The sequence below is a fragment of the Apteryx rowi genome, unplaced genomic scaffold, assembly GCF_003343035.1.
Source record: "Apteryx rowi isolate R43461 unplaced genomic scaffold, aptRow1 scaffold_25, whole genome shotgun sequence".
Classification (NCBI taxonomy): domain Eukaryota; kingdom Metazoa; phylum Chordata; class Aves; order Apterygiformes; family Apterygidae; genus Apteryx; species Apteryx rowi.
This window is the reverse complement of record NW_020448863.1, coordinates 4,359,892-4,426,664: the sequence shown is the minus strand read 5'-3', so window position 1 is coordinate 4,426,664 and position 66,773 is coordinate 4,359,892. Positions and strand designations below refer to the sequence as shown.

General features: G+C 48.7%; 1 protein-coding gene across 1 annotated transcript; it reads right to left on the bottom strand.

The window, feature by feature from the left end:
- Window positions 1-27,829: 27,829 nt before the first annotated feature.
- SSPN (sarcospan) lies at window positions 27,830-43,978 on the bottom strand. Its single transcript, XM_026066934.1, is given in 4 exon segments — window positions 27,830-28,195; window positions 32,757-32,843; window positions 43,482-43,853; window positions 43,856-43,978. Coding segments are annotated over 4 exon segments (948 nt in total).
- Window positions 43,979-66,773: the final 22,795 nt, after the last annotated feature.

Genomic DNA, 66,773 nt, shown 5'->3' with positions numbered 1-66,773 from the left:
GAGGTCCAGCAGCACACCTCTCCTTGTTGGCTCCTCCACCACCTGGGTCAAGAAGTTGTCACCAACTGCTGTCCTGTAGGAAATGCATTTTTCCCTGCCTGTGGCAGGCCTTTGCTGGTAAAGAAGAAGACGAGTCAGGAGGGGAGAGTTTGGGTCCTGGAGCCATCGTGCTCTTCTTGTGAAAGCTTCAACAGCTGCCTGTGTCTCTCGTTGCTCAGCTGGGGCATGGGGAGAGCAATGCTAGCGGCGGTTTCATGCACCTAGCAAAACACTGCGAGCTTTGTAAATGCAAGGTGCCACGGTTATAATTTATAATGCACAAAAAGAAAGGGAAGGAAGAAAGTTTAAGAGAAGGAAGGACACTAGGCAGAGGATCCATTCAGACTGGCAGCTGTCTTTTTTTCTCTGTCTCAAGAGAATGGGAATATGTTGTCCATAGTGGTGGTTTTGCTGGTGAGATTTGTTAAGAGTTTACCTTCGAGTTGTTGTGAAGTGTTAGTGTTATCAAAAGTTGCCAGTGACTGACCATGTCTTTGCCAATCTTGGCTGTCTTTTCAGAAGACAGGATTTAGCCAGAAGATACCAATTCAGTGAAAAAGCTAGTGCTCAGGGTTCTTGGTCTGTGAAATCTGKTTTTTTTAAGTTTGTCCAGGGCACCTCACTTGGGATGAGTGCTCTTTTACATGGTTAGCACAAATCTAAATAAATACAGAAATATAAACTGAGCTGGAAATTTACTGAGTACAAACTGTCTTGCAAAATTGTCTGTGTTTCCTGGCTCTGGATGGGATGGAAATACCACAAAACTAGCTTCTCTCATAGTAACGTGATACTTCTGCTTCCGGGCTTAGCTGAAAGCAGGAGGTGGAGGCATGTACAAGATCCGAAAAAGAAAAGCAAAAGCAAATGATAATCGAGCTCATTTTTAACATGGAAAAACGAAACCATTAATTAAAAAGATCAAAGTGGCCACTGCGATCATCTACTTGAATGTCTTGTATAGTACAGGTCATTGAATTTTGTCCATTTTTGTCTCCAGCTGTAGCATTGCACTGAAGAAGGTAGCTAACCTTGCTTGGAAGTCTTCATGTGACTAAGATACCTGCTACATCCATTGGCTGGTTCTGGCCTGACTCAAACTGCAGCCAAGGTGCTACCTCCAGATCAAATGAACCCAGTTTTTCATGGGTCATGCTGGTTCCCATCACTCCAGGAGATGGGAATCCAAGTCTGATGCAATCTCTGCATGCAGAGCTTATTCTGCTGCATGGACATCACAATAGCAGGTTGGATCTAAGCGCTGGGCCATATGCAGCAGCTGGAGTCATTTGGCTGTTCAGCCTGTGGGGGGAGACTTATGGTACCTTCCCTGCTAGGCCATCTCCTCAAAGAGAGCATGGATAAAATTGTCTCATGGACTGGCTCAGCTGGACCCTCTGGTCTCCACTGTTAGCGCTGAATCTGGATAAATATTGTGGTGCCAGATAACTGCTTTTTATCAGGAAATGCCGTTCACTCTGCCCATTTTTATTGGTGAGAGCTCCCTTTCGAATGGCCTTCTCTCAGCCCAAGGTTCACAGTCACAGTTCTTCCAGTCAAGTGACTGATTATCATATAGGTTCCCTGTATTTTTTACAGTCTGGCCAAAGTTTTGGAGACAGAAGTTACATCAACTAAAATGGCAGGGAAGGGAACACAGACTGTCTTCCCTGCTGGTGGTGGGTATTCATGGCATTAATGCCCACAGCGTGAGCAGCTGCATCCTTAGGGGACAGCTGAGAAGTCAGGTCACGCAGCTCCTCTTCCCTGATCCGACCCTGGCAGCGGGACCTTGAGCACATCATTTCACCTCCATGATCGTCTCACTGGAGACATTGTTTTAACCTGCTTTTGTCACTGTGCAGTGAATGGCCTTCGGCAGCCACCCTAGGAGATGAGCAAAGAGCTGCGTCCTCGAGACTGCCCAAATCCTGGGCCTCCTGGTTACATTTGCCAGCCAACGTCACTTTAACAGCATCTTCTGAGAACTGATTGGGACCACACATGTCCTTTCAGCCAGGCCAGCAAATAACCTTCAGATAAGTCTGCCCAGGGCTGTTCTGGATCAGGTGATCTGCATTTAGAAATAGTCTTGGTATTTTTAAATGTTGCCTGGAGCCATCTGGTCCCCTCTTCATTTTATGTTTTAATTGTCATTTATAACTATTATACAAGCTCTTCAAAATCCAGCCAGATGCTGGAGGGAAGTGAGAGAGTCCCGATCTGAAGCTCACTCAAATCTCTGCAAGTCTTTCCCTGGGCTTCAAAGAGTTTGGGGCTGGCACCCCCAAGTAGAGAGGGCTGAGCAGTTGCAGCCCTGTGGGGTCCCAGCTCTGGGACACCTAAGCTGCGCATTGCACATTGCCACAGACTCCCACCCTCGCCGGAGACGGGGACAGGCGCGTGCCTGGGACCTCAGGGCAGCTTGGCCTGGGCCAGCCAAGCTGCTGACTTTTGCAGCTCCTCCTTGCCAGTCTTACAGCTCGCCCGGCTGAGGCACAAGGAGGTCAACTGATTTGCTCAGGTCACCAGTGCGTGAGCGAATGACTCATCCCAGATTTTCCTGGCTCCTAAACCTTTGCTCAAACCACAAGGCTGCTTAGTGACTTAGCAGAGCTCTAAGGAAGTAAGCTATAAATTGCAAATACGCTATAGCGAAATGATTGGCTAAGGTATTATTTTCCATGTGCCGTTTATGAATCTAGAATAGCTAAACAGGATCTGGGAATTATCACAGGGTGGGGAAAACAATTTGTTAGGTGAAACAATGGCTTTAGAAAAAAATATTTACTTTCCCCCCACCACTCCATAGCAAAGTCTTTCCACCTCCACCTTTTCTGCCTGACTACGTAGAGCCTGCACTGTGACACAAAAGGTAAGTCAGCTTCTATTAGAAATAATATTAATTTATACCACCTGGGCTCAAACAGTCCCAGCTCATAAAAGCATTCCCCGAATACTGCCTTCCCACCAGCAGCCTGAGGCTGCGCACGGCAGCCTGGGGCACCGACCCGCGGCAGGCATCCCACACCTGGCCAAGCAGAGGAGCGCGCCGCCTCAGACGGACCTGCACACCCTTCACCCATGCGCTAAGCGGATGGACTTGAATATATTAACCCATGGACCAGCTCAGTCCTCTGGGATGGCTGAAAACCAAGGAAAGGTCCCTGTTATTTGTGAATGGTGGATAAACAAGCTAACCTGTGCTGGCAAATGCCATTTGGATGATATCTTGGACAGCTTGCACTGGTGGAATCTGAACCTGGCCACTGTCAGAAAATAAAAATATTTTCTTTTAAAAAATGCCTCTTGGTTTTCTCCTGCCAGCTGCACTTGACTCAGAAAGCAACTTGCTCATGTTGCCTTGCCATGGGAAGGCTGAGCACGTCAAGGCCAGAGTACTGCAAACCCCCCAGCCAGGGCTCTCTGGCTCCCAGGCTCCCTCACAGTGTGGGTTATTACTGCATTACTCTATTTTAATATTAATCTATTATATTCAAACGTATGAAACAAAACAGGGCACTGAACATCAAGCTGTCTGAGGAAGGATTCTTTTTGTTAAAGAAATCCCTCTGGTTTCTTTCATTAGCATCCAAAGTATCTGCTCTTTAGGCATGACAGAAATAAAGGATGCCATTTGAAAAAGTTGCACATAGCCTAATTGTTACCATGCAAGAGCTGTTGCTTGCCAGAGGTGTGTTGATTTTGTGATGATTTCAGTTCATTCCCAAGCCAAAGGTCAGATCCTGCTACCCCTGGATGCCTTGGACGTCAATGGGCGGGCTCATGGGATCAGATGCTGCACATATAGACGACAAGGACAGGGGCAAGGCTTGAATCTGGCCCCCTCTAGGTCCTGCAGTAAGCAGCCCAGCACAGCTGGCACTAATTGGCACTTTTCTTGGCTGTGCTTCAAGTACGGTGCAGACAATGGAGCTTCTCGTGCCTGGAGGTGATCCCTGAGCACTAAGACCAAGGCCCATTGAGAGCGCAATGTGAAGAAGTTGCAGCAATCCTTGCTAATGATATTGCTTGCAAAGAGAAAAGTCTGCTGGAGCATAAGCCCATTTCTATAGGGCCTGGTTTGTCCCCGTGCGACTGAAGAGCTGTCATTATAACCATGCGAAGCCTTTCTCCTGCTTTGTGACCAGTGCAACTGGAAGAGTTGGAGTAGATGATTTCCCCCGTTATGCTTGGGTTTAGAGACAGCAGAAGGGCAGCACTGAGCAATTACGCAGGTCTCCATCACATATCCTGGACTGGCTGCACCAGTTCGGCTGATGTCAGCAGATGTGGTTTCTCCAGAGGTAGTTTCTCCAGAGGTGGCACTCCAGAGGTGGTTTCTAAAGGCCACACTCTGAGAAGAGTCTTTCTCTGGAAACCCTTACTGCTGAGCCTGGTCGGCCTTTCCAGGGCATGCAAAGGGCTGTGCGTGGCAGCTGTGTGCAGTGTTAGGGGACGTGACATGCCGATCCGCACACATGAAGCGAAAGCAGAGTGCTGAGCATGCCGGTCTCTGGGGCTGCTTGCAGTCATGCATCAGAGTCTGTGGCCATGGGCAACTCTTCAGATCCTGGCCTCCCCCCAAAACTCTTGGCATCAGACCTTCCAAAGGGTCCCATACAGAAACCCAAAGGCTACGGATGAAGGGCTGACCAGCTGGCGGGGAGCTTTGCCACTGTTGCTTCATGCTGTCATGGCGTTGCTTCATGTGGTGCTGGAAAGAAGTGTAAGTAAGTGTGAAGCTGAGACACCTGGAGCCCAAAAGAGCAGAAGCAAAATAAAGACAAGGGTAAAAGTCTTGTTCATAACACAATAAAACTTGACAAGAAGGGATAAAGAAAAACTTTTTTTTTTTTTTTAAGAAAATGACCATGTAATTTCTGGATTATGTTATACCATAGAGGGATTATTTTTGTGTGTGTGTGTGAGCAGTAATAACTTATTCCAACAATACCAGTTTATTTGGCAAAAAGTATGCTCATTATCTTAGACATATCTGTTGGCAGCTAAAAGAGGCATGTTTTTCTTCTGAACTTCAGGAACAAATTCAGATGGGAGAAAAACCCTCCCTGCTTTCCAACAAACGGTGTACAATGCTCAGAAATGCCATGAGCTTATGCTGTCCTGAGTCTTAAAGTTGGTTATGGACACTTTGCACCATTCCAACAGTATGCTGTCTAAACCTGTGTGTTTGCAGTTGCAACCCAGTTTCTCCAAAATGTAGGATTTTTTTTTTAATATCTCATGAAATATAAACCAAACGAGTCTGATGATACTCTATTTGTTTGTCTCCTGGCGTGGGAACACTTACAGTTTAAGCTTTAATTTTTTTTTTTTTTTTTTGCTACAAACAGGAGCAGAAGCTGAAGGTCTTTGAAGCCGCAAAGACAAAGTGAAGCTCTCAGGCAACAACTAGAATTGAGCTGAAGAGAAACAGCTGCAATTCAGCAACATCAACATATGTGCCCAGCTTCCTACTCAGGAAGTCGCAGGGAGGGCCGTTCTGCTTGCGCATCTGGATTCACCCTGCGGAGCCCCTACGCCCTTGTAGTGCCACGTATATGCTGGAGGAGGCTTAGCCTCCCTCTGCTTCTCCAACACTGCCCAGCGCAACTGTGCTCTTCTGCCACAGCAGCAGAAGTTGTTCTCCAGGTGGGGAGAAGAGGTGCTTGTCCCTTTGTCTGGGCTTTCTGGTGGTTGAGCACCCCAGCCCCTTGCTCTGGAGATGTTTGGGACAGATGACCACTGCTGGTGTGGGCAGACCTCCAGAGTCAGGCAGTGCATGCACAGCCCGTACAGAGCAGGTCCGAGTCTCTGGGACCTGTCAAACCCATAGCATGCAATCACAGAATCACAGAATGGCTGAGGTTGGAAGGGGCCTTGGGAGATCATCTAGTCCAACCCCCCTGCTCAAGCAGGGTCACCGATTTCACGTTGCCCAGGACCCTGTCCAGACGGTTTTTGAACATTGCCAAGGATGGAAACTAAGTGCACATTCCTGTCTGGGATTATCTACCTGCAGATATGGTAGCATAAGCAGAGTCCGTCTGCTCTTCTGCACCACTAAGCATAGTCAGGTAAGGTCCCAGCACACACCTGTAGCTTGGAGCAGTGTTTACTGCAGCTGCAGAAGCTAATTTGCATTGATTTTTCTCCTGTGATAGTGTCCCAGTGCCACGCTTGGGGCTAGCACCCCCCCGTATCAATCTTTGCACCTACTCGTCAGAGGAAAGGGACAGGACACAGTGGCAAATGGACAAACCCCAATGCAATGGTCTAAACCAATACGGAGCCTATCCCTTTCCATTTGAATACACTTTCCTGCATGTTTTACATATAAAAAATGCTTGCACTGGGCCCCTTCATGCATTGCTTTCTAAAGGTGTGGGAAGCAAGTGACAGAGGGAGAGGAGTTCACATCTTTCAACGAACATTTTCTATGTAAAGGGGGCTAACTTCAAGTTTGGAGGGAGGAGGCACAATTTTTTAGTAATTGCATCATCAGCCCTTGACACACTGCTCAGCTGCTGATCGCCGCGAGGACAGCCCAGGCTGCCACGCTGGGTGCTGTCATCAGCGCAGCGTCTTGGCCCCAGACGAGATTCACGTGTACTGCATGACAGTAAAAGCCTGGGCTGAACTACCCCTTCTGCCTCCCATACAAGTGTTGATATTGTAATATCCCTGGGGATTTTTCTATAATAATCTTGTCTATGCCATTGACTTATACAATGGTAATTGAGCTTCAAATTTAATTATAGTATGGGAATGAGCTGTCACTTGATTGAAGATACTTCCCTGACCGTTTATTGAAATAAATAGTCTGAATGACTTTGCAATTTTAAATGAAAGGACTAGGCATTGAGATCTCTTTTATAGTAGCATTTATATCCTTCCTGTCAGATGCGGTATTTCAATGAAGTATCAAGCCCTGGTTTCCAAAATGTGCCAAGTAACTCTTCTTTCACTAAAACCTCCATTTATGGTTGTTCATGAAGAGTTTCTCATTCATAGTTCATGCCTACAGCCATGAAAAATAGTGATGCCGGGGACCTGCAACCACTCTGATGCTGTAGGTGTGCAGCCAGTGTGTTGGGGAAGGAGCTCTGCCACCCATGTGGGCCCCCGTGGCAGTCGTGGTGGCCTGGGCCTGGCCCATCACAGGGCGTCCCACGTCCCTGGGGACGTTGGGGCTGGTAGCTGGCATCAGCGTCGGTGGGAACGGGGCACCTCAATGCCTTTGAGGAGCTGGACCAATGTGAGCGCTGCGACTTTGATGAAGTGTTTCTGGGAAGCGTGGTTTTTCTGTAGGCATTTTCCTTTTGAGATAAGACACTCAAATTGCCATCTCACTTTGGTTATTTGAAAACAGTACAGGCGGGCGATTTCCAGATGTGACAGAGCACGTGAAAATGTGAGCTCCTGCAGCAGGCTCGCTGCACCTTGCTGCCTGCCTACAGCTGCAGAAACAGTGAGGCTCATGTTCATTAGCTAAGGAAGAGAAAACAAAACTCTCAATAGCAATTTGGTCCAAACTCCTTTTCTCATAACCAGTTTTCTATCCAAACAAGAGCATTTGCATAGCTGGACAGGTCTTGGTCTGACCCAGTACCCGCCTTCTAATATTCCCACGTCGCTGCTGGGACACTGGCTGACACTGCTGCCCTTTAAACCAAATTGAACCGTTTCATTTGTCTTCCTGCTCCACCTTGTCCTCAGGGTGTCTACTCACTGATGAGTTGCTGCACGCCTGGGGCTGCGAACCCCGCTGGTAGGACCTGCCAAGCGGTGGGGTGGTTTAACAGCCGCTTTTACAGGAACAGGTCTGGTTCTGCAAACTGGCGTTGCGTGCCCAGGATGCAGTCCTGGGAAACTCCCGCGGCCTCAAACGGGGGCTGAAGATGCTCGAGAGTCAGAGCCATAGTTACAAGAACTTGGCTTATTCTCCCAAAAGTGCTGAGCGTCATCATTTATACTGAAACACTCATTTGGTACTTCCCTGTGTGACTCTTCCATTCCTAACCAGCGATTCATTCCCTCCAGCCTGTGCAGATACCCACTGTAATAATCAGTGTCTTGGGCATTCAGCTTTTGGATAATAATTTTTAGAAAGTAATTCTCTCCCGTTGTGACTTCATGTCTACCTCTGTGACTTCATACTCGGAAATTCGTCCTTTGTCAGACCTGGCGGTGTGAAACCAAAAGGTCTGTGCACCAAACACTGATATCCGGCACGCCTGGCTCTGCAGAAAGCTGAGCTCTGGATTCAAGGCTCGAAGGTGGTTCTCACCTACCCATAGGCTGAGCTATCTGATCCTGGCTGCTTCAGGCTGTGGAGAAGTTTGAACTTACTACAAAGTTGATAGCTGAGGCCCAGTTTTATTTACTTCCACTTTGCTCTGGTTGTTTCCAAGCAGAAAATTCGTGGCTTGTGAGTAGTCTCATCAACATCATGGCTGATATTAATTTTATAATCCCAGCATAGTTGTTTTCTATACTTATTTTGTTACATATTGTATACCTTTTGTGATATTGTATCACACAATCTTCTTACAGGTATATCAGACGTGGGGCAGACTTTTCTTGAAGATACCTGAGCATAAAGGTCAGTGTAAATTCTCTTACATTTCAGCGAATTTGATAGTTGAAATGGAAATGTAGAAGTCAAATATCTGCCTAGCCTGTTACAATGTTTAGAGAAATTACTAGGATGCACGGTGTACAGTCTGAAAGTGCTGCAGTGAACATCTGTCACAACAGAGCTTCCTTCAGCCACGGAGCAAATCCATATTCATCCCAGAGGTGACGACTGGCTCACTCCTGTGGCACTGCAACCTTGTCTTCTGAGGAACTCAAACAGGAACGCGGATGCCAGTTTTTCTCCTGCCATCCTCTTGTTTACGTACTAAGCTGACATTGATTAAATGTGTACGCTGTGAAGCTTTTTTTTTTTTGTCCCCCAGACTGCTAGAAATACAGTCTGTTTTTTTTCTTTTGGTCATGAGTAATTGTTAGAAGAGCATCCATTCATTTCCTTACAAGGGGTCAAACATTTTTAAGCCATATGCAGGTGAAGTTTACTAGGCAAAAAAATAAACAAAGGCAAAGAGACAAGTCTCATGAGAAAGAGTCAGGACAGTTCTGTCCCATTATGGGAATTTATAAGCATTCAATACAATTTTAGGAAAAAAAAGTGTTTACTTAGATGATGGACGTCTGTTGAATATTAATATCTTTTCAGATGGTATATCGCAGGTTCTCTTAAAGAAAGCCTAAATTATTCAAGAGTATTTGCCTGCTGAAGAGATACAGCAAATTTATAGGCAGTACAAATCAGACTTATGAGTCTTAATATTAAAGGAAGTAAAGTGCCAAATCAGGCTTCTTAGTACTGTTTTGGTCCTCTCTTGCTAAGTAAAATAATTAAGCTGCTCAGTAAAATACAACATACATCATTATGAAACAGTGGCCATCCTTAACTCTTATATACCGTAAAAGCTAAATCCCTGCAATGGGCTACAAATCCCTGTTTCACACTGCTCTTTCTTTTTCACCTCTTTGCTTTACAGGACTGCCTAGTTGGCTGTGAAAACGAGCGTCTGACAACGACGATGACGACAACCAACATGCACACAGCAGCCTCTGCCCCACGGAGGTGACAGTCCATAAGAGACGGCGCGAATAAGGGGGAGCAGGAGTAAATACGAGTAAATACTCCTGCCAAGGGTCAGCAATTTGTTCGTCACCTTATGTGCCAACCAAAGAGAAATATTCCTCCCCAGCCCTTTCTGCGCTGTGCCAAGCCTCGCCATGCTCCCTCTGACTGCAGTAGCAAAGCTTGTGGGACGCACACGGTAGCCGCTAAAGAAGTGCCAGTCTTGTTTATGTAACAGCCGCTGTTTTTAGGAGCTGTCACTCACATGCACACTGGAAGACGCAGTACTTTGAGGACTGCTATGCTGGCACAGCATATGCTAAAGGCAAAACTAAAAAAAAAAAATTCCTGTAAAAAAAGAATCAGAGCAGGATTATCACACAGTGTTAGCTTCCCTTTCACAGACCAGCCAGTTGAAAATTTCATTGGATCTACCTTTTAAAAACACTTCCTCAGTTAAAACCCTTTGCTGCATAAAGAATCTGCTGGGATTGATTTTATTTTATTTTTCCCATCAGGAACCAAAGTGATGTCCTAAAGGGAACGCAATTTCTGCCTTTAGTAGCAGCTACCTGCAGATGGCTGTAGCCTCGGCAGGGGACGAGAAGGTGTCAGTGGCCTGGGGCAGAGCTGTGAGTTGCTGGTGAGGCAAAAGCAGCCAGTCAGGGCTGGCGTTGCGGTTGTCTGGCCTTCATTTAACTGTGCTTGGACTCCCTGGGGTGCTCTGGTTTCTCTTCATGTCCAGCACGGGCAAAAATACTTTTGGATGCACATATGCGAGTTTTATACTTTCAGGTGTGCAAGTTTTAAATGCACGTGACAGTTTAAGAAGCAACAGTGCACCCTGAATGGGGATATCTAAGTTGATTTTCATCAAAAGTCCTGCTCATGCAGTTAGTAGAAGTCAGTAGAAACCTGCCTACTGGCTCCGATGGACTTTGTGTTTGGCTCTCACAGTGAATTGTCCTACGAATCCTAAATAGCACCTCATAGTCCATAGTCCCACTGCTTGCCCCTTGCCCTAACCATCAACCACAGTTCATACAAGTTTGTGAGCAGCCAAGTGTGGAAGAGCCAGGAAGACCTGAGAGAGAAGATCAGGCAAAGCTACTGAGGGGGATAAGGCGAAAGAAGGATGCTTGTTGGGTCTCCTAACACCTACTGTCACATGCCCAGACGCTGTAGTAATGAACACGATACAGGAACTGCTCTATCTCCTATACCTGGGAAATGGCCACGTTTTCTCTCCCTGCAGACTTGCCTGCCAGAGGCCTTTGCGTGCACAAGTGTGGAAGGAGGAGAAAAGAAACAGTGCTTTGGACCCCCCTGAAGGGCAAGATGTCAAGAATTCGATGTTTGCCAAATGTTGCCTGTTGCCTGCCTGGACCATTGTAGCAAGAAGTGAATCCAGGGCGAGTCTCACCTCATAAAACATTTCAGCTGCTGCAAGGATCAACCAAGAAGCCAACACCTCAGCCCCAAACCTATCCTGTATGAGTCAGGCCCTCATCAACATGGCCAGCCAGATCCTCGGCTGGTGTAAATCAGAATCACTCCTTTGAAATCAGGGGGATTAGCTGACACCAGTTGTGAATTTGACCTGGCCTGGTGTCTTGAAACTCACCCAGCTGTGTTTGGTTTGCAGCTGGAWCTGCTTGGAAGTTCACATCAAATGTGTTACCACAGAAAAAGGGGTAGAAACAGAGCATAAGTGAAGGCTTACAAAATGCCCTCTGCTGGAAGGAGTTCAGCCCCATGGAAAGCGTACAGTTTTGAGATCCTTTAGGCACTGATTTTCTCCCCTCCATGTCCTGCAGACCTCAAGCTTCATATGATTCCTGATTATAATGTTTTTGGTGTGTATGCGTTTGTGCACATGTGTGCAGTGGTTTCTTGCTAAACCTGATTCAGTTGGACATTGCCAGATGGTACAAAAGCTTACCGGAATTTCATTTTCAAATAAACCACAAACTTGGATGAGCTAATGTTGTTCCACATAAAAAGCCACAGAATTCAACAAAGTAAGGTTGTTTCAAGTAGAGAACATGTCAAGCGAGAGAACCATCCGGTCTGCTCTGAAAGAGCTATACACTCCCACTCATGCTTTTAGAAAGTGTTTACTTACAAATGCAGTGAATATGGCACTGTAGCATGACTTGAAATTTTCCCCGCAGCTGATGTCTGCAGAGCATTGGCAGAAATGACATGGGAACCACATCTGCTCATAAGCCTCTCTTCTTTATTTTCAGTGCTCGTGAAAGGCTGACAGCCTCAGAGCGACTGAAGCCTCTTTATCCAAGGGGCAAGGACAACGCAACCGCGGAGGAACGTGGGTCACGTTACACACCTCCACCACGTTCACGAGGGCAAGTGAGGGGAACGGCTGTGACACCATGGAGCTTGGCACCTTGGAGCCCAGACACTTGGGGGCCTTCTGGGAGCAAAGCCGGGCCTGTTTACTTGTTTCAAATGTAGTTCTCCGCTGTCAGAGCTTTGTCGGGAGCAGTTGCTCTGGTTAGGGTTAAAGCGAGCAGTTTAGACACAGAGGGCTAAATCTGCAAAAGGGCATCGGCGTTCAATGAGGAGAGCTGCAGTTCCTGATTTGTGGGCTCCAAAACCAGCAGCAACCTGCGGAGTGGGGGAAGCACGTCAGCCAGCTGCAAGAAGGGAGCCCGGCCCAGGGACCCACCTCTCCCTGCAATGTTCCCCTCCTGGCTGTTTGGCAGAACCGGGGCATATAAATCCTTCAGTGCGTTTAGCCCCAAATGGCCTGACGTTGAAATAAATAGCACTCTGATTTAATAACGCATTGGCAAAGGCCTTCTCTCCCCAGCAAGCACCACTGCAAGTCTGTGGCCTGCGAATTAGGTTTTGGTCTGGCCGAGGGCATGCAGAGCCACGTGCGAGAAACTGAGAGCCCTGCCCTGGGGCCAGCAGCTGCCACACCATGTCCCATCTGCCTCAGGCAGGGTGGTGCTGGGGCGGCGCGCAAGGAGGCTGCGGGCCGGGGCCGGGGCCGGGGCCGTGTCCTCCTGCGGGGACCTTCCAGCTCCCAAGGAAGTTTCCAAATACCAGCAAAGACGGGACACAATATATGTTTTTTTTTTCCCCTTTAGACTAGCAAGCCTGCAGGATAGATTTTGTTTCAATGTTTCAATTACATCTTTATAAATAACTTTCTATTTCGCACTCACCTGTTCATTTTCTGCCCTAGTTAGAATCAATATCACCGATAATCATCTGTCAGAGCGTTTATACATCACTGGAAGGTGACTAACAGGAGTCACCTTTATATATATATATATATATATTTTCCATAACTCTTTAAGTGAATTAACCAACAATGAGCGATGGCAGATTGATGGCATCTGGAAACTAGTTACTAATTTTTACCTGCAAAATATATGTGTTCTTGCAAGTAGAAGCTATGTAAGTCTTCCAGATAGCTCCACCAACCCAAGCAGGGGTGACCACCCTGCGGAGGGGTTGTGGTCGCTCTTCCTGCGCTGGCATGCCATCGTGTCCCTGCTCAGAGGCTCCCTTGGCTCAACGAAGACATCAGAGCCACATACGACCCTTCATCATGATCGCACTGCTCCACATCCTGCCTCGGGCAGCCGTGGCTCAGCAGCACCCGCCACCCCACGGGCACCTGTCTGTGCCTCCTGCGCCTGCCCTGCCTGCAGCGGCCTCCCTCCCGGCAGGTATTTTTCTCCTCCCTTCCCAATCCCACTTCCAGCTTGGTTTTTTTTCCTGCTTGATCTTCACTTTTGACTTCTAAATCGCTCTTCAGAGACTGCTCTTTCTCAGTCAAAGTGAATATCTCTGCACCTCCTACTAGATGCATGAATACCTCGGACTGAAATACCTGAGTGTGTTACTAGTGAGTTGTCCTCCCTCCCCTTTCATTTCTTCTGCCTTCCTCTTGCGGTGTTGTAAAGCCACATTGGGAGCTTCTTCTTAGACAGAGGCACCCATCTTATTCTTCCCTTGTGCAGCACTGAGTGCTCTGGAGCCAGTATCCACCATAGGGATCTTCTCCTTTTTTTTGTCACATGGGCTATGGGCACCTCAAACATTAACGCACTCTTTTTTCTGCAAAGCTGGGTTAGCCTTTTTGCTGAAACAGCTCAGAGCCGCTCCACATGGTTGCCTGAGAAAGAGGACTGACAAGTCCAGCTCATTTCAGAGGCTAAATAGCAGTAACCAGTGGTCTCCACCACACAGCAGCCCTCAGAGGGTAAAGCCCTCCAGTAYGTCAGTGCCCGCTGTATGTCACTGAAATGCAGGTTGCAAAATGCAGTTTTTCGGGCATTGGTCTCCCCCAGAGGAATGGCTTCTTCCCAGGATGCTCAGGACAGCCACTTTCTCCAGCTTGTGGCAGTTCAACTCAAGAAATCTCCCCGACTGGGGAGCGGTGGTTTCGCTCTCAGGCATTCAGTTGGCTGTAAGGACTCCATGCACCTGTCGTAAAAACCAGCAATTCCTGTCTACACAGGCAAAACCCCAGCCCTTCCCCTTTGGAAAATGCAAGGTCCAAATGCCACTTCTGCCATCAGCCCAGAAGCTGGCTGATGAACCAGCCAAGCTTTCCGCGTAGCACTGAATTGCAATCAGAGCTCATTGCTCCATGTTCCTGCCTGTCTATCATTAAGGTGTAAGTGAGCCTCTCTGCTGATTCTGGCAGATCCAGCCCCGCTAGCCCATTCCCTTTTTGTGGCCTCCAGCTAAATCCCCCTTTTCACCCATAGCACCTTGCTAGGGCCAGCCTGCCCAGACCCCACTGCAGGAGATGGGCCTTTATTTGCAAGGTGCCTGATGCTCCCTGTGTCTCCAATGACAGGCAAGTACGGTGACTGGCCTGCAAATTACTCGTGTGCCTTTTCGTCCTTTGTGTGCAACGCAAGTCTTGGATAAGTAGTGTAAAGTGGTTGCATGATAGTTAACAGTTAATAAATCATAATAACTCTATCTGTAAAGGCCTTATCCCACTCCTTTCTTTGTGGAGTTATTGGGATGCTATCCAATATAATAATCACACTTTTTAAAGAAAAGGCAATAATTTACACTGGTGTAAATCAGAAATGCTATTCTGACCTCAGTGGATTTACATCACATGATTCACGCTCTTATTTGCAAACATGCAATCAGAATCCCTGGCCAAAAGGTTTATAGCTTACACAGAGAAACAGCTGGCAGTGGGAGCGCAGAAACAAAGTGGTTTGCCAGAGKCCATACAGCAAGTCAGTAGCAGAGCTTGGGGGAGAAGCCAGGTTTTTGTTTCCCAGGCTAGCACTCAGCTATCGGCACACACGACATTACTATGCTGATTTCTAAATGACCTAAATGATGGCTGGCAGTCCTGAGCCGTGAGAGCCTGCTCAAGGGCTGAATCCAAATGTGGGTGTTTGTTTGTTGGGTCTGGGTGTTTGCTTCAAGGGCACCCCTTGCCCTCAGGTGCATTGCAGGCTTCCCAGGTACTGTCTCTTCTGCTGCGTGCTGTCTACAGGGCTATGGCATCATTCAAGAGGGCAGAAATCCCACCCTTTCCCCCTCTCTCTCACAGAGGGTTTGGGAACTGTTTTTTCCTTTGTGGGTTTTGCCTTCAGTGGCGCTGAAGGCCACACAATTTGAAGAGAGGTGATTTGTTCTCTGCAGAGCACTGGAGCAAAAAAAGCAGCAACAGCAGTCAGTCTCCTAATGCCAGGGGAATGACTTCAAATTCAGGCCCAAGAAGTGGTTGTCCTTCTCTTGGCCTCTGCTGGGGTGGTGAGGGCTGGCTTTCCTTAGATACGGTGCTGTTTATTGCGTGGGCAGTGCAGATGGGACATGTGCCTCAGACGGCGGCATGGCGTGGGAATTTCTGATGAAGGATGTAGCGTTTCGTAGAGAAGAAGAGGAAGAAGAGCATTCCTACTACTTCTACTGTTCTTGGGGAATTTTTGTGACTTGCTTTGGTTTTCTATGGCAGTGATGTGTGTGGCCTGCTAAATCCAGCAAAGAAACACCGTTTTCAACAYGGTATGTCTGGGGGAAAGACAAGGGAACTGGAGTGACCCCTTTCCTTGAAGACAGACTGTATGGCCATGTTCAGGTTCCTGCCTCTATAGAGGGTGGGCTTGAGCTGCATGCTGCGCCCGGGTTTCACATGCTCCAAAGCTTGAGGCAGGTATGATCAGGTGTTCCTAAAGGTAAGCACCGAAACTCAGAGCAGCGTGGGATTTCACACCCTGGAGTCTGTAGCTGGGCATTTTGCTTCTGAAGCTCGCTCCAGAGGAGACAGATCTGCGTGAGCGCTGCCCTGCATGGCTGCGAAGCTGGGCTCGCCCCRCAGCTGGTAGCTCAATAAAAGTTGCACAATAAAAAGCGCCGGCTGGTTTGCTTCAGGCGGCCTCGGCTCCTGGGGCGCTGGCATTGCACAAGGCACTTGCCCGCTGGCGGGACGATGGCTCTTGCCATTGTGCGGGGAGCCTGAAGGGGGGGACCCTGACACCAGCAACCCCCCAGCTGGTAGAGCACACCCTGCCCCCAGACAGCACCTGCACAGAACACCAGTCCCGTGACTTGGAAACACACCTCAGGGTTTAGGCTGATCCATTATTTTCAACTGTGCTTCTTAATGCAGTGCAACGTGGGTTTTTCATTTCCCCCCCCTTTTTTCTTCTTCTTTAACTCCCGCTGGTCGGCAGGGCTCGTTGGGTACCCCCGGCGAGGAGGGTCCCAGCCAAGCCGAGCTTGCGCAGGGGCTGTTGGCCGGCTGTCGTTGGTGACTAACCACTGCTCCACCACACCCTCGCCGGCGAGGCTGTTGCACAAGGACGGCCCGCAACTGCCTCTGCCGACGCCAGCGGGAAACTTCCCAGCCGGCCGGGCAGCCAGGCCGGGCGCCGCGGGAACTCCCGGGGTGCRGCCCCCAGGAAAGCACGGCCGGAAGCACCCTTGCTCAGTCCCCCCCCTCCCAAAAGTGGTTCCCTGCCTCGTTACCAGGCGTCGTTAGCCATAACAAACTCCCACGCCAGCCCGGCTGGGACAGGAGCGATCCTCAGGGCTGCGGGAGCTGGCAGCCGGAGGGAGCCAGGCGCCAGCAGCGGCGCCCAGCCCTGGCCCAGGTAGAAACAGTGCAGCTGCGTCCGCTGCCTCCTGCCAGCTATTGCCCCCGATAAAAATAGCCGCTCGCATTTCTGCACGTTTTTCTGGCGTGTGCCACCGCGGCGGGTTCAGACAGGCAGCCTCTGAGCCAGCTGGGCGGCTGGCTTGCTTTTTCCGTGCATCGCGCGGGAGGCTATTTTAGCTGCCAGCTGCTCCGGTGAGGTTTTGTTTGCGCATGAGGGCTGTGGCCCTGGAAACACCTGGACGGGGTGCTGCTCGCACCCGTGACACCCGCACGCCCGATGGGCGCCTGCGCGGCACCCAGCTCGGCCCCAGGGCTGGCAGCACCTGGGGCGCCGCTCTGCGACCCCACGTGTCCCGCAGCCTTCGGCCAGCTGCTAATTTTGTCCTGTCTCGAAACCCCGTCTTCCTCCATCACTGCACGGGGGCTAGCTGGGCCCTCTGGGTTTTTTTTTATCAGCGTTTTGACCGAAACCTGTACAAGTGGGTTTGCATCACAGGGCTCAAATCCTACCACTGTCCCTTGCAAGGAAGGGATTCAACCTGAACGTCCCAGAGCCTGCTTCCTCCTTGTTCCAGCTGCTTTATAGATACTATAGCTACATATATTGCTTATATAGCTATTTCTATTTATAGCTAGATACTCTGTAAAGTGGCATTTGAGGTAGACACGTGCTATGAAGAGAGACTGCAACGCACCCTCACAACCCTGGGCTCGGCTGCTGGAGCAGCGGCTGTGCTATTGGGAAACCCATTCTCTGGTTAGAAAACTTGGCTCCCGGCTTCCTCCACTTTTTCAATGTCTGGTCCACTGACCGGAACAGCATCTCTTTTTCCTGAGCTAAATATTGACCGTGGCAATTCAGGACCAGGCGCTTTAGGGTAGGTAAGAGCTGAGAGCCTGGAACGCTTTCGTTTCCAAAACTGATCAGCAATTCTGCTTTTCAGGGGCTGTGGTGCGCTCGTTCTCTGCATTTGAGGACGGCGAAAGCTTTTCAGGTGGGAAAAGCAAAACAACTGGTTGTTCTGCCGTTGCTGAAAAACGCAGTCCAGGAACGCAGCCGCGCGTGAGCGTCGGAAAAACCTCTGCCGAGCACGAGCAAGCCCTTGCCCGAGCGGCAGTGAGAGCATGGCTCGCCTCGCCGGCACCTGCCGCTCGCGTGTCCCGGCTGCCCCCATCATCTGCGGGACCGTGGCAGGGCCACGAAACCCAGCCTGGGGCGTGCAGGAAACCGGCGGTGCAGCTGCTCCTTCCCTCTCCTGCCACCACAGCGGGGCCGGCAGGAAGCGCTTTAAAAAGAGACGCTGGCAGCTGACGAAAATAAGGGGGTTTCTCCTGCTCACGCTTGCTTCCATTTCCCCGGCTCCTGCAGGGGTCTGTCAGCACCTTCCCTATTTGGCACGAAAACTGGAGCGCCAGCGAAAGCCCCCAGTGCTTAATGCTGGCCCCTGCCCTGCTCCTTGCTCAGCGGCACCTCCTGACCCCTTTCCCGGCAGGGCAGCGCCCGAAATCAAGCCCCATCACCCGCGGATCGCTGGTGCTGCCGCTGGGGTGAGGACGTGCCCCCAAGCGTCTGTGAGTAACGCCGCCCTCGGCGCTCGCCATGCATCCCGCGCCGGGCTCAGGCTTGGGCTCGGGCTCGGGGTCGAGGCTGGCCCCACGGAGGGCGCCCGGCTGCCGACTGACGTCAGCGGCGCGCAGGAGGTTTGTGCTGTTTCTAGTCAAGGTGGGTTTGCAGCACCACAGAGAAATGTTTAAATCCCCGCCGCCCCCCCTCCGCCGCCACCACACACACCTCCTCCCTCGCCCTGCTCCGGGAAACAAGCGCCTCGTTTCATTCGCAGGCTGGTTTGGTTATGGCAATGGTCCTGCCCATATTTTGGCTGCTCGGATGTTTGCGGAGGAGCGAGCGACTCCGATAATGCCAGCAAAGAGCGGCGGAGCAAGGGAGAGGGGAGGAACAGCAGCATAAAGGCAGGCTTAAACTCCGTCAGCCCCCACTTCGTGCCACATGTTTCCTGATGGGACTAAAGCCATGTATTTTTTTTTTTCCTCACATTGCTTGCAATGTTTTTGAAGTCTGTGAAAAAGTGAGACTTTGAGCTCCTGACATCCTTTTTCTCTTCCTCTTCAAATCACTGCGTGCTCTGTGCAATTTGTCCAGGCTGAGGGAGTTAATTGGGAGCTGGTGCCTTTTCCACTGGCTGCTTGATTTTCCTTGAGCCAGTTTATTTTTATGTTGCGTTATACTATTAGCTACAACCCCTGTATTTTTGCTTGTCTCGGTGTGCTTTTGCCAGTGATAATGTCAGTTCCTTTTCCTAAAGCAAATACTATAAGATCGAATTTATATTTGTCCCAGACTGACGTGTTTAACTGCAACATCTCTTTCTAAATGCAAGGTGATCCCTACGGGGCCTGCTCCAAGCCTCGGAGAAGTCAGTGCATTGATTTCTATTGGCTTTGGATCAGGCCTGAGCTCTTGAATCAGCTCATATATATTGCTGCCAATATGCGAGGCTGTCTTATTTAAGCGCATCCAAAAGAAACATGGTTCAGTTCAGACCAGTACACAGACCACCACACAAAAAGCTTTGTGATAAGAACTGATTGTGTTTTCGCTTTCATATGGCACTGAGTGTTATTTTCCTGATTATTTTTAGTCTTCAAGGCTGTCCCTTAATCAACCCACTTTCCTTAATAGCTAGTGTTGCCTCTAGTGTGATGCRGCAGGTCTAATAACGCTTTATATTAAGCACTGGATATACTAGTTGGCCCATAGCTAGAGGCAAGCGAGAATAAATTTCCTATTTGGTCTGATCCAAGGCCAGTGAACCAAGCACGAAGCTTTTCATTGATTTCAGTGGCCTTGGGTCAAGCCCTTACAGCCACCGAAGGAAAAAACCCCACCAGCTCGCCGCCGGCTGGCCTCGGTGCCTGCTTTTCCCGTATTCAGGCAAACCGGCGATGGACATCGGTGGAGTTCACATGTGAGCAGGGACCTGCTTGCTCTCAAAACACGACGGCTTAATGTTTTGCTTCGGTTAATGAAATCCACTTGCAGCGCATTATCAGGCAATTAGACTGGAAGGCCTGTGTGATTTCCAAGCACTGGCTCCGTCTAATTTTTGGCAATTTGCAATGAACAATGGTGTAATCAGCGGCTCAAGCACATTTTCAGGAAAACGCGGGAGAACTCTCTTGAGATAGCTTGCCTGTTGTAACTCCTCCACACCCACTGAACGGGGCCACCTTGCGTGCAGTCAGCAGCTCCTGCAGAGCTGCTCAGAGGGTTTGGTGAGATGGGCCAGTGCAATGCAAGGGAAATGCAATGCAGTGGAAATACAATGCAATGCAAAGCCCAACCGCTTTGGGAAATGGGGAAGCAAGCGAAACACTGAAACCTGAGTGGAGCAGAGGAGACTATTTTTATTAGAAATAAAATGGTGATGAAACACCTATTAGTTCAGAAGTGCAGAATCTTCCTTGCTGAGATCCTAGCATTTTCTTGTGTGTACAACAAAAATGCTGAATCTGAAAAGAGTAGCCTCAATGGAATATATATGAATATATGAGTACAGACCATAACTTGCCCTTCCCTACCCCCAAGCCCATAGGTTATGAAATTTAATTCCTGTGGAGACAGCGAAGGATATCAGAAAAATGTCTGCCTGGCTGGGTCCCCATCTGATGTAAGGCACTGGTGTTTGTGAGACTTGTAGCAGCAGGGAAGACCCAATATGTATGTGTTTGTTTTTAAATGCCTGACCTCTTTTGCTAATAATGCCTTGGATAATGAAAAGCGAAGGAGTTTGCCGTGCCTAATTTCTGGTGCTTTACTTTTGATGCTGTTTCTCTGCTTCTCAGCGTGTGGCAGATTTGGACAGCGAAACCAGACGGGAAACTTTTGCTCTTCGGCCAGCTTCCCTCGGTTCTCCTTGCTTGCGTACTGCCCTTCAGGTCGTGCTCACAAGGTGGAAGGGAAAGTGCAAATGGCTGTTCTGAATTATTTTCATCGCAATTGCTCCTTAAGTGGTTCCACCAAATCCCTGGTGACCAGTACAGTTAATATAACTGGGGGTCGCTCCCAGGCGCAGCGCTTCGTTGACTCACGCCCATGACGGAGCTGAGCCCCAGACCACCCCCGGCCCTCCGGTGCCGGTGTCGGTGGCTGTTTGGCCGGGCGGGCAGCTGAGACAGGGGGTCGATCTGGCTGGAAAAGTCATTGTTTTATGTTAAGTCATTGTTCCTGGGTTAATTTTTAGTCAGATCAGTGCCCGGAGCCACTGGCTGCCTGCGGGAACCAGGGCAGTGGGGGAAAACACAGCCAAGGGCCTGGAGGGGTGGTGGGGCAGGGGCAGAGCCAGCTTTTTCGGCAGCCCCCAGCCAAAAGCAGCTGTGAAACCACACACCCCTCTGCAGCTCGGCCGGTGCAACCAGGTCCCGTTAGCGCTGTCATCCAGCTGGTTCAATGCAACGCCCCGCACCAGGCACGAGGCTCGCCTGCGTGCCTTGCTGCGCACTCGAGGCGYCCCCATCTCCGGGAGCTCTCCCAGGGCTGCAGGCAGAAGCTGGCGCTATTTTTCAGGCAGGGCTTCCCGCCTGCTGCRGGGCATCCCCGCTTACGGAGCCGGGAAGGGAGAGAGGCCGATGCCAAGGCTTGTCCCGGCCCCATGCCAGGCTCTGTCCTCAGGTGCGGGCAAGGCTCCCTGGCAGACGGCTGGGGACAGACGTCCAGGGCCACGTCAGCRCGGTGTCCTGGAGCAACAGCGTTTTTTCCTAGGAAAACTCAGGAGTGATGCCCCAGCCAGCCCAGTGGAAAAAAATCAAGGAAAGGTTTGGTCTCCTCTTAGTTTCGATGAAAAAGAAATCCCATTCTGAAATATGAAGAAAGCCTTCTTCTACCTGCTTTGGACCATTTAAAAACAGGGATCTCTTTACGTTAGCCACAGAGAGTGAAATGGGGTTAAAAACCTGCCTTGCTCAAATCTGCCATTTCCAAGACAGTCAGGGCTCTTAATGCCTTAATCGGTGTCATTCTCTGTATCTCCAGTAGCTTGAGGTCAGCCCAGCACTTGTCATTCATAATATATTTGACTGAAGGATAAGTGTGTATTCAAATCACCTTCTGTAGCTTATTCTCCTGGCTCCATCCCTGCTCCCGCGCTCATACAGCCTCCTGACATCCGTGTGACATGCTGTCCCGGGGCCCGTGGCAGGAATACCGGAGTGCAAATGAGCATCAGCCCTCGTCTGCTGAGAGCCCGTTTGGTGAAGTAGATGGTAATTTGTGAGTTTTGATGTCTCTTGGCTCCACGAGCTCTCTGCAGTCAGTCACTTTAAGCACAGTTTAATAGCTGTGCTCTAATGCAAAGGTGGCTTTGTGGAACATGAAAGCATTATATTAACAATTGATGGATGCATTACCCATATTTGCTTTAAAAAAAAAAGGGTCCCCACCTCCAAAAAAACAGGTTTAAAGTTTTTGTTGAGAGTTTCAACTGTTTCCTTAGACAAAAGCATAGAAAGCAGGTATCAAAAACAAAATAAAAATGCAGCCCAGTCTTTGTGGATGCAGTCGTTGATTATAATACTTGACTGCAGAGCCAATTTAGCAGAGCATAAATGCTACTGATTAGTGATTACAAGAGGTCACGGGGAAGCAAAAAGCAAAAAAATCACTGATGTGGTAACTGCATAGGCTCAACACGAGCCTGCACCAAAATGAATGTTAATGGGGACCTTGCAATGGGTGCTAGTAAGCCTGCGCTCATCTAAGCACAGCTTTGTGAAAACGAGCGCAGGAAAAAGAAGTCAGACGAATATAAAATGTCAGAGGGCATGGATAATTGTCATAAATGCTTGGCCCTGCCTCAGGAGTTATATTTCGGGAAGGCAGAGGGAGAGACCCTTGAATGCAGCGGGGCTGCACCAGGGCRCTGCAGATACTGCCCGGGTTTGGCTGGGAGCTGCCGGGTGCCTACCGGGAGCTCCCTTAAGGCGGCTGGAGGCAGCTGGCGCGAGGACTGCTTTGCTGTTGTTCCTCGGCGCCTCCCTCGAATCCCCCTAAGCCAACACCCTGCGCTAATACCGAAAAACATTTTCCAGACGCAAGCATGCGTCTGCGTGCGGGTGGGTGGGGTGCAGGGGACTATGAAAATTTCGAGGGGAGGTATGACATCCTGGCTTTCTAAATATAGCGGGCGTGAACCGCGGCTTCTCTCACATGCGAGTGGCGTGCTTTCTGCTTTAAAAGGCCCCGAAGAAAATATCGCCCTGCTTGGTAGCGTGAATTTAAAAAAAAAAAAAAAAGGCCCAGTGAGTTGATTGCAGTTTGCAGCGCTCTTGGGCAGCTCTGTTTTTCAGGCACGGCTCCAAGCGGTGCCCACGCGGAGCCGGCCAGAGCTGGCGAGGCACAGATGACGATCACGTGAAGGCACGGCCCGAGCGCGCGGGTGGCTGCAGGGCGGCTGCTGGTTCCCGCGCCGCGGCGCCTCGCCGCAGTGCCGCACTTCCCCTTCTGCTGGAGCCCGCTTTCGCTTACGGGCTGGCAGAGAGGGAAGAGACCCCTCTTGCAGTGCTCGGTGCTTTTAGGGCTTGCAGGAAACAGTTGCCACCTTGGCTCCTGGTTGCGTCTAGGAGGTAACATTTGGGGTCCGTGTGATGCTCCGGGTCTCAGTTCCCTTTTCGCTGCCGTTATTTGTAACTCTCCTATTTGCATAGCACAACATCAAAATGCCTCAAAGCCAGAGGAAAGTGGTAGTTGCTTCTTCTCCTTTTGAAAACAAAACAAAACAAAACRCATTTATCCATGCAACATCATTGCTGTTCACGCACAATCCGTGGGAGCCAGCCGTGTGACTGGGGGGCTGCAGCCCCCGCTGCTGGAAAAGTTTTACAGAACTGAGCTTAATTGAGTCTGATGATCTTTAAGCCACGCTATAAAATCCAATGGAGAGTTATATCCCAGTTGTGGAGGACCCCATTAGAGGGTTCAGCACAGCCGATATAGAAAGGATCTCCTCTCTGTTCAGTTCTCTGGGGCTTGAGTCCTCATTTACACAAGGGGCCCTTTTAGCTGTGTAAAATGGCCATAAGGTAGGTGTAAAAATGATTGATGACATCTTTACAACCCCTTTACACTGTGAAAACTGTGTAGAGTGGCCAGGGTGCAAATGAGAATCACACCAAGGTTTTGAGAGTAAACTGCACAGAGGCCTTCATAATTTCTGCATGTCCAGAGTGGTTTAATCCTACCCCATTTTGTGGAATTTATCCAGAGAATAAATTTCCAGGACTAAAAAAAAAAAAGTTCTTTTCTTCAACATCTTCTTACTTTCTAGACTTTAAGTCCCAACCTTTCTTGAAGAGTAGGCCATGTGAATTCTGACACTGAAAAAAGATTGGTGCTATCTGAATATGCCGTGGTAGATGAAACTTCTTTAATTAAAGCTTTCTGAAATTCTTGATCTGAGCAAAATATGTGTTGTAAAACCATACCCAGGAGAAAACTGGTTCCCAAACTACCATATCATCAGTTTCCTATTTTCCCCCCCTCTGTTTTGATTTTATGCTCCTGAGATATAGAGAGGAAATACAGAAGTTATTCTTTGCTAGATCAAAATGATCCATATTTACTCACTAGGCATTAAAATGTCAGTAGAATATATGACGACTATTGCTTTCTTCCAGAGCAAAGGGTTAAGCTGCAACGCACTGATTAGGGCCCAAACTCGGTGGCGGTGTTTAAAAGCAGAGGGTGCGCTGTTATTAAAATACACACTTTCCTAAGCGGAACGGGATATTTTATTAATATCTTCCTTCTGTTGTATGAAATCATTCGCAGCAATGCCGTGATCACCATCACTGTGTCTGTAGTGCTCTAGAGGAGTCCCAGGAGATGTAAATCCAGGAGGCAGAGGCTGGGTGAGCTGTACAAGCTCGGTCCCATCTAATATGGGTGGGTCTGTGGGATCCCAGGGCCCAGCCGACTGTGGGAGATGGGGAATGAAAACATGTGGGTGAGACGGAGGTCAGAGGATYAGAGAGACAAAAGTCCAGCCCTGGTGGAAATGCAGCTCAGCCGGGCAGACCAGCAGCACCCGCTGTCTGCAGCCCACGGCGGCACAGGATCTACCGGCAAAAGGCACAAAGCAGCGCTTGGTTTTGTGCTGGGCAGTCCTCAGTATTTTAAACCTCCCCTTTTTAAAGTAACTCACTTCCTAAAGCTAAAATAGAAACATGGGTCAGAGGGGTCTGTTTCCGTCCCTCATCACCGCTCTGCCCAGTCCCAGCCTTCCTCCGGCGCTGGCACAGGACACCCTGGCAGACCGGCTTTGTTAGGGAGCGACTTCCAAAGTGCATTTTGGTGCAGTTCAGGTACCCGCCTCCCAGTGAAACCAAGGGCAGGAGTAAAGCCCAGGTCCTCTGTAGACTACATCAGGGAATTTGGGAAGGGGCATGGTGGGAAATGTGCCCCACTCTGCTGGCAAAGCCTTCCTCTCGCTTCCCCGGACAGCACAGCGCAGCTCCCGGTGACGGGGCAGGAGCAAGCCCCAAAGCTCAGCTCTTGCTCAGCCTCCCCAGGTCCCTTTTGCACTTCTCATTATCTTCTTTGCCTAGAGCAGAGCCTGCATTTTTGGCCTGGCAGAGCAGCTTTTGTGCCTGCAGGGGCTGTGCCAGGAACGGGAACGTAATTCGCTGAGGAAGGAATGAGCGTGTTGAGTATAGGTCAGAGGAACATATTCCTTTGTGCGCTGAGGATCTTGTCCTACCCTTCAACAGCTTTCCAGTGAGCACAGCTGGAGTCCTCTGAGGGATGGACGGCAAGCTCATATCTGTGTATATGTCACGTAGGAGGCATTCCTATGCATACAGCTCTCATGGGAAGCTAGTCTGTCCACAAATCCACGAGCAGCACTTCTAGTGAGCTCCTCTGATGTCAGGAGATGGACTGTGTCCAGCATCGCACCGATGGCCACAGAGCCCTCGCCAAAGCCAATGGCCAAATCCCACCATGCTTGGCCTCCTGCACAGGTCACCAACATCTCAGCTTGATCTGAGGATGGCTGTGGGTCAGGTTGAGGACTTCATATGGGTAATGTCATGTGGGCAAGCAAATGGCCACACTTGCAGATGCGGCCCCTGCAGCCACAGTTACTAGTGCTTGTTATTTTGAAGTGCAGCTTAGAAGCTGGTCTCAAAAATCTTMATTTTCAAAGGTCCTCGCTTAGCATCCTGGCAGAGAGCACCTTGGTGACTGAAGCTACATCTACTCTAGAAGCCCTTTCAGTGACAAAAACATGAACAAATACACCTAGCAGTGCTCGAGGTGGACTACAAGAGGTTTAACTATGATGTGGTCTTCTGACCTGGGGAGTGTGCTGGCCAGGACTGGGAAGACATGTGAACCCAGGATGGAAGATACTTCTCAGTTAGGATTAGAGTTATTTACACAGCTAGCTTTCTACCAGAGTAGCTTTTTGACTCACTGGTGGCTATTTTTGCTACAGAAACAGAGAGTCTGTGTTTTTTTGAAGCCTTATAGAAATTTTCTTCTCTTCCTCCTTGCTAATGCACAATCTTTCTGATGTGTGATTGCTGTCCTACTCCGCCTCGGAGGCACCCTAGCCCTGGTGGAGGTTGGCAGCCCCTACTTGTCGCAGGGCTTGCGCATCCCCGGCCTTGCCTTTGCGCAGACATTGGGAGGCAGCGCAACATGCAGCAGGTTTGGGATTGCTCTTGCACCTAGGCAGTTCGTGCTGTGCAAGTGGGACTGACTGTTCAAGGGACAAATCAACCTGTTTGTCTCGGTATAGGGCTAATTACACGTAAAGCACTTTTAGAGGCCACRCTTTTGGAGTGAAAAAACACTGTTTGGAAGTAGTTTGTTATTCTGTGCTGCTTATTAAAAAATCATTATTCTCTTGCCCTCATTATTATAAATGATGTCTTTGGGAGACTGGCAGTCTCTTCTTGCTTCCCTCCCTCCACCCCATTTTAAAAAAAACTTATTGTTGCAGGGATATATCTTTCAGGGCTGTTGGCCCAAATCCACTGCTGGTGTGTGAGGCTGATTGTCTTCAGAGGAGTTACACCAAAAATGCATTWGGCCTTTTGTGCCTTGAGTATAATTGGTGGAACTGGCTAGACGCCGGGTTTGGGAGCCTGCAATTATAACAGTGTCAACACTGTTTTTAACGTGACTAGTGATTTAGAGGCCTCTGTTTTAGGAGCTCAGCTCAAGGTTTCTTACATTGATCTTTTCTCACAAAGTGCTGAGCCCTTGTTCTTCAGAAATCAGGCCCCTGTATGGGGTCTCAAGTGGGGCCCAACAAATCACCATTAGTCAACCCACTAACTGGTTGTTAATTAGTAATTGGATTAGGTAACCTACATCATTAGTCACTCTCAGAAATCTTATCTATATACTGTATATTTTATACCATAGTCATCAATTGATTCGCTTTTGCTGCTGGTCTGCATTTGAAGAGGTCGTGACCTCCCTTGGTACATATTCATATGGTAAATCCCCATCAGGTTAGTGTGGATTATACCCAGATAATCCAAGAGACAATATATTCCCTAAGCGTGACTGGCATAATTATAATTAAACAGTTTGGACCAGATCCTCATCTGGTAGAAATCAGTACAGCTTCTCTGAAGGCAAGGAACAGATTCCCACCAGCGAAGGAAGTGGCCCCTATGTCTTAATGGCTATGGCCCTGCAGATGAGTTTCCAATGATTTTTAAGCTCTCAGTTTGTCTATGACTATTAAAGATGCTCTTTGGTGAGTATTTGTGCAGCTGCATCTTTAGGACTTTATGTGACCTCTAGGTAGTCTCACCAGGGGCCTTCCGTGATAGCAGCCACATGCATTGCTCTTAAAATAACTGAAAAATATATTCATTAAAAATTTGTGAATGTTTTTCCTTGTCAGAAATCTCATAAACACTCATCCATTTGTGGTGTCTGTGGTGGCAGTACGCTGACACTTTTCATTCCCTCCCCAGCCCCAACCCTATACTTTCTGCTGCTGGCCTTCAGTAGCCATTAATGGGTAGAACCGAACGCCCACATAAAAAACCTGGTATCTGTGCTTCCACATGACGAAGCACGCAGACAGGCACACGAGGGCTGCGATCAGGTTGAGAACCATCTGCAGAAGTAAGTACAGGCTGAGCGTGCTGGTGACACTGCCGCAGTCAGCCGCGTCCTGGTAAACGAAGGTCCTGCCCAGGGGGTCCTCCGTGTCCACTTTGCACTGGCAAGACTTGAGGACAGTGTCGCAGGTAAACCACGTCATCTGTAAATAACGATGTGCAGCAAAAGCCACTGCCAAAACACAGACAACCAGACCCAGGGTGCTCAGCAGAAAATACATGAGCTGAAAGAAAGCAAAAAAGAGAAAAAAACACTCTTTTCCAGCTACCCAGAGAAGGAGGAGCATAGAACCAAAGCATGCACATTTATTTTACAGGGAATGCGTGCATTCAATGTTCTACCTGCACATAGCRCGCTTCAAAATTGCAAGCCGGCTGCAAGTCCCCAGTGAGGCAAAGTTCAGCAGGTTACAGCCATCCCAAGAACTGGTATATCTGCCTTGCATGCTTGATAGGAGCACTGCCTTGTAATTTTAAGGCCCGACATGAACGCTGGGAAATCTCTGCCTCTACAGCGCCAGGAGGCCCCTGGCAGGAGCAGGTTCCTCCAGTGTTGGACCTGCATTGGCTAGTGTTGTAATCATCAGCTGAGATAAACTAGTGTGGTTGTCTTGAAGTAGAGCTAAGCAGACTTAGGCTTGGCCTAGCATGTTAATTTTCCCAGGCTGCGCTGAGAAGTAGGTGTTTCTGGCAGCTTTGCTCATGTGCTGTTCCCAGCTCTTGGTTTGCGTGCCCCAACAAATCGCATTTGTACTTGCAAACCAGGCAGTTCAGTGTCTGATCCCCAGTCTGCGGCCCAGCAAAAGCGGCCGGCCCGTGTGCTCCCCAGGATCCCCCATGAAATGGAAACGCGAGGCGGCCTGGGGACACATGGGCCAGGCTGAATCCGCTCCCCAAACCTGGCCCCTAGACATGAAGGAGAAGCTTTTCACGTGAAAGAGCTGCAAGCTCCTGCCGTTTCCTGGCTGCCCCAGGATGCCAGAGGGGCCTATTTGTAACCTCCCTACCCCTTAAACCAGCGGCAGCTTTAAAGTGAGGGTGGCTTTTATCAAGTGCCGCTACGCGGAGTCCACCCCCATGAACACGTGGGACCCCGCAGTGAGTCAGAGCCTGTGCCGCTTGGGGTGGCTCTGGAGACCTCTGGATGCCGCAGCATATGGACTTTCCTCACCTTCAACAGCTGGAGATGGCAGCCGCTGCGCTGCATGCAAAACAGGTGTGAATGCATATTAAAATCAAATTCTGTGTTTAGCCAAAATATCTTTTTTGGTTCTGTTCAGCACTGCAGAAACATTTATTTTGCTTGGTGTCTTATCTGTCAGACACATGGCGTGTCTGGGAATCTGTTATTTTAAACAACAGCTTTTTTTCCCCCTCCCTTTCTCTCTCTCATTTATTAACCTCAATACCACAAGTAAACTATCACTATAAAAGCATTTTTATGACCTTGAAATGCCAAGCTTGTACGTCTTGATAAAATTTACAGTCTTGGTGTATTTGTCCACTATCTACAGTGTGAATAAATCTTCCCATTCAGTTGTCAGCTTGAAAAAAAAAAGTAGGTGGGCTTGAAGAAGTATATACATTTCCTCCCCCAAATAACTGAATTCTTACAGCAAGATCTTCATTTCCAAGTCTTGGCTACTGTTAAATTTAATGACTTCCCCTGCAGCCTYAAACCATGGGCAGCTTCAAAATGAGGGTGGCTTTTATTAAATGCAATTACTTTACCCCTGCAGCTTTCATGGTGAAGGTCCATGGCAAAGGTGAAATTAGAAAAAGAAGACACCTACTAGTATAAAACACACAGAAAAGGGAGAGCTACTAATTAATAGAACCCTCTAAATAAAAATATGGTAATTTGTAGCACTATGATGGTATTTTAAAAGACAGTGCAAACGTGTTTTATGGGGAAAATGGACAAACACTACTGAATGTTTCTCTTCTCTGAGGGCCAAACGTTGCCCTGTGATGCCGACACAGACACCATCCCGGTGTCCCCAGCAGAGTGGATGGAAGTCCCCTGGATTCAGACCAGTAGCTGAGCTATTAAGCTGAAACTACACGGTGCATCTGATTCTCCCTTAGCAGGTATTGTGTTTAGCTGCCAACTTCTAGCCAAAGTGCGTATCAAATAGCATGAAAGGAGCAGCCTAAACTGCACTTCAGGTACAGCAGCAAGCGTTTCCCTGATAGGTACCTACAAGGAAGGAAATGGCTTTGAAACGCACACAATACATGGGCAGCTCTTGCAGCACTCAGCAGGGGCGAACAGAGATGCGTGGGGACACAGGGCAATTTCCAAATAGCTTATTATCCTCCTCAGATGTTTGCAGAGGGCTCTCTTTGTGAGCAGCTGAAAATAAACACATTTCCAAATATCAAAGGTGAGGCAAATGCAAATACTGCCTGGGAAGGAGCACAAGACAGCGAGTGCTGAGATCCCATCAGCAGAGTAATCGTATGGCAGACCTAGAGGCAACTTCAACATGGCAAATACAACCGTGTGGTGAGTTCTGCCCACGAACTAGAGTTTGCCACTAGAAAAATGAGTTTTAACAGCTTCAGAGAGATAGGCACTGTGATTGCTGCTTAAATAGAAGGAGAAAAAGGAAGCGAGAAGAAGCAACATATGACGAGGTCAGAGAGCAGCAGCTCATCCTCCTTCAGGTTCCTCACAGAAGCAAAAAATGTTTCAGCAGTGTTTGCTGGCAATAGTTTTACTGCATGCCAGAAAGAAAGTAAATCATCTAAGATGGATCAGGTTCTTCAGGGAAAAKGCTCACCCTAATTATTAGCGATGAGATCGGTGGGGTTAACAGAAATGGATGCAGGGATCTTTTCCAAAGGTCCTGGTGGCCCAGGCTGTGAGCAGGTTATACCACGGCCGGGCCTGTGGGATGGGATGGGCAGGCAACCAGGGGCTGCATGGTACCCTAGGAGATGCCGTGATCAGAGCAGGGTGACATGTCAAGATCAGCAGATACGAAGTGCCAGGAAGCACGCAGAAGAATTTAAGTGTTTTTTTTTTTTTTTTTTTTTTGCCAAGGGAGAGACTCTTCCCTTTATAATGTGATCGGATCCCGGGAGGAGAACCTCCATGGCTACTTTGGTTAAAAGAGGTGTGTTTTCCTGCCTTTCCTTGCAATGAGATTGCTGAAAGTGTAAAGTCCAGAGGGGGACACGGGGCAGGAGAGGTGAAGAGCATGGGTCTGACCCAGTTTTGTGGCACAAATGCAAAACGGAAACACTGTGATGGGGCATTTGGGGGGGGGGCGGGGAGGATTCTTTGGGAGGTAACAGCCCACGGGCTATTCACTGAGCCAGAAGCCTTTTGAGGTAGGCTTGAGCTCCACTGCCGACAGATCGTGAGAAATAAAGCACTTTGCATTGCTTGGGGAGCCCTTCCAAAATGCTTATTTTCTTGCGGGAGAGATGGCGCAGCTCCCTCACTGCAAGGGCTGGCAGTAATGCTATGGGTGATGCTGCCGGGCTGCCCCAAACGGCGTGCCACTGCCATCACGAGGGATGACTCCCTTCCTGTTTGAACGCTGCCGAGCTCCATTTAGTGCTGCAGGGCAAGCAATAAAAAGCCTGGCGTGGCAGCTGCCGCCCATCCCAGCAGCTCCCCAGGCAGCCATAATGCTTACTTGCGTGGGCAAAGGTGCCCGGACAAGAAATGAAATGCAATCAAAGTGCGGAAACCATTGCTCTCCGTCTCCCTTTCTTTTTATAAGTACAGGAGGAGCTTTATAGAGGCATAAAAGACACACTGGGGCCTAATTTCTAAGAGAGGATGAATGCCAGCTTTTGAAAATCTATTCCTTGCATTTGATTTTTGTTCCTCCTTTGCCAGTTAATAATCACTGTTATTTTGGGTTGTGTGTGTTGGTATTTTTCCTGGTTGTTATGTGCCTGCAAAATATCAAGAGCCCTCAAAATAATAATAATAAGGGAAAACAACCGAGATAAATGGTGTTAAAAACATCCCTACTGGAACAAGCATTGGGGACATGCCTTTTCTGGTTGCCCCTCAGCACCCATGCGGTGTGGTTTGGGGACTGCAGTGGGACGTGGTGCGGGGTTGCTCTGCCTCTCCCGCTACACTCGGCAGGAAATTTCCTCCATGGCAAAATGCCTGTCCCTGGGGCTTGCTAACGCTTTTCCTGAGTTTGCTAGYGCCTGACACAAGGTGCTGTGCTCTTAAAGGAGGCTGCTAAGGCACCGTCTCTTCACTCCTGACCGAGAAGGCTGCCACGTAGGAGAGATTTCCAGTCACCCTTTTTAATTTACCTGTGCCCATACAGTCAGTTTTGTATTTCGTAGTGAGGAGCAAAACTGCAGAGAAGATGCTGAGTTGCTTCTTAGATCACATAATACCCAGAGACAGGTACAGTAAAACTTGATTTAAATGGATCCGTTTTATCCCAAACCGCTGCTTACCAGCTCTCTATGTCTCTACTTAATCAGTAACCCCCCATCTTTCACTGAACACTTCCCAAATTATTCTAGCTCCATTGATCTGAATATCTTTGATAGTCTTAAAATATGGCAAATAAAAAGCTATCTTGCTCTATTTTAGAATATTTATTATAAGAATTTCCCCTTTATAGGCTGCAGTTTCTTCCTTATCTGACTGGAAAATACCAGAAAACTATTCTTGCATTTCAGGTGCACTCTCACTTCTTTTCATGTGGTCTTAAAAATATCCCCAGTATCAACTTTTCTGATTGTATTTAATGACATGAGGGTGAAAAGAATAATTAAAAAAAAAAGTCTAGGTACCTTTACTGTGAACTGCATGCATGTCTTCTCATCAGGTTGGTATGAAATGCAAAGCATAACAAATCCGACTAAGGACACCACGCAGACCTGCAAGGAAGGAGATGCAAAACATGTCAAAGTTGAAAAAAATACATATTTTTCAACCAAAACTCCTTTCCATGTTAGCAGCACTGCAACCCAAGAAGTATTTAAGCCAAAGCATGTGAGATGGTGCCATGGCCAAATGGGTGAACCTTATACTTTTGGATGTGCTTGTGAGGAGGGAAGAGCTCTAATCTCCCCTTTATAGACACCAGGGCACGAAAAGCTGGAGGATCGTGCTCAGAGGGGCTTTTTGAAGTCAGACCTACAGGACCCAGCAGACCCCAAGGCCATGGCCACCTGCCCTGTCCCCATGTCCCTGGTTTGGGGACCAGGAGGATGGGTGGCCCAGCACAAGCCTGTGCTGGCTGCCCAGCAGCCTCCACACACGGTTTGGGAACCACCACACCAGAGTCCTCAGCAGACCTTAGTGCAGCTGGACCTTAACGCAACCTTTAAGAGCGCAGCCAAAGGTCTCATGCACTCAGCTGGGCCCTTCATTCACTTCAGGCTTGGGGTCGGTTCCCAGATGACTGGATAATTTCCATCAGTAGACCTCCTTTTTTCTTTTACCTTCTAAAATCAAGGTTGAAAATAACCTGCCTCAAATTTTTGAAGGAGCCTTTTACACTGATTTATGACATTTCTGCTGTGTTGGTCGGCACCTGCCAGCAGTATAAATCTGATCACCTCTTCCTTTAATCTCCCGACGAGTTTCTCGCATGGTTTTTGCCAGGCTGCATGCACATTCTTGCCTTTTGGAAAGCAAGGATATTTAGCTGGCAGGCAGCGGGGCTCTGCCTAGCAGACCTATACTCCACTCCTGGGTCCCGCTGCACCACCTGGGCTAGGTGGTGGGAAAAACCAGGAGGAGGTGAGCTTTATAGGGGACTATTTGATGTGGATGGAAAAGTGCATGTAGACAGTCATGGTTAAACCCATTCCTCTTATGGTTTTATGAATAAAATACCAAACTTTTCTTTATATTGACATTGTCAGTGTGAGCTGCTAGACAGTAGGCCTGTTAAGGAAGAGTGCTTTGGAAAGTATGGCCAGTCATGTCCCTCAAGAACCCATGTCATTAATAACACTTTTCCTCATACAGTTTTATTTCATGTCATTTTGGTAAGACACAGATAGGAAGTATTGCCTGAAAACATTTCTAAAGAAAGCGTCAGTATTATTTACTCCTTTCCATGTCATGTGTATTTATATTCTGGTCCTATGACTTACACATGGCCTCCAATTTATTTGTTTTCTTCTTTTTATTGTTGACAGCAATAGCTGACAGGGCCGTCGGGGGAAAAAGCAACCTTTCTTGTCAAAGGTCCTTCAGTACTGTTTTTTCCCCCTCTATAGTGCGTCTATGTGACTCAGACACTTTATTTTGCGGGATTAATTGCCCATGTCCTTGGTCCCTTGCACTGTGTATTAATCTTTTAATTCAATTAACATTGCTATAAAACTTAAATCTTAAGGACATCATATCTTGAGTAATATCCAAATGATAAACTCCCCCAGTTACAGTCACGGCTGAAGTGAAGAACTTGTAGTGCGAATGAGAGAAGGCTTAGATACCCGTTTAACTTCACGTGCTCAAGTCCACGTGAAATCAAAGGGGCTGCTCACGTCAGAGCCAGACCTAAGCGTTTGCAGGATCTGGTGCTCAAAGGATCTCTTTAGGAGCAATAAATCAAATTTGCTTTGCCTCAGTTACACTGGTGGGCATTTACACTAGCGTGTGYCGAGGGCCAGCTTTGCCCCCGGGTCGCTCCAGCGAGACATCACGGGACGGTGTCTGCTCGCGCCCTCCCTGGCGGCAACGCGCCCTGGCCCTGCACGCAGCCCACAGACAATCATTCATCTTAGAGCAGATGCAGCTGAGATAGGAGCGGTGGCATTTCTAGTTACAAACCAGAAATTTTTTCTCTCTCCATTGCGTGCTACGGAAGTGGAGCCTTGTACAACTTTGACAAAAACGCTGCTGGCTTTCCATGCACCAGGATCAGGCCTCCCTCTCCAGAAAGGATACAAAAGAGTGTCATTTAAAAGGATTTCCATCCTGCCTGCACTTTCTAAGGTTCCTCTGGGATTTAAATAACATGCTCAGAGATATTTGGAGAGGCACATTTTATAGGTATTTATAAAAGATTACATGGGGTCGGGATTCCAGCAAGGCTTGGGCAGGGTATTTCAGAAGGCTTAATTATCGCTTTTATAACAGTGGACCAACACTTTTTTAAACCAGAGATGTGAAGAAGAGAACGCCAAACATATTTTTGAGTAATGGTAAAAAGCAACGCTGCTGAGGACTATGACCCATATACGTTTTACATTTCTGTTCTTTAAAGGTAAATTCCCTCACTGGAGCGAACTGAAGTGTGGAGCATTTATACAGAAAACAGCTTGTGTGTTTCTATTTTATACATTATTAATAGATCGCTTTTGATTTATGCCTGTGAAGTGTAACAGAATAACTAAAAATGCTTTGGTAAACATTTGTTATGAACCCCTAAGTGACTAAGACAGTTACATTATAGCAGATGACTATAGAAGTGACTAGCACAGATGCATTAGATCGTGTTATGGATGCGGCCGATGCTGACTGTTAAGTAACATTCGGTGCTGCGGCGTTGTGGTGGTTCAATAGCCTTTGCAATAGGCCAGCGTGAAAGGCACACTTCCCATGCCTTATTGACTAAGTATACAACATAAAGCACAATTGAACTGCCTTGGCACTCCGTTGCCATCAGTCGATGCATATTTGTTATACAAATAAAATAGATTCTGTAAGAGCTGCCGAAGAACAGTTAATTAGATCAGCTCTTACATCCCTTATCTGCAAACCTAGAAATATACACTTTTAGACCGAGTACATTTCAAGTTTGTTTCAAAATTGTCCAGACAAACACACCCTTTGCTGAATAGGTGGTGACATGAAAGCTTATCCAAGGAAAGAATTTAAATTTAGAAAAGTCCTGTCTAGAAAAAGACCTGAATGTGATACAGATGTATTTAGGAAGGGTACAGATTTAATTTTGCTTACTGCATACGCTGTGAAATCCACCAGTTCACAAGCTGGTGAAACCAGTCACTTACTAGAGCTGGCTGAAAAATTAGAAGTTTATACTCTTGAAAAGTCTCAATACTATTTCTTTTTAGTGGGAAGCAGCAGACATGCCTTCCATTAGGCCGGAACATCCGAGGTCTAGAAAGTGACTCCAGAATCAATTTTGTGTTAAACCACAGTCAAAACAGGAGTTGGTATTTTCTGGGTCTTTCGCAGAGTGCAGTGCCTGGACCACAGGGACTTTGGCAAATGGACTCTCTCTGTACATGCACATGGCCTAGCGGTTGTAAGGAAGACGGGTCTCAAGCCAGGACGTCGACACACCAGAAATCTCCGTGCTGAGCCACTACGCCAGACCCTGAGGCACGGCGGCCGTGCGGGAGCCAGCACGGTGTCAACCTCCCCCCGCACTAGCCAGCCGCTTCCCACCCACTAAACTGAACCCCAGCTCTGGAAATAATTGTGGGTGAGAAAATTAGCTCACCATCTCCAGAAGGAAAAAGCAGCTGTGACAAGGCAGTGCCGCCCAAGAGCTGAGACTGGCATGCAGGCAAAGCTCATTGCGTCTGAGCAGGGAGGCTGGAGGCAGCAGGTCCGTGCTCCCTGTCAGCAGCTCACTGCAGCTCCCTCGTGCCTGGCCGCGTAAGGGCTAAGCACAAGGTGTATAAGAGATACGGGGAGCCCACACGGTAATGATGAATATGGTTATGTRATGTACATAATTGGGGGAAACATGAACATGTAGGGCACAAATTTCCGCTGCGGTTTGCATTCATTAGCTTTGCACACTGACATACTAATGTGGTTTGCTTTATTTCGACAGCTTTCAAAACCACAGATTGCTCTAATCTGTCTCTATCTCTCCCTTGTATATTTGTCAGACTGTTTTGTTGTTGCTACTATTTTAGCCCAAATGTTGCTATAAAATAGGTGGCTTTCTCCAGCAAAATAATGCTTCCTCTTAGGATGTTTTGGGCGTCTTGGAAGTCTTGGTCCTTGAGGCTGGTAAAGCAAGAGAGCTGAAAACCTCCACAAAGAGATTAAGGAAGGAGGGAAAATCTGGTTCAAAGGAGCATCTTGGGCCTACGCCACACCACAAGACAACCGCTGCAAACGCGCACGCACAGGCATAATATAACTCATCCACTTTTTACCTATAGGCTGGTTAGCAAGAACCTCCTACAAGAACCTCTTCAGGTCAAAAAGCAAACACAAGGGAGGATAATTGCTGAGACCCAGGGTGCAACAGGCAGACTGTTCCTGTTTAAATAAGAAGGTAAACTCTCAGGCTTCTGGGAAAAAAACAACTCTTAACAGAATTAGGAAGAAATTTCCTTGATGGGCAAGTTATTTTATAGTTGCTCACTTCAGGTCACTATGGATCTCTCTGTTTGAAAGATAAGGATAAAGAAATGATCTCTGTTAGATGTCTCTGAAGTCCCTGGCTTACCATCAGATGAGATGTGTGCCTTGATGGATTACTGGCCTTATCAGATATGGCAATGACTTAATTCCCATCCTCGACTCCAGAGAAACCATGCAATTCACAGAGATTAAACATCCCGGGGGACGCAGACATTGATGCAAGAAAGAAAACCTTCCTGTTGACTTTGCCATTATGAAACAGGATCACCTCCGATGCCAGACAGCTGTACGTAGTATTACAGGCAGCGACACGGATGTTCATTCACTTTATGAGGTTCGAGGAGACTAGAATGAAAGCAGGTACTACAGGCTGCTTTTACCACTAGCTTTCATCAGCCTCCGGCAAGCCCGGGTCTCACTAACACAGGTAAAAGAAGTCAAATTGCCACAGAGAAATATTACTCCTTCATGGCATTCCCTCTTACAGGTTTCTCATTGGATTGAAGGACACCCTAGCTGTATATAAATTACTCCCAGAAATAATAGCTGCAATAATAATGTTGTTCCCAGATAATGTGCAATAAGAAAAGTGTAGCATGGCTAAAGCTGCTGTGTGGCTGAGGCTTGCAGTACGAAATGTGTCCATGACCATGAAGCTATGGAAAGCTATCATCCTGATAGGGTCAAAAGGCTACCTAGGCTGAGGAAACCTGTTCAGACAACTTCCCCTCCAAGTCTTACCTAGACTTTTTGCACAGGCATAGCCTAGTCAGGAGCCCTTATTACCTCCCTCCTTCCTGCTGAGGCTGTGGCTGCTCTCGTGCTAAAACATAGTGGTGTCCCATATTAGATCTGCACTTGAATAGTTATCACACAGACTTTTGGAGCACAGCTACCTGCTCAAACCATTTTGAAAGGTGAAATTCCAACATTTTTTCCCATCAAAGTTTTCCATTCTATACCTGATCAAAAAAAAAAAAAGTATGGACTTCAGTAAATCAGACATTGATGCATAGTTACTCTTAGAAAATGTCGAGATTTAATGGCAGCGAGCTCTGCAGAATGCAGCTCTAGTGCTAGATCCCGACCTGGCTATAAACAAGCCCTGGAAACCCCACAGAAGTATATTCCACAAATGGACCTCAGTGCATACCATCCAGAGCCTCACGTACTTTGGAGATGGTTCAATTAAATACCTCAACTTGGAGGCTCTTCTTTAAGGCAGTCGTCCCCCAAACCTTTTGATGTTTGCCCATGGCTAATTGAAGCTAGCTTGTATAAAAAATGGATGCCTGCATGACCGTAATTTCCATTAACTGCTTTGATGGTGCCAGTTCTTAACTGCCACCTTTTCTTTAAAATTGAAATTGGTTTCCCTAATAACAGGCAAAAGTTAGAAACCCAGCGAGGTGGTACGGGAGGTGATGCTTGCCTGAAAGCCACCTCCACAATTGCTGCAACAGAAAAAACAGCAAGGGGCCAGGACTAACAAGAAAGTGTCTCTTTGCTTTCAGGCTTTAAAAGAGAGCACATTTCAGGGGCTTTAAATAAGCAATCGGCCCCCATATATATATCAATACGGAAAGGGCTCAGCTGGCTCCCGCTCGAGCCGGGGAGACTTCCCAATTATTGACCCCCTCCGGGAAGATGAAATGGTTGCCTGAAGCCCCACATGCTTGTCTGATATTTGGCAGGCCACCGCCGGGCATCCAGAGTGTCCAGCCTGGCGGAAAGGGGTTGCACGCGGCGGCCGGGGGRACAGGGAAAGCTGGTGGCGCGGGAGGCGTTTGTTGCTGCAGGGAGGTGCTCCGCTGGGAATGGCCGCCCAGACTCCTCACTGCCGGGGATCGTCCAGGACAACCCACGCTTTAGATTGCTTCCCCACACCCAGCGTGCTGATATTATTTACATTACCGGATCGGTTACAGGTACAGCAAATCCCTCACCAACCCCAGCTAATCATCAGGATGCATTTAATGCCAGTTTCTAATTTATGTCGCTTTACAGCACAGCCCGGTACAATGTTTCACCCTTTCAGCATCCATCTCACGACAAGGATCCCCGAGCGCTACCTTCACAACTAAATGCGCTGCCATCCCTGTACCCATTCGGCGGGGGGGAAATCCCAACCTTGTCCTCTCCTGGATGCCATGTTCCACTGTTGCAGAAGTCCGGCTTARTTTTAGGGGCTCTGCTGCTTTCCCCAGCGGCTGGGGATACCAGACTGACTTTACAGCCCCAAAGTGCCCCAGACCTTGGAAACCTAAAGGCACCAAGGCTGTGCCTCTCGGCTCCCCCTGAGTGGCTGGAGCAGCCGCCCGGGGCTCTTGGCAAGGCGGAGGTCTGTGGGGCTATTGGTTTTGGCCCTCAGGCTGGACAGCACCTGAGCACGTGGCGGGTCAGCGGCAGGGCTGGGGACCAGACCCAGCGTCTGAGTCAGGCTCTCAAGCCTGGAACAGCAGAAATGCATCAGCTCAACAAACATCGCAGTTATCGGCATCTGATAGGGGCACGCCGTGCTGGGAGATAGATATGCCCGGCGGTTTGATGCGCACATCGCACTAAGCTTCGAAAGAGCTTTTAAACACAAAAGCCAGCTCCTCTGCCAGCCCGGCAGTATGGGCAGGTTGTCTTGCACAGTTCCCTGGTTGTACAACACGGCGTGCTCGCTCTTTCTCTCCCCTTGACTCCTGCAAACTGTCCCTCGCAGCTAATTTTCCCTCAAAGAAAAAAGAAAGAAAATTTCTAACTTTCTTCAGTTTTTAAGAGCTCTTTTCCAGCCATTACGGGATGTCCTATCCTTGACTGTGAGCTGCTCGAAGCAAAGAGTACTTCCTTCTGTGAAAGTATTCGCTTAAATTTTTTTTTAAAGCTTTTTTAAAAAAGGGTTTAAAAACTTAAAAGGAAGAACAGCATGAACATTGCAGGCTCCAGGTAAGTGAAGAATAATTAAATTGCTTTTTCACTTAAAACTCTGTCCACCTTTTGCACCAGCAAGTCCCAGACCAGCCCAGTCACTCCACCCACTCGGGGAAGCCAGCGCTTGACTGTTGTGACCAAAAAGCAACAAGTCACGGCTACAATTTTGCTAGATCTCAGGGACATTTGGGGCACCTGGCCGGGGAGCGGCGTGGGCAAACGCCAGGGGATATGCAGCACCGAAGGGCCTGGGCGGGGGGGCAGCGTCCACCCTCCTGGGGCAGGTGCTCAGCGTTGGGAAGGTGAAGGAGCCATGGCTGGTGGTGCCCGAGGAGTACGGTTGGCAGGTGCGTTTACACCTGCAAAAGCACACCAGAAAGCAAGCGGTGGCTCCCCTCCGCACCTGCCACACAGCACTTCTCCCCGCATGTCCCCAGCGGGCAGGGGAGACACCCGCCCAGCAACATCTGCAACCCACAAATGGCGATGAACGGCTCAAACATCTAAGCAATGGGCTACCTGGAGGTGCAAACAAAATCCCAAAGGGGATTTGGAGGTTAAAATGTCATGACAGTGTCTCTAATTTTTCTAGACAATTTTTTTTTTTTTGGTAGTTTTCAAGACAAAGTGCACAGTAAAATCAATGATAGCTGGATCCACATTTGTTGCCCTGATCCACTTGGGTAACAGATTAAAGAAAAGTTTTTAAAAAATCCGAGTTTTTATGTATGATATGATATGATATATATATAATATGTAATATAAGATATACAAGATATAACTATATATAACACAAAGCATATATATTTTTATATATATAAAATTTTGGATTTTTTAAAAACATGTATATGTGTATATTTAAAAAAATGTATATATGTATATAAAATATCTTCCACAATAAACAACCTAGATGATCATTTGTGATGACTATTTTTGTAACCTTCTTAACTGGCTGAGTCTGCAAAAAGGGTCTGAAAGCTCAGGCACGCCTGTGAGATTTCTGATAGTCTCTGCTTTTGATCACAGGAGAAATAATCTGAGAGCAGATCTTTAAGGGGAAACACACCATTTTGGCTTCTAGATGTCAAAAGGCCACAAGCTAATGAAAAGGAATGAAAAGGACGCCATTAATAYATACTGCCTCTGCAACACTTTTCATCTGAGGATCTCAAAGCAAAGCATGACGGATAGCCACTATTAACCCCACTTTGCAGGGGAAATAACAAAGTCTTTGCCCGGCTAAGTAACTTGCCCAAAGCTACATAGCAAGTCAGTGCCAACGCATGGAAAAAAAACCCAGTGCTCCCTGGTGGCTTTGGGAAGAGGCTGCCTGAGCATTTTCGAAATAGGGAAAAGGGATATATTGGGAGCAGGGGCCCGGCTGCGCCTCCAGGCGCTTGGAAGGGCTTCCTGGGGGGCAGCGAGGTGGCTCGGACCTGGACAGCTTGGCTGGAAACAGCTGCGGGATGGTGAAATGAGTGCTGYCCTGGCAGGGTTAACTGCACCCATCCGCCCATCCCTAGCTGGGTAGCAAAGGCACTTTAAAGGGAATAGGTTATTCAAGCTGAAGCAGAAGTGGCAAATCACTTAGGCTCCTTGGTTTCTGTCCAAAAAACCTTTCCTTTGGTTTCTGGCTAATGCCCCACGGATTTCAGGCGAAATTCGTTTGAAACGAGGAGGTTTCAGCCGGGTTTTGCGGAAGACGAGCGAGCTGGCAGCTCGCGGGAGCAGGTGCCACGCGATGCTGGGCAGCCCCAGCTGGGGCCTCTGCTAGCCCTGGGTCGGGTGTTGAATCAGTTTAATCCAGACTGTCTTGGGTTTTTTGGTTTTCCTCGGGGACATTTTACTCGAGGCGCTTCTCTAAATAAGTTCCTTTTCATTCATGCTCACGCACTGAAGCGCTCGATTTTCAGCAAAGAACGGTATCACCGCTTTGCTGCTAATAAAGAAGAAAAACATGACCCTTCAATCAGTCAGGGTCTATATAGCACATTGGCAATTTTCCTTCATTTTTCCGTCATCCTCCATTAACAGCCACGGGGTCAAATCCACCCTGGTGTAATTCCAGTGGAGATACACCGGGGATGAGCGTGGCCTATCATCACTAATGTTGCTAAGAAGGCCTCAATAATAGATTTTTAAAGCGCTGGAGTTGCACGCTACTGGAGTCCGTTAAGGGGGGGGCTCAGGCCCGCTCCCGCGGGCCGCGCGGTGTGCCGCTCCAAGGCAGCTGCGCCAGGCTGCTTAGCGCGGGGACGCAGCAGTCACGTGCAGGACTCGTACAGCAAGCCCAAGCAGTCGAGGTGCTCAGGTAATCCCCAGGCCAGTAAGGAAGTACATTTACGCGCTGCACTATGGTCGCCGTCTAGYGCACCGAGAAAGCTTTTCTCCCGGTGCCTGAACAGGTATTTATTCCCTGGGACTTCCTACAGCCTAATAGCACTCAGGATAGTGCTAGCACATCAGCGTGTACGTTCGGGAAGCCTGCTGCCTTTGGGGGGAGGGGGGGGGGAAGGATATTAAATTGCATCTATAGCATATCCTAGGCGGGTGATCACCGATCCTTCTCCGAAATGGCAGCCAAGCTGGGCCGGACCCCAGGAGCCGGAGCCCCACTGCCGCTGCCGGGCACTGGGCAGCAGCTCGAGGGCTGTTTTCCCAGCGGCGCTTTGTCACCCAAAGCCACGCGTGACTGTCGCGCGTGGGCCGGCCGGCCAGCCCCAGGGAACACTCGCCCTCACACGGCCACTTTTTGGGCACCCCGTTCCCCACGTGGGGGATCCTTGGCGGCAGACGGGCAGGGAAGGGGTTAAATTGCAGCATTTTTTTCCCCCTCAACACGTCACATTGTGGGGTGCAAGCTCGAAAGACTGCCATTTCTTGCCTGCTGCTGCCATAAACATGCCAAGCAAAAAGTTCAGAGTTACGCGCTCCTTAAACCTGAATATTACGGCATGCTGGGGGAAGGGGGGGAGCAGCGTGTGGTGTAAACGCCTTTTTCAGCATTACCAGGCGCTATGCGCTGTGAAGCAAAAGCTAGCGTGCACATCTTGTGAGCAGCAGCCCTGCGTTTCATTTAAGGTCCGTGGGGTGTTTCGGGGAAGCGCCCGAGCCCGGTCCTGCCACCCTGCCGCGGCAGATTCCTTGGGAGCGCCCGTTCGGGGGCAGCGATGGTTAGCCCAGCTCGAAGGGTGCAGTGCATGCAGGCGGTTAGTCCACCGCGTCGCGTCACGCAGCGGGCGCCCACGTCGGCAAGGGCACTTCGCGCAGAAAGGCTCTTTAATGCTTACACTTATCCCAGCCCAGTGTGGCGTGTCTCTGACTAGCACGGAGGAGCTGACGCCCGCCGCGAGGAAGCCCAGCACCGCCACGGCGGTGCCGAGCGCCAGCTGCAGCAGCGCCAGCAGCAGCGGGAACCGGCAGCCACAACAAGTGGGGGGCGCCTCCTCCGCGCCCGCTTTGGGGTCCCCCTCGCCTTCCTCCTTCTTTGGCATCGCCGCCGCCGCCGAGCCGCTGGCGCTCTCCCCTGCGGGCGCCTGCCCTGCCTGGCTCTGGTTGCTGAGGGAGCTGCCCGGCGGGGGTTTCTTCTCCTTTTTTCCCATGCTGGCGAACTCGAGTTTTTCACGTGCGTGTGCGCGCTGAGGGGCGCACGAGGGTTTTTTGGTTTTTTTTTGCCCACGAAGCTCCGCTTTGTGCTGGCTGGGTTGTTCCTGGTGTTTGAATCGAGGAGGCTGAACAAATATGGAAAACATTTGGAGCAGATTGTCGGAGTGTCTAAATGCCACATATAGCCCAGGGAAGAGGGGGGCGCTAGGGGGGTAGCGCACTGCCAACCGGCGGGTGCCCAGGCCACGCACAGGGTGGGCTGCGCGTGCGGCCATGCCGAGCTGGGTGTGTGAGTGTGCGTGCACCTACGTGGGTGTGAGCATGCACATCTGGGCGTGTGTGCACCTGCATGGGTGTGAGCATGCACATCTGGGTGCATCTACATGTGTGTGAGCATGCACATCTGTGTGTGTGCACAACTATGTGTGTGTGAGCATGCACATTTGTGTGAGCATGCACATTTGTGTGTGCATGTGTGCACCCCTGTGTGTGAGCATGCACATTTTGTGTGTGCACATCTACATGTGTGTGAGCATGCACGTGTGTGCGTGCGTGTGCACACCTACGTGTGTGTGAGCCTGCACATGTGTGCACACCTCCATGTGTGTGGGCACGCCCGTTTGTGTGTGTGTAGGATGTGCAGCAGCAACAGCAGGCAGGGAGCCGGCACAGCTGAGGCGAGGGTAATTAGCGGGCTGGCAATCAGTCTAGCTGGGGAGTGCTGGAGCACGCAGCCATGCTCAGGCGCCTCTGTCCGTGCGTGCATGAAGTAAGTGGGTGCACACGCATCGTGCCTGGCTCCTATGCATTCTACTAGCATGCGTATGCATCCATACAGTACCAGGCACACAGTAGGTGTTTCATACACCTGCCAAATCACGTTACCTGTGTATAGGTCCATTTTAGTGGTGGGGGGACTAAGTATGTAAAAAGTGTGTAATTAACACAGAGAAAAATCGAAATTAGTATTGCAGGATGCCAAAAGGAATTCTGACTTGTACAAAAGTTGCAGAAGCACCACCAGGCATGTTTTAGGACTAGGGCTCAGCAGTGAGGACCAGTGCTCCTGTGCAGGTCCTGCTCCCGTAGGGGTCATCTGCTGAGCACCTGTGTTTTGCTCACTCCGATGGGAACCTCCAGTGTGGGGGGGAGCGGGGCAGGCAGGATGGGGCCATCCAAAACTGGGGAAATCACCAGCAAAACCGGCCCTGAGAGCTGCAAAGTGCTTTGGGGAGGAATAACCCAAATTTTGAAATGCTCTTACCCAAGCTGAGATGGCATCAGGGAAACCTTCCCTTTGATATATCAGCAATGCCTTCTGAGAAACTGCTCTATTTCCAGCTCTTTATGGCATTTAACAGCAACAAAGTGTGTCTTCTGTATTAATAAATTATGATGTCACTTTGTTTATGGGTTAAGCAATATCCTCTTCAGATATTTATATTACCGAACATAAGAAAGAAAACTAGAAACAAAGTGATTTCAGGCACTTCCTGTGCACATAACTTTCACGCTGCATCCATAGAGGAAGATTAAGACAGATTGTTCAAAAAGGCAAAGTGAAAAGAAAACTCAAGGGAGGAAATAAATAGAAAAAAAAAAATCTCTTCCCTAGTAGCGCTGCTTTCTGAACTGAGTTTTCCTAGCTTCTAACCAAGGCTGTTTTGTCACCGTCATCCACTTCTTTCCGCATCCCTGCAACAGTTTGCACCTACTGGTGTATCTTGCCTCTGGCTCTCCAAGCCCTGTACAAACGCTACGGCAGGGCAGGGTCCTGCCGCTCTGGGGTGGATTTTCCTTTCCTTCCTCCTATCCGCCCGCCTGCCCACCTCTGGGCCCCAGATCTCCACTGCATTTTTCCCTCCAGGAAATTTTCGGCCCTGATTTTAGCACCTGGATTCAGGCTGACAGCTGGATTTAWGACCGTCGTCTTCGGAAAGGGGCCAGTCGCCACCTGCTTTATTTGTGCCAGCAGTTGTATGGGCTTCGGAGGGAGAAACTGCCTCAGGAAGGGGAGCAGGATTTAACTCAAAGTCAATAAAATGAACAAGGGTTTACGCTGCCTCCAGTAATGGCCCTTGCTAAGCTCTCTCTTGGGCTGAGGAGCTCTCTTAAAATAGGTGCCTAAATATCTTTTTACAGGGTAAATGTCTTAAAAATGAGGCTGTGCTCTCTGGGCAGCAGGCAGAAAATTGCAATAATTCCCAGGGAAAACCACCTCAGCCCCAGCCTCCGGTGGCCCCTTGGAAAATCCCAGCTATGTGTCCTGAATCCAGAGCCTTTAAGGCAGGGGAAGTCTGGGCTGCTGCAAGGACGTTGCCTGCGTAGGGCCTGAAAAGTTTGGGTGCGTAATTATGAAATGTGGGCAACGTARACCAGATTTTGCTTTTTTTGCAGCCGGTGGGCCTGGAGCAGCTGCACCACCGGGAGTGCTTGCTTTTTCTAAGGACACTTAAACGCGCTGGTCCCGGACTGCGCTGGTCGTGCTGGGCAGGAYGCAGCCTCCCCTGGGGGCTGCAGCAAAGGAGGGACTGTCCCCATGGCCAGCCACGGGCAGCGCTTCCCGCACCACTGCTCACAGGGTTATTTGACTAACGTGACAGCGAGACGACAGCTGACCTGCTTTCGCTGGGCAAATTTGGGGACCTCTATGGATGCTGATCAGCTGTTAAATACAGACAGTCGCTTGTAATTAAAAAAAGAAAAAAAAACCCACTTACTGCATACTTAAAATCATATACATCATACTTATTCTCTGCAGCAATATGCAGTTATATGGGGAAAAAAGTGTGAGCAAATGCACTGAAAAAATTTGGGGATGGGGGTTGTTGTTGTTTTGGAATGATTAAACAGTGTGTACAAGATGGGAAGAAGGGATTCCCGTGCTGTGGCTGGCTTGCCCTGCAGAGTCGGATGCGCACATCTTACACACCGGGAAGTTTAGCAGGGAAGGAGAAGAGAGGCAGGCGCCAGATCGATCTGCCGTAATTATTATCTGAACCAGGTTGCATTTGCTGATCTCGCCTGGCATTACCAATTGGGTGTAAAGCAGCTGTGAAGGAATTTGCAGCAGTGGCTAGCAGGGAGAAATTAAAAGAATTACTTTTTTAGAAATTGAAAGATTAAATGAGGACACTGAAATAACACTAGAATTTCTAGAGTAATACATCTTCCGGATGTCACTTGGATTTTCTCGGCAACACAAGACTAATCATTACCATTTTATGCCCAAAGGCCCTGATTAAGTACGTTCTTAAATGAAGCGCATGCTTGAATACCCTTCCTGGCTGAGGATGTTTTTTGAATCAAGCCCAGCTACCATCTCCCATGTGGTGTGCAGTTGTAATTTTGGTGTCCTTTACACAAAATGAGTCATGTTCCACAGCTTTTCCATAGCCAGAGACTGTCCTCTGTAAAACATTGCCGGCTCCTATCCCTTCCCTTGCCAAAAGGCAGCGAAAACTGGATGACGATGACAAGTCAAATAGCACACACGATGCACAGCATGGAAATGGCAAGGTCTGAGCTGCAGCTTCGCTATGACACAGTCTTTTCGATTGCTTCTCACAACCACAGGGACAGGCAGCATTACATGCAACTCCAGAAATCTCTGCTTTTCTCCCCTGCAACTTCTACCCTGGAAATAAAGGGAGTTTGCCGAGGTTAACACACAGACACGCGCTCCCGCATAATCACATTTGTACAGGTATTTCTTACAAGCATCAGCAGTGGTGGCAACCGAAGGCAATGGCCCCTATTAGCCCTGGGTGGCTTGCAACCCAGTGATGTGAGACCAAAAGTATGCTGGTGTTAGGTGCTGCCGAGCAGCCAGAGTTAAGCACACCAGAGACCTGTTAAATAACACCCCTCTCCCCCAAGAAAATAGAGTTCCCCACTTAAAATAAAAGAAGAAAGAGTGATTCTCACTAAAAGCAAAGATTTAAAGCTGGCCACTATGATTTCTGAAGACTGATGTCCATTGACAGTAGATAATAATAATATCTAGCTCTTGAAAGTGCAATTACGTGAAAAACAGCGCCAATTAGAGATGGGTCTGACACACACAATTCAGTCCAGCTTCTAACATGGACATTTTTAAAGTTCAGGGTCACCTGGAGGTGAGGCTTGTTTTCAGCATGCTCTTTTTGTGGCCAGTTCATGTCTTTCTGTGTGTCTGTTGGAACTGCTGGGAGCACGGGGTCAGACCAGATCGCCTCCAGGGGTCCCATCCGACCTAAATTATTCCCTGTGTGTGCTGTGCACACCCTTTTGGCATTACCAGGAACACGACTAAGGTGTGCAGTGCTTCAGCTTAGCTGGGCACAGTGGCAGAAGTGACAAGCGGTAGAGCGGGAGTTGTTTTACGCAAGGTTACACCACTCTCAGAGGCTGTGTATTTAACAACGTGCCTTACTCCCACCAGTCGTCACATCTGACCAAGAGGTAAATCTGTGCACATGAAAGAAAGCAGATCAGATCTTCTTGCAGCCTCCACAATATCTGTGCTACACCGGTTTTGATCCCTAAACCTTTGCTTTTGGCAAAGCTTCATGAGGTGCCCTGTGCCTGGAGCCCCTCACCTCCAGCTCTGGCTTGCTGAATCTGGGTGACATCCCGGGAGCTTGCGATGGCCCTGGTTGCAGGGCAAGCTCTGCACATTAGAGCTTCGCTGCTCGCGTGCTTACAGAAAACTTGCTGGTAGTTAAGCTGTCCATAATGATCTCACTGTTTCTGTCACACCTTCTACTTTTGTTGCAGCTTCTTTGGGGTGGAAATCACATTTTATTTATTACATTTCTGTACAAGGTCTGGAGTGGGATCATTAGGGGCTACAACAGCCAGTCCCACAAAACTGGGGTGGAGCAATGAGAGGCAAGAAGCTGTGGAACAACAAGACATGAGGTAAAGCTCACTGTCATTGTTTTTTATACACGTTTCCATCCTCAGGCAAATACTGTATACCGACCCGGCATCCTTTGCGTCCCGCTATGCAGAATTAAGGAGTTTGAAAATGAGGGGAAGAGTTGTTTACACTCTCTGCACCCTCTCCAAAGCTGGCCCTCCTTCTTCAAAGTGTGTTTGTAGAGAATATCATCTGTCAAAATACATTAACGAGATGCTCTGGCCATTAGACCTTCTTAGTAGGTGTTAATTATTACTTGGTTAAACACAGGCAAATCCTCTTATTCGTGTTCTTCCTGAGGATAATGGATTAGGCTGATCCCATATATGTGCTCACACGGATGTGCACACGCATATGTACACATGCACGCACGGGCCCGGGCTCAAGCTCCCATATTAGACAGTACACAGAAGTGCAGCTAAACCCATACGTGACTTTATGCTCGGACTCAGGGACAATGGGCATCAAGGGAAAGGACAATGGCTCCTGCTCCAGCTCTTCATTAATGACAGGGAAGAAATGGAGGAAATTGCCCCTGCAGGAGAAAGGAAGAAACAACGTCACAGCCACATCTGTCACTCGCAGCCCAATATGAATCTATCATCTCAGTAATGCGTGTTTTACTCGTCCCGCTGTACAAATCATTTCCGTTTAAAGGTGCAGGTTTCGCCTTTCCCAAGTGACCGTGATGCTCAGGGAGCACATGGCGCCCTGGTCCCCAAGACACACATCACCTGCTACAGGGGAGTGCATAGGCACATTTGGTGGCATCCACTCCCTGGCTGCGCAAGGGGACCTTCTTCTGCAGCCTCTTCCTCTGCGCCAAGGTGGCTGAGGCTGACATGATGTTGGTGCCACCTTGCAGACCAGAAAGGCCAGAAACCACCTCCAGCATGGGGTACCCCTCTCCAGATGGAGGCAGGCATGGCAGCACCTGCTGCTGTATTATCAAGACTGCTTCAGCATTTGCTTACCGCTGGTTTATTTTCTAGCAGGAATTTGGATTTTCATTGTTATTTTAACTGAGGCCAAGCAACTGATATAATCATGTGCCTCCAGGAAAAGGAGCTTTGGAGGTAGGACTCCAAGTCTCCTTTTGAGCAAGGTGAGGAGATGCTGAAAAAAGAGGCAGCTTTGAGAGAAGCAAGGCATGACTTCGCTGCTCGGCGCCCTGGTTTCTCAGCCCCATAAATATGGAGCTGAGATTCCCCAGAGAGGACAGGATGGACAGCAAGAAATCCTCTCCAGCAGAGAGGTGATGCCGAAACCCACCTGCGCGCTGGCTTCGCTCTCACTCAGCTCTGATCCCCAGCTCCAACTGTGCCGGCGGGACTCACAGGCAGGAAGGGGAGGAGCACAGGAGTCGAGGTGCTCGCCTTCATGGCAGTGGGCACCAAGCATGCTCTGCTTGTCCCATGCAGTCAGTGCTTTGTAATAAGACTAGAAAGGCCCTTTTTCAAGAGGCACATGAAGAAAGTGCTTCTGAATGGATGTAACACTACAGGCAGCTCTAATAAGGTGCTCTCTCCAAAGATCCAGACAAACTTTGTGATGCATATGCATATATATCTCATTTTTTAGGACTTGCTGGTGTTTCCAGACACTTGGAGCTTTGTGTCTGCAGCTGGCTCAAGGTCTCACGTTGGCATCTGGTAGTCTCACTGAGTTATTCACAGCTCCAACTGCACTTCAAGGTCTGATGCACTCAGAAGCACTGCAGTTGCCTGAAATACATATTGAGAAGGCACCATCTGCCTGAGAGGTCCAGGCTATGAGGATCTCAGGCTCCTGGCTTGGATTTGCCAAAGAGCTTTCAGTCTTTCCATGGAAAATGGGTCTCACTTTCCTAGATCAGGCCCCATGTTAAGTGCTGCTTTTATCGGAGATTTGTATTTGGAGCAGTGAACACCTGAAACTCCGAGCTGACGTCTCGGGCCTAATGAAAGTGTGTTCCTGACTTCAGTGTGGCCAAGGTTTCTCCCTAGCTCTTGGCTGGTTTGAAAATTGAGCCCATGATTTTCCCTGGAGACAGGAGATCAGGGTCAATTTCTTTTCATCTTCTCCTGAGTTTGTCCTAGCAATGACAGAGTTGCCTACATGCTGTGCAGTAATCTGCTGTCTCACGAGGTCCTGGTTACTCCCAGGAATCAGTATGCTCTTTCTTCCTGCATTGCTGCATTGTTGTAAATCATCTATAAATCATCTTGTTAAAGACCAAAGCTGCATATTCTTTATCATAGACAAAACAGAGGCCAGCATCTCTGCACGCCGCCTCTTCTTGGACTGTGGTTCCCTCCCTGTATGTGCAGATCAGCAATAACAGCATCGGCGGTTCCTTCCTCTAAGCTGCCGTTCTTCAGTTTTCTCAGACCAGTGACCTTTTTGTTTGAAAGGCTTCTTAAGGACACGGGGTATTCTGCACGGCCAAAATTACTGCGTGTGCTCCACCAGATGCTGAGGAGTATTCCCTCCCATCCAACGTTACTCTGAGCATTATATTTTCTTGGCTTAGCACTGTTATGAAATGTCAGTGCTTCGCAACTTCTGACACTCTTTTGCAACGTCCCCAGGGGAATGCAGCCTCTTTTAAAACACTGCTTCAGTCCGGCAAACCCTACAAACTTGCATCATCTTTCATTTTTGAAGAATCTCAATCATCCCTGCAAGGTAGGTAAGATACAGCAGTATGGGAGATGAAAGCAAGATGTGCTCAAAGGGTATCTGGAAGACAGTTGTTTGTAGAGTTATTTGAGGACTGATTTTAGTTAATATTTGCCTGTCACACAAAAGAGGGAGAAGCGCATCATGAAATTTCCTGATGACACAAAAATGGGAGTGCTTGTCAATACCCAAGAGGCTCCAGGCTATCTAACAGGAAGAGCTGCGTGACCTTGAGGATGGGAACAATAGGGATGGGATGAAACTCAGTTGTGCCAAATGCAAGATTTGGCACGTAAGGCTTAAGTGTAAGGATTTCTCTGGGAAAAGAAAAAAAAAGTCAGTGAAAGACCCAAGTGTATTAGCTGATCACAGGAGTACTAGGAAATGGCAATGTGACATGGCCATGAAAAAGGTAAATGTGATCAAGGCTGTATCACGTATTTCCAACAGGGCATGAAAAGTATTAGTGACAGAGAACAACTACTGGTGGGACTCCATGAGGAGGCTGCAGCCAGCTTTATTCACCTGGATTTGAGAAAGATGAACTGAGACTGGAGCAAGCATAACTAAGTGTTGGCAGAGTGCTTGGTGGTAGGTTGGAGATCCTGCTAACACCAGGAAATTAAATGGGATTCAGCCTAACAAAACTTAAAGGTTGGAGTGTACATGATGGTTCTATAAATATCTTGTGTTAAACTGAAAACAATGTTGGCACAAGGACAAATGGATATAAATTGGCCATTAGTAAATTCAGCCTGAGAATCAGAAGAAGGTTTCTAACCATGGGAGCAGGGAGGTTCCAGACTAGCACGAAACACAACTTGCTTTAGATGGTATGTGATCAATTTTTGACTGGCACCGTTTGACGTGGCTGCTTGAAATGACCTGGTGACCCAGGAAGTCCCTTCTCCTCCCAACTCCTGTTGTGGGCACATTTCCCACTTTCTTGCTCAGACAGAAGCCCTAACTCAGCCGCAGAAGAAGGCACAAATCCTTGCTACCCTGCACAGCTGTTTCAAGGCTTGGCATAATCTAACTCTTAATTTGTTAGTGGCAATTATTTAGATTTCATGCATTTCTTACAGAATAAACTGGAGAGTTACATCAATAACCAGTTGTGGGGGTTTTTTTGTAGTTAATACTTTGTACTTATATAGCATCTTTCATCTTTCAAAGTGCTTTACATACATTAATTATTTAATTCTCACTGTCCCCCCTTTGAGCTAGGCAAGTATTATGATGCTCAGTTTACAGCTGGGGAAAACAAACACTGAAGAACAAATTCTTGCTGCTAGGCTCATCCCCCCAGGATCAAGGTAGTTTCACGGGTCTGACAAATGGCTGGCTTTGGAAAGGAAAGGTTTCCTGACGTGCCTGTGGTTGGCAAGTGATCCGGTGGCAGGACCTGGGCAGCAAGTATTTTGGATGTTCCCCCAGTGCGGGGAGGGAGAGGGTGAGGGGCTGCAAGGGAGGGCTTTTGCAGGACCAGGTGTGGGATGCTGTATGTAGGATGGATGGCCAGAAAATGGTGTCCAGTGCTCCCGGGAAAGACCCAGAATTAAGTTTAATTAAAGTATGTAGAAGAAAGCTATCAAAATGGCTAGGTGGCTAAGACCCAAGCAACAGGAATGAACTCAAATAGGTGAAGTAGCTATTGAATAAGAGGTAATGATGATCTGGGTAGACATACATTTACTGAAAAAGATGTGAAACCTCCCTTTCCAGTTAAGAAGAAAATAACAGCTGATGCGTTTTTGGTTGTTCTTACATTGAATGTTTATGTAGTTCTTCTGAGTGACTGTTGGAGGCTGATTTAGAGATTTTATTGCTGAATAACTGAGCAATTTTTCTTGCAAATTGACACACTGATGTTATGTATGTGTATGGATTGCTGTGATTATGTGGCGGTGCTGCAAATGCACTCTGCCTTATTCTGAGCAGAAGTCTCTTTATGTTGCCCCTCTCTTTTTTGTCCTTTATAAAGGACATTTCTGCCTTACAGGAGCAAGGAGTGTGGTCTATTAAGCAGAGCAGGAGCCTGGGAAACAACACATTTGGGCTCTAGCGCTAATTCTGCTGGTGGTTTGGTGTGTGACACTGCATAGGAGTAGCTATGTTTCAGTGACCGGTGCCAACAGTAGGAGTTAAAAGATCAGGCTTCTGATTTTGACAGATACTGACTCATTTTGTGACCAAGCGAATGCTATTTAGTGAGAGCTCAGGGCTCACCTCACGCTGTTTGCACGGGAGAGGCAGCTCCAGGCACCCTGCTCCTGGTGCGGTGAGCTCGGCTTGCCCCTGGAGCAGCTCTTGCACTCCTCCTCCGGGTCAGCCAGGATTGCGCCATTGCCTTTTGGGGGAGTAAAGGGGAAAGGGCCTGAATCTGGTCATATTTTTCCCATACTGAATATTTTTCCTGTTACTGCCAGAATGCATTCCTAGAGAAGCAAAATGACTAAAGATTTTCAATTTCATGGTCATTTTGATATGCTAAATGGTGCCAAGAGAGTTAGTGGGAAATTAACAGGGTTCAAATCCCCATGGAACATGGAAATTGCAGTCAAAATGGTGCTGCTAAATATTAGTAATTAGCAAAACTGATTTTAAAGTGTGGCGTTTTAATTAGCCACAAACTCTGCTCACTTCATGTCAGTGTTACCCACAAAATYGACTACAGCTAGGAGAGTTAAGCTCCTCACCTGCACGGATCCCTTGGGCACCTGAGGATAGTAACCATGAGATACATGGGGCTGTGTACTAAATAAAAGGAAAACTATATTAATGAAAAAAGGCTGAAAGTTTAATCTAATAAACACAGTGGAYTCAGAGATGCAGTTATTGCAACCATCTTTTTCTCTCACTACCTCCTCCCTGTGCATTTATTAACATTTATTTGTTATTACCCATTCCTTAGGACTTGTGTCAAAATAAGGCCTCATCCTGTCGTATTGTAGTTTATCTGCGTTTGCTCTATCCATGCATTTCCACTAGATTTACTAATGGTCTGCCAGAACCTGAGTATATCGGTATCTGAGAGCATGCCAGTGATTTATCTTCTCCCAGCCTTTCTGCAGGGGGAGAAGCGAGTGCTTTGGAGCGCTTCCTTCGGGGCTTTTCACATAGCAGAGGCACACATACACGTTTGGGGCACTCAGAGCAGCTGCGGGGAGGGTGTGATGGTCCTTCCTTCCAGAAAAACTCGTCCTATGGTCGTGGGCTAGTCCCTCAGGAAAGCGCCCCTTCTCGCCGGTGCTCTTTCCCCCTATCGCAGAAAGCCCCAGAGCACGAGAGGAGCCGAGCAACAGGCTGCGGTCTGCAGCCTGACGGGATGCGCCAGGCCCCGGGTGGGCAGGGAGAGGCAGTGCCTGCCCCGGAAACAAGAGAAAAGAAAGAGGAGGAGGGAGAGCACGTGCTAGTGCAGTCGTCTCCATCGTCTCCATCGCAGAGAGCAATGAGGGCTGGAGACACCTCAAACCACGCACAGCGGATGAGCTAGGGATTAGCTGGAAGAGCATCCTGAGCCCATTCACCTCCAGGAAACACATGCCCGGGGATCTGTGGGACGGGGAGCGGGGCATGGGGGCACCTCCCCTGTATCACTGTGACATTATGAGGCACATCMTCATGATAAGATTATTCAATAGCCTGATAAGCCATCTCTGGGAAGGCCAAGAGTCACTTGCGTTGTTGTGTTCACATGAGGAACTGAGGCACAGAGCTATTGACTTCTGCAAGGTCAGACTGTGGCTGAGGACCCTCTGTGCTGCAGAAGTGGGGGACTATTCAGACACTTATCTCCGGCTAATTTCAGTGGGAAGTTCACATCTAAATATGCCCATTGAGCTGGGCCCAAACCTGTTCAAACCTGGAAAGTCTGTGGCAGACCTGGGAATCATCCAAGCCCAGGCAAGTGCCTTGGCAATGAGATCCCTTCCTTTGCACATAGGTCCTTAGCATGTGGGGGAAGTAATACAGTATATCAGAAATATTAGGCTGTAGGAACCTTTGTTGCCTGATCATGTAACGCTGTTACACTGAAAGGTCTTGAGCATACATACTTTTTAAACAAATATCAGTTGACAAGGGTGGTGATACAGGCAATGATCAGATGACACAGAGAGACTGGTATATCAGAAGATTATAATGGGGTCAGGCTATGTGGCCAAAAACACACTGAATAGCCTCTGCCATCACATGATGCAGTATATCACAGCGCCAGGCCTCTTCTGCACAAGCCCAAGCATTCGCAGACATCCACAGAAATGCTGAGGGGCCAATGGCAAAACTTGGGTCTCAGCCCTAAGCCGCTCCTTCATGTCATTGCTGCACAAGCCACACAAAACAGTATTGCTTTTAGGACACATCAATATTGCTTTTAGGATACATGGCAACAGTAACACTTGTGAAATCTCAACTGATATCAAACACTTCCTGTTCAATCTATATTTAAAAAAAGGCAACAAAAGACTGTGGGCTATCAATATGTTGTAACTAAAACTACATGAAGCTTCAGATGGGGAGGCCACCTGCCTGGAATGAGAAAAGTAGCAACAGACATCTCTTTCAAACCAGTTTCTGAAGGTGAATTGCATTTGCACAAGTCACTTCAATCCCAGTGCTTCTAAACCCCTGCATATTCTCTTGTGCAGCTGTAATCATTTTTAACACCTTTCTGGATGTATTTTTTTTAAATCAAGAAAAGGTAGGAGTCCCATGGTGTCACATTGTATCGACAGCCACACTGTTCATTAGCGGGGCTGTGAAACGGCGATGCACCACAGAGGAGTCGGGTGCTTCGGGCCATGGAGGGACTGACAGCAGCAAGGAGGTGCCACAGCCAGGTGCAAGTGGGATTCCCACTTGGGATATGATGGAAAGATTCAAGCTTCAAAGCCAGGGTGTGCTAGAGCTGTTCAGCAAAAAGGTCACCAGAAATGTTTAGCATGGTGAAAAACAGCTTTTTCTGCCCCTGCCTCTTGTGCTTTTTGCTAGGAAATAGCCAAACCACTTTTGCTGAATTTTTGCCTTCAAAAAAAGTCAGTCTGAGGCAAGCATCCAGCATGGAAAAATCACCTCAAACTGTTTAGCAAAGTTTTAGTTGACTGAAAATGGGGTCGTATAATGGGATATGTTGAATACCTTGAATAGAAAGCAGCTCTATCGGCACTGTCTATAGCACAATAGACTGTGCAGCATGCATAATATGCCAATTTTCAGGCTGTTCCAGCTGTGGTGTGTTCACCCAGCCTTAAAATGATGGCAGTGGTGTCTCTGACGGTCTGTCATTTGCCTAATGCCAGCATGGGCCACTTGACATAGACACAGTCACGGGCAGTCATGCCCTTAGACATCCACTGCTCCGGGGATATGAAACCTTGAGCTGAAAAAGATGAACGGAAAAACAACTTTTTTTCTCATGAATCAATAAATGGGTGACAAGAGGGTTTACAGTGTTCTCTGCAGCAGCAGCGATGTTTTCCAGCTGTTCCCTGGTATCTTTGGTCACTGCCAGGCTGGTACGGCACAAAGCCTAACTGGGTACGCTTAAATGGTCTGGTTTTATGATGCCACCAAGTGAACCTTCCTTCCCATTGCTCTTGAAATGCCACAACACCTATGTCAATGCTAGATTTTTTTTGTTTCTCTCATGGCTGTAATTGCTCCTAAAAAATCTCTCTCCTACACTGGCTTCTGCTTTTGCATCTGTTCCATCAATGAGCACCATAAGGAGCAAACTCACCCCTATGTCTACACCATAGCACACAACCACTGATTCTTGGGCTATGTTTTTCTACTGTAAACAAGGTCCCTGGTGCAAACAAGGCCTCATGTAGCTGCGTCGGCAGTCCTGGCACGGAGAGGTCAATGGCCTGATTGTGGCAGAAAACTGTTCAGAGGGACTGGGGAAGCTGAGGGGGGAGGTCTGGCCTTGCTGGGTGAAACAAAGGGTGGTGGAAGGAGCTGCCAGACCATGGCGGAGGTCCCTGCTGCAGGTCTTGGCCCAGATCACTGCAGCAAGACCAAATCTCATTAGTAACATGGCTGGGACAGTTCTTGTTTTCAGCACGGTTGTATCTGTAGTGTGACTCCCTTTGCCCATGCCACAGAATAATTTATATCACATCTGCAGCCCTGGAGAGCCAGCAGGGAAGGTGGGAAAGGGATGCCCTGTAGGGTAGAAAGTCTTCTGTGTCAAGGGCCGCAGAGACTCCTGTTCAAGATTGTGGGAAAGGCCTCCTGCAAAGGCTGACCTTGAGGTGGAAGAGGATATTAATACAGGCAGTACTGACTGACTGAGGGATACAGAGAGGAGAGAGCAAAGCCCAAAGGAGCTTGGCACTAGAAGGTCCAGATCATTCTTCAACAGAAGGAAGATGGGGATGTTTGATTTGATTTCATAAACGAGCAGTGCATCACTGGAGGAAAGTCAGGTTGGGGGTGCATCTGGCAGTGCGTCGCAAGAGTGGGATTTGCTGCCGCAGGAGCTTGCCGAGACCACAAATTCAGTAGGTCTAAAAAAATGAATGGGCATTTATATAGACTGTGGGTACATCCAGAGTTATCTCATTTGGGATAATAAAGCAGAAAGGATAGAAAGCAGAGTTCTTCAGGGGCCATGCCATGTGATACATGCCTGGTGTTAGGAAAAATCTTTCCCTATAAGCAAGTTATAATTGGCCATTCTGTGGTTCCTTGTACCTGCTTTGCAGCACTCGGCACCTGGACACGCTCGGAAACAAGATAGTGGCGTGGAAGAGCTGTGAACCCCTTGCAGGGCTGGAATCCCAGTGCTCCTGTGTCCTGCCGTGTGAGGAGGCATGTGAGGAATTGTAATTCCCTCTAGACATGTGACCCAGATCACAGGGGGAATTCGCATTCCTAGTTCCTACTTCCACTTCTCATCTCCCCCCGCCATGCACAGTAACACCTGCAAGGGGGTTTATTACCCTTGCTGAGAGCACAAACCCGATGGTATTTTCAGAAAAATTGAGAAGAATATCTACAGAGGAAACCAAAAAGGAAAAAAGAGTGAAAAATACATCAATGTAATGTAAGAGCTTATCCATACAAAACAAACTTGTTGAAAGAAAAATCAACTKTCACTTTAAAATCTGACATTAAGTTTCTCAAATCACAACCCTTAATCAGGAGTAATACTTGAAGAGGAACAAAGAGAATTTATGATGAAAAATCAGGACAGTCGAGCACTAGGCTCAGCGGGACTAACTGCATGACAATATGGATAAGAATGATAATTGCATTAGCTTAGCCTGAAATGACTGGCCAGAGCTGGATTTTTTGGTCAGCTGGATTTTTGTAACATCTTCATTTACTTTTAAGCAAACTTGGAAGGAGAATTACAAATAGATTAGGGCATGTCCGTCTATTCTCTTAGGGGTACAGGGTATTTCAGAAATTCATCCTGACATTGGCTGGGAGCTCTTTGAAATGCACAGGTCCAAGTTGGTTGCATCAAGGGTCCCTTCTGCTTTTTTTTACAATAAGATTAACAGGAGAAAGTAGCTCCTGCAGATGAAAATCGGAGGCTCCCAAACAAGGTGGCTCTCATTGTATTCCTCACATTGCAGTCTGCCCCCGCCAGATCCTCTCCACAGTCACGTGCTCACCTAACCCGATTTTTACATCTTATTTATCTGAATCCTGCAGAAAATAAGCAAGCCAAAACTACCCGCAGCACATCCAGCTCGCATTGCGACACCGCCGGCCTCTCTCAGTGCTCGCTCTTACTCGTCTCCCTCAAAGGCTTAAATAAACACCAAACAGGTTAAAAACAAACTCCTGGCAGCGGCCCCTTCCTGAGCTGGCCGTGGCGTGAGCGCTTCCTGCCCCTTGCGCGAGCTTCCTCCTGCGGGCAAGGAGGCGCCGTCCCTCCACTGCGCCGAGGGGGAAATAAGGAAACCCACCTGGCTTTGATACCCGCGCCAGGGGCTGCAGGTCCCTCCTGCTTCGGCTGGGCGCCAGCCACCCATGAGGGTTTTTTCCCCCCCTTGCTGTGCACCTCTCCAAAGCCTTCAGCCGGGGCGGGATTTCACTGCACGTGTCATTTGTTGTAGACACAAAAGCCCCTGGGCTCAAGAGCTCTTGCTTCAGGGTGCAACTTGGACTCCTCCAGTTGTTTCTGCGAAGGACCCTCAGGAGCTCCTCGTGTTCACCCTGGCCTGAGGTCAGCATGCCGCGGTTGGGCAGACTGGCGGGGATTTCAAAACACTTCATGTGCATGGATTTGCCTCACAGCCCCTTTGAGAGGGATATTCTCTATTTTTGCCGTTTGAAGCTCTCAGCAGCAGATAAAAAGATGCCGAGTTACACAACAAGGTGGCGGGGCAGGCAATGCGCATTTCTTCCTGCCCCTCGCTCCACACTGTTTCAGCTAGGCCCAAACATTTTTCTTAGCAGAGTATCTGAGGTTTGGTTTTCTGCGCGTATTAAAGACCACTAGGTCCATCACACTGCTGCTAAAATGTGCCACTACCTAATGTTGTCAATGTATTCCTGACTAGTGATTTAAAACGTTATAGATAAGTTATGTGATGTTTTCTATTTAAATTAAAATGGATCAAGTTAAACTCAAGGGAAGCTGATAGCTGCATTTTCATTTTATTTCGTTCAATTTCCTTTTTATGACCAATTTCATCCTAATAATCAAAACGCTGATTAGAGACCCTGAGGGCAGGGTGTTGCATGCAGGACCAGGCTGGGAAGGGCCTCTGGCATTCCCATCGCCAGGCTTCAGCTGCCAGGCAGGGGCATGAGCCGGGTGAGACATGTCAACAGCACAGCTAGGGCTTTCTTCCTCCCTCTGCTGAGGAAGTCTGGACTTCTCAGCTGGCCTGAACTCTACCGGTGTGGAGGTACAGGTCTGAAATCACCTGATTCTGGCATCTGTGGTGGATCCTAGTGGGATCTTGAACTGACAGCATGGACTTTGTCACTTTGAGGTTCATCTGACTCTTTAGACGAGACTCTTCCAGCGGATGGCCTCTGGAGAGGAGCTGAGGAAGGCAGCTGCCGGGGGGGTTTCCTGGGAGCGGATGGAGCTGTGCCTCTGCTCCAGCCCCACAAAAGCTGGAGACACAAAGGAGACATGCCGGCCCTTTGCAGGGCCGCCTGCCGTGACACCATGCTGCTCCCTGTCCTCCTGCAGAGCAAATGTCATGTGACAGTCAAACCACCAAGGGCTCCCTGGCATGCACATGCCTAGGGATACTCCTCAAAATGGTTGTGGCTACCCCTGAAAAAGGTGTTTAAAACCAAAAAAGAACATGAAATATGAACCCACAAAAATAGAAAATTATAAACATCCAAGTTTTCTAGTTGCCCTAGGTTTGTGGGGCGGGGGGAYGGGGATGAGCAGCACCCCTGCTTGCCTCACTGCAGCCTGGCTGGATTCCCTCTAACGCTGCAGATTCACTGACCATCTCCGGTCACAGAGGAGATACAGGTATTTGTACTTCCCAAAACCTCTGCTCTTTGAGGAGCTCAGTTTTGGTCAAGCCTTTATTGCCCTGTTCAATACTTCACACACCGGATGTGTTAAAGAGGGGCACGGGTCACGCCACAAAACCCACAAGSCAGACCTCCTCGCAAAAGGAGAGGTCAGGCCTGGATCATTTCACAGAGCTCTGTGGGCTGAACTCTGGCCACAGCTGTTTCAGAAAAATCACAGGGTAAAATTCAAGGAAAGTAATAAAATGGATCYGTTTCTTCCTCTCCCGATGGCAGAGGAGACTCAGGGGGACCTCTGCCTGTCTTGCTCCAAGTGAGGAGCAGCTGTGACAGGCATCGCTGGCTCTTGAGCCGGCTCCAAGGTTTTGAACCCTTTTAAGGGGCTGCCGGTGCTGCCCCGAGGAAGGAACAGTGGTGTCACCGCTGCCCCTCCGTCCCAGCGGGCCGACGTGGGCGACTGGGGTGGCACGGCCCGGGTGGGCAGGGGCTTGCTGCCAGGCTGTGCCTCGGGCACGGTGCCGCTGCCCGGCCCTGCTTTCTGACCGCAGAAAGAAAACATTTGTCCAGCCGCAGCCCAGCCCCCTTGCCACGTTGAAAGCCCGGCTGCTGCCGGCTTAAAGGGGGCCATGCAATACCTCCCCAGCAGGACACCAAGGATGAGACGAGTTAAACGGGGCCTGGTTTTTAGAGCCTGTCTGAAATCCTTCATCATAAAAGCAAGCCGTCTGGAAATCTGCTTATGCGAGGGGCGGCGAGTGCCCCCATGACGGTGGGAGGCCAGCCAGGCTGACAGCATCAGCGTGCAGCCGGTGCTCGAGCCCCAGTGGCAGCAGTGGTGGCAGCAGGCTGGTGAAGCAAAGGGGAGATGAATAACGCTGCAGGTGTGTGATCCCTGCCAGGCTGCATTTGCAGACTCTCCAACAGCCCTGCATGCAGCACGGGGGTCCCCGCGGCACTGTGCGCCCCCGGGGGCACCCCGGACAGAGCAGGGAATAAGGCACAGCGGTCGAGCGGGCATTGCCCAGGTGATTCAAGGTCTGGAGGTATCCTGGATACTCACTGACAAATTAAGATGGGTCTAAGGGCTGCCCTTTGTGCCAACAGGTGGTTAGTGACCATAAAATGCGCCTGTGCTTTTCCTTTGGTGCCTGCGCTGAGCTCTGTGCTGCCCTGAGTGCGATCTGGGGCTTGGCTGCAGTTGGTACCTGTCCTACGTCAGCAGGGAATGGGTCACGTTACCTGCTCAGTGGCATCTGTTTCTTCCAAGAGGCAGTAAGCTTTCCCTTGCTTGAATACCCGAGGTAGCTCTGGGGTGATGGCAGAATCAGATGGGTACCAACAGACAACCTGACTCGTCTGTCTGTCCTTCCAGGTTAAAAGCTCAGCGCTCCRGTGCCGCTCCGGATCTCCATGCCGTTATACCCCTTTGTAATGCAACAAGAAGACAGACAGGATGGTCTGGTGGCAATTTTAGGCAGAAAGTCTACAGTGAAACAGAGGCATAGAGACAACACTATTATGTCTTCAGTCCCAAAAGGTTAACCAAAAACTTGAATTCTTGAAGATTATCACCATTCAGAGAAGAAACTGGTTATGAATGTAGAGACTCTCCCACCAGAGCCCTGTTTCATAATAACACAGCAAGTTTTCCTCCCCTGAACCCAGGAGGACGTGTACAATGGGAGCCCGGGCCTTTGCTTGGATCCAGCCTGCTCTGAGTAGCATCTGCACCTGGGAATGTCCCCTGGGCTTTTCCTCTGCCTTCTCACAGCTTCTCTGCACTTACCTGCTGGCAGCCTTGGCTCTGGGGTGGAGGCACTTGCTGCTTCACAGGGCAGGCGGCTGTCCTACCTGAAGCGAGATACGGGGGCTACGCGCGCACCCAGGGTTTTGGGGACATCAGTGCCTCTCACCACCTGCCGTCCCAGCCGTCGCCTCGGTCCAGATGCTGCTCAAAATGACAAGGCTTGAATAAACCCGCCCTGAAGAGACTGGAGGAAAATCATTTAAGAAATGATGAATGACACATTCTTACTTATCTGTAATTACACACTACACTTCAGTGATGTATTTTCCTATCGCTAATCCAAAACACTTTTACTCCCCTTTCTTGTCATTTTCTGCTCCTTGATTTCCTTTCAGGCAGCCGCTTGCAGGGTGCTCTCCAAGTGCCTTCRCCCTTTTGGGTGCTGGCTGCTCTGCCCATGTTGTGCTGGGGTGGAGGGGGGAGATGAGTGCTTCAACTTCTCTGGCCTCAGCTTTTCACAACAATGTTTGCAGTTAGAGAAGAGCGGAGGCAGAGGGAAACCCTAAAGCTCTTGTTCCCTATTACGTTTTCTAACGGCTTCATGATTGTGTTGGATTTCATTTCAGGACCCCACTGTGCTTTGTACATCACCATCAATACACCGATCAATGCTATACGGTCATGCTCTAGGTTTATCCTTTTTAAGCTGGTCTCCCAAACAGTGAGGAAGGCTGGGAGGTGCTTTGCTCCTCTTGCGGCCTGTTGTTACTCAAAATGGGATGGGATATGCTGGGTCTTACCACTTGATGCAATTCTGAGGAGGAATCCAGTTAACTGCCAAAGTCTGCAAAAAATATCCCACTAGTCCTTCAGGCTGTGGTCACATGGAGATGTTTTAGGGATCCCAACAACCTCACAGATCTGCTGAAATATTCTGGATTCAGTGTTTCTCCCTTGAGCTTTGTGCAATCCTCCCATAGCTCCTAGGACTTGGAGGGAGAGGACATCTTTCACTAGGACATCTGGCATGAGTGTCCTAATGGATGTGCTTCAAGGCAGCTTGTGAAATAGTCCACAGCTATGAGAATATGCTTCAGAGAGAAACTCAAGTACACCAAGCAATGCAGTGCATTAATGACACTGTAAGATATTACTTCATGGTGTCTCTGTGTTTCTGCAGGACCTTTCTTTGCAAGAGGAGCATTAATTTCCTGCACACATTTTCTACATCCTTCCTGAATCTTACCCAATAGGATTTTTCCCTTAGCTTGGCTAAGGCTTTTTGGAAATGTACAGAAATCCAGTATTGTTCAAAACATCTGACAATTTTAAAATACTAATCTCAGATCTTCCTGTCCCAAACAGCTTCTGACAAGGCTCAACCCAGGTTGTTTCCATGCACTGTATCTTTTATGCAGTATTTTGTCTTTAGCTCCAAGCTTTCTCACCATGGCCAGAACACTTTTCCCTTGGTACTCCACAGGTACACTTCAGCCCACAGCAGTTGGGTTTCCCAGCTCATTCTCCAGTTGCACCCTACTGGGATTCTCTCTGGGACACATTTTTTGGTGCGGGCTCATTTGGGAACTCGCATACCCTGCCTTGCATTGCCCTTCCTCGGTTCCCCTGGGCGAACTAGGAGCATTTGCACATCTACAAGCAATAAGAGAGGAAACAAGCATCTCCTTCCTGCTTTCACCTCCTTGAACAGTCAGTTCTTCCACTTCCCATGGAGGACATTTGTTTGCAATTAGCCCCAAACCTGCTGCCTGGGCTAGGCATCACTGCTACTCCACTTGTGCCCAGACATGTATCAAACAGTGCAGTTGCAAAACTGTTTTTCTCAATGTCAGGCCAACTTCCATGTGGGAATCCTAAGCCCCCAGAGCTATTGCAGGGATGCACGGTCTACCCTCACTATAGTGTTCCTCCTGTGCAAATACTAATGAAACTTTTCTGTAGACTTAACCCCTGGAAAGGACTTGCACTAGCTGAAACTGCTAACTCTCATTCTGCTGGCCACTGAAATGCTCTCCCTCTGTCACCCTACCTGGGCAATGGTTTTGCAATGTTAGCAAATCTACAAACAAACCTTCCGTAATAGGAGCAGAGTCCTGCAAAGCTGCAGCTCTGCGAGTGCCTGGGGAGCAGGCCAGGTCCCTGCAGTCTCAGTTTTGTTTTTTTCAGTGGAAATTCCCCATCACCAGTCGTGTGGCGGAGGTAAGTTACCTGCTTTTGGAACAACTCCCTTTCTTTTGGGACCAGTCACAGACGGCCAGCCTTGAACTTATCACAAGCCATGTGTAACCGCACCACTTCTTGTTCAAAGGTCTCAATGAGCACCCATAAATAGTCTGAGCACAGCAGAGCTCCCGAAAGGCTGAGGGACGCATGTTGCGCTACACTTTCCCTGTTCGCCTGGCACATTACATAAGCCCCCCAGCCATCACTGTAAGTTGCTTTGCCAAGGAAGCATTTCAGCTCCGCTTCTACCTGCCAATATACAGCTTTCAGGGCTCTTGCGAGAGACCAAACCAAACCCGCCAGTATCATCCAAGACATCCTCACTGACGGCCACAGCTTCTTCTGAGTGACTTCAGCAGGGGTGACTTCAGCTGAAAGTTTTTTTGCTTGTTCCTGGTTGCTGCTCCTCAAAAGCATCTGGCAAAGAGGTGGGGACAGCTCCTGTGTCCCCCCGCAAGTCCTGACTGACCCCGTTGGCAGGTGTCTTTGAAGGGCCTGGGACTCCAGGCAGGTTTTGGACCAGCTGGAGCTGGAAGCTGTCTCACAGCAGAGCCTTTATTTTTTCCACCCCAGGAGGCGGGACAACTTCCCATGGCAAACCAGCTGCCTACAAATGGCTTGCTTCCCTTGAAACACATCCTTAGAGGGACTTTCCAAACTGCCTGGGTAAGGCGCAGCTCCTGGTGCTTGCCACAGAGGGACAGCCGCTGAGGGACAGCCCAGCTGCCGTCGCACCTGACTTTCTGCTCCAACGCTCCGGTTTTACCAGCCTGACTTTCCCAGGTTTTGATGCGTCTGTGCTCTCCTGTAGCCACTCTTCATTTCAGGCTGGTGAGCTGGGTCAGCGTTAGCGCAAGCACTGCTCTAGCTTGGCCGCTCTGGTAGAGTTTGGGCCACCTTTGCAAATACCACCCATTTTACACAGCCTAAGAGTGCCTGTGTGACCAAATCCCCACTGCAGTTTTTTTTTTTAACAGTTCTACACAAAAATGCAGGATTGATCTCTGCACCGCCAARCTTGACCTAGCCCCATTTGTCCAGCTGGCTGGAGGCTTTTCAGCTCTGTGAAGGCTTCGTTGCACCTCTGTCTTGCCCTGGCCCACCACCTTCCCACTGTCATTCTCAATGTCGGGCCCACAGTTATCTCTGTTTCAGGATTCAGCTGAATTTTTGTGCGGCCACTGTCTGTATTGTTTTTACATACCATTAGGTATTAGGTATTTCTCTGAAACAGAAAGTTCTCTTTTCCTCTGTGTGTTAGCCACAGAGCGGTGCTTGCAGGGCTCCTGGGGACTGACCAGCTTCTCACCAGCATCTGCTTCCTGCCCTAATGCTCTGCTGAACCAGTGATTTAAGCGTCTTGGCAAATTCCCCTGCCTCTCACAGTGTCTTTGGTTTCCCATCAAACACAGAGATATCATCTCCAGCTCAGGAAATCTCCACACTGTGGACCACTGGGACATGGGAGACGGGACTGAGGAGCTTTCACTCCATGCGTGCCCTGTTCGCCTGCTCCTCCCTGGGTATCTCCTGCTGGGCTCTGGGACAGCCAGACCTTTCTTCTGACCTGGCCCAGATTTCTGTGTGCTCTCATCTCATTTCTTCCCTTGGTCTCAATCTGTTCATCCCAAAGCAGTTGGATGTCTATGAGTAGGTCAATGTCCACTTTACTCTGGAAGTCTTCAGTAATGTCACTTGAGTTACACACCCAAAATGTTCCAGATCCTTTGCCAGTCCAGCTGAATTCTCTTCCCTGCCGCTTTCTAGCACATAGTTACCCAAAAGTCTTTTCTTTTTTTTCTTGGAGGTAAGTATTCAGTGCCATAAGAGCTAAACCAATCAAACTGGCTCCTAGGTACCATTTTTCAGTGCTGTTCCTTTATGTTATGGTTATAGACTGAGTCAAACAAACCTCTCCAGTGTATTCTCCTCAAAGTCAGTGGCTTTTGCATT